Below are 72089 nucleotides of genomic sequence, written 5' to 3'. Positions count from 1 at the left end.
TTATCCTGACTTAGCTATCGCCTGCAGTGAGAGAGAAGCAAACATCCTGTCATATCACAGACATGACTGTGCAATCGAACTCTTCCGAAGCACCTCCCTATCCCGTGGCACTTTGCTCTCACTCACTCCGGCAAAAGCTGGAAATTTGTGTTTCAGAATAAACTCTCTGCTAGGACGCAGCTCTCTTGTCGTACTCTTGTTTTCCCAATCCTCTAGTGACTAAATACAGGCGATTCCTCGTTATCCTGACCGGTGTTTACAACCCGCTAAATGCCGACTTTGATATTGAATGATGTCATCAGCAAACAGGAAACCGTCCAGCCCGACTTCTTCCAAGCAATTTTGGTGACTTCAATCAGTCTTTAAAATCATTGACGCAAACTTCAATCAGGCTCGTTTGAAGAAATCACTGCCCAGTTATCTTCGCAATGTAACTTGCAGCTCCGAGCGTCACAACGCCCTCGGCCATTGCTACACTGCCATTAGGGATGAAGAATTTTCCAAGACGACATTTCGGGAAATCTGATCACTTGGCTGTATATCTCCTCCCAGTGATCAGGAAGAAGCTAAAGAGCAGGGCTTCAGAGATTAGACAACAAGAACAAGGTCGTGGGAGTTAGGGGCGGCTATTGGATTGTTGCCAGTCGGCAAACCTGGCCTTGCTAGGGACTCATCAGAAGGTCTGAATGATTGGTTCTTGGTTCTTGATGGTTTACCCTGTAATGTTTTATCAGGACGCATATTATGGATTCTCCTACCTATAATAACGGATAGTTCGTAAAATAATTCGTCGGACTCTAAAACTGGATCAGTCTTTTATCTGCAGTCGGGGAGTGTGTCTTTTAAGTTTATATTTGAAACCAATGTTTTGATCTCCATCACAATATTTTGACGTTTGTCCCTTGATTATGTCTGTGTAAATAATAAATTGTGTTAAATTGCTGCAGGATCCTGTAATGTGTTAAGTTGTTTCTGGTTTCTTTTGGCATTTTCTGCATTTACCACCCTGCACTTGTTGGTCTTGTATTATTTATATTTGATAATACTATTGCGTTAACCACCTGCATCGGCATTGCAACAAGGAGCCTCTCTGTCTCATGGAAGAGCTCGACAACTCTCAACAATGTGGACGACGCTTCCATGTCGACGCCCAGACTGCTCAGATCGTGGGGTGTCTTCCATGCAGGGTCTTGCTTTTCCATTGGTTAATTTTTACTCATGTGGTAGTAGTTTCTACATTTTCTTGGGTTATGCTCTCATTTAAGTTTAGTAGTGTGTAGAATACACATCCTCCCGCTGAGTGCTGAGACCCGATTTCCTTGATGGAAACATATTATCAGAAGTTTTAGCTGACTGATATGTATATTTTTTATGCCTATTAATCCTCATCCTCCTCTGTGCAAGTTTCCGACACTCACTATTAAGCAATATGTTATTGGGTGCCGATAACAGTTAGGAAAATTTTGTCTCAAAACTCTAATTCATCATCAACATTCTGCGGAGGCTGTGCGTCTGTGATGTTACAATTACCGGAAGGTTGTGCAACCGTTGTTGGTGTGAGTCTATTTTTAGTAGCTCCTCGAGGGTTTGGTTGTCAACTTCAATGATAGATAGATAGATAGATAGATACTTTATTCATCCCCATGGGGAAATTCAACATTTTTTCCAATGTCCCATACACTTGTTGTAGCAAAAACTCCTTACATACAATACTTAACTCAGTAATAATATGATATGCATCTAAATCACTAACTCAAAAAGCATTAATAATAGCTTTAAAAAAAAAAAAAAAAAAGTTCTTAAGTCCTGGCAGTTGAATTGTAAAGCCTAATGGCATTGGGGAGTATTGACCTCTTCATCCTTTCTGAGGAGCATTGCATCGACAGTAACCTGTCGCTGAAACTGCTTCTCTGTCTCTGGATGGTGCTATGTAGAGGATGTTCAGGGTTTTCCATAATTGACCATAGCCTACTCAGCGCCCTTCGCTCAGCTACCGATGTTAAACTCTCCAGTACACCCATTGTTGTGTTCCTTAGTTTGATTTCTCTCCAGCTCTTGTGCAACTTCATATTGTGTTTGGTTTTACATGTCTGTAGGGATTATATTAGATGTTCTTTATTATCGCTATTCGCTGATCTGCTATTCCTTGTGCATTTACTTGTATGGAGTGATTGCGCGCTATATACTGCTGAGGAAGTTTATCCTTGTACGCTGTCATGCCAGTCTCAAGTACCATTACTCCATAATGTACGCACTTTATAGGTGTGTGTACTTCAATTGAAATGACGGAAACGACGGACAACAACCGCACTTAAAATGTCCATTTCATGCGTGTTTGTCTTTTCTGAATGAGTCGTGTGTTCTCAGTTGTCAGTGGGCTTCTGTTACGAGAACCACCTGCAGAAGTTGCATTTTGAGGTCTTCGGGGTCGAATTTGAATGCAGGCTGTATCATTCTTGGGTGTCCCGGTGACAAGCCGCCCATTCAGCAGTACACCACTATCGGCTCGCTGACTGTCACTCCCAGCGCTAGTTCCAGCATGTCCTGGCAATCCCCTCTGCCGCTCTCCTATTGCTCTGTTCGTTACAGTGTCGGGAAGTGCATGGTCATGCACTTCGGTAGAGGAAATGAAAGGGTTATCTATTTTCTAAATGAAGAGAAAATACAGAAAAAATATCTGAGGTACAAATGGATTTTGGAGTCCTTGTGCAGGATTTCTGAAAGAGGAAGGCAAATACGAGGCTGCCATTCTGTTCAAGGGGACACAAATATAAAATTAAGGATGTAATATTGAGATTTTATAAACCACATATGAGGCCTCATTTTCACTGTTGTGTGCTGTTTTCGGCCACTTATCTTAGTAAGCATGTACTGAAACTGGACAGGGTTAAATGGAGGTTCATGAAAATGATTGCAGTGTTGAACACCTTGTCATATAAGAGCGTTTGATGCTCTGGGCCTGTATTCACCGGAATTCGGAGGGATGAGGGGCGAACTCAATGCAACCTATCGAGTGTTGCATGACCTTGACAGAGTGGATGTGGGGAGGATGTTTCCTTTGTTGCGAGGGACCAAGAACAGAGGAAACAACCTCAGAATAGAGGGACATCCTTTTAGAACAGAGAGTTGGAGGAATTTCTTTTTCCAGAGAGTAGAGAATCTGTGGAATTCGTAGACACTGGTAGCTTTGCGTGCCCTTTTTATGTATATTTAAAGTCAAGTGTAACAGATTATTCATTGGTCAGAGCATGGATGGATATGAGAGTGGTGTTGGGTGGAAGGGAAGGCAGGAGATTAAAACTGAGGGTGTAAATTGATAAGCCATAATGAATTGACGGAACTCACTTGCTGGGCCAAGTGCCCTAATTCTGCTCCTATATCTTATAGTCTTATGGTCTATTCCGTAGACATGATCCCACTTATAAGGTGACAGGGTATTGATTTTTATACTTATAGCCATCTTTTTGGCTTTAGACGCCTGTTATATTGAGAATAGATGCTGACCAAAGCCAAAATGATATTTTATTTCCCACCTGACCTTCATATCTGCTGAGCATTTCCAAATCCGGCAAGTGTGTACGCATATTAATATTGCTTTTTCTTCTCTCAGCCCAAGCCGGTGAAACATGAGCCAAGTGCAGTCATTTCTCAATTGCTGGGAACTTTCATACTATTCTCTTGGTGGTGCCTATTGCGGCTTTCCGGATGTTTACATCAATATTGCCGTGTGGTCCGAATCATTGAATGCCATTGTGAAGTGAAGGTGGAACGATACCAATTGTCAATATTGCTATTGGATCAATGTGCACCCTGTTCATGATCCATAGCCTTTCCGTTTCCTCTTCATTCGGCATATTACTGGTGTTTGTCACTTACTGATTTCTGTATGTTATGTCCGTTTTGGAATGACTACATCTGCATGTTCCTGCTTGTTGATCCTGTATTGTTTCAGTATTTCTTAAACTTTTATTGGATTGACCTGCCTGTAATTACAGATCGCTCGTAATATAATTTGTAGGACTCTGACGCTGAAACTGATCAGGGTTTAGTTTATAGTAAGGTATGGTGTCTTATTAAAATGTATTTTAAAGCAGATAAATGATTGTGTCCATGTACATAATCAGATTGAGTTACACAATGTAGCATGATCCTGTAATGTGTTAAATTGTTTCAGATTTCTCTTGGCATTTTCTGCATCTATCACGTTAAATTTGCTGGTCATTGACGCTCTTCTGTGTTAGCCACCTGGTCCAGTATTGCCAAAAGGAACGCATCTGTTTCTGGGAAGAGGTCCCAAACTCTGAGCCAGGCATTGGACACTTCCTTATCTTGTCGGCTCACACCCTGGTGATCTCATCCTTGGAGGGTCACCACCTTCAAACGGCTGCCTTCTATTGAGGTAGTTTCTTTCGTTTTCGGAGTTGTGCTTTCGTTTGAGTTCAGTGGTGTGTATCGCTTATCCGAATTGCATATGCTCGGGTGGAATGCGTGTATTTGACTGGCGTGCATTTTATTTTGTGTCTGCTTTTGTCTTCTCCCTTCAGTCCTAGGTCGTGCTAATCTATAATGCACGACTGTCCATATTGTTTTATAAAATCTGTATTTTCAGTTTTTGTTTATATTTGTAAGGATTCCAGACAGGTTCTGAACCAAGTTATTATGCCAGAGGGGTACCTTAATATCGGTTTAGGGGAAATATTCATTGTCTTTGTTATCTTTTTAGCTATGTTCGGCCGATTTTCTTAAACCTTGAAGTAAATTCTGTCAGAAGTTCTTTTTTTTCCCTTTATTGTACTGTGACCTTCTAACTTTGCTTGCTGATATCCCAAATGTTTATCCGTCGGTTGTATTGTATGTAACTGCTCTGTTTTGTATTCTATTAGCTCTATTGCGCCTTTCCTGATATTTAATGATCTGCATTTATCCAGTCCAGGATTCGTGTTTATCTCTTTTGAAAACAGTTCTACTATTTGAATTATTTGTTGTAGTTTTACTGATGATGGAACATATAACATTAAATCATGCATGTTTAGAAGGTATGTTAAAGTATAGCTCATTTCTTTGTTTCTGTTTTAATACACAATCTTGGTCCGATTCAGTAAACTAGAGTGCAGATTTAAAGCTGAACAGAACCGCACTGGACAGAGCAACATGAAAGAATTATTTTGTTCTCCGAGGTTGATGTAATATTTTGGAATCTATCAGTTTTCTTTACATCCTGTTTTTACCCTTACGGCATCAATTTTGCTCTTCTGTAAATATATTGTGACGTTTCATGTGACTTCTCCCTTCCGTCCTGGAGAGTGTTAATCTATGATCAACGTGTGTCCAAAGTGTTTTATAAAAATTGTCTTTTCAGTTCATTTTTATCTGTTACAATTTTAAACAGCATACGTTTTTAAACAAGTAATTTCTTACCATTTCTATTTGCACATTGTTATTTTATGTATATATTTATTTATTTATTTATTTATTTTTGCGCAGTGGTTGCCCGCCCTGTCTTACATTGATTACTCTCAACCTTGAACGTGAAGTTGATCGGAGAAGACCAGCTGATCGGTCCCTCCATGGCGATAACTCCCTATGAACTTCAGTGATGCTCTCCACACTAAGTCGTGCAATCTCTTCCTCAGTTAGCTTCATCTTTATCAGCGCTTTTATACTCCGGAACCCCGATATGCCGATCGTACCCATCCATCAGCCATGCTTCCATAACCAAGTACCCATAACATTCGCAATCACTTGTACAATTCAGAGGGTGCACTGCTCAAACTGTCCCAGTGATGAAAAAAACAACTTTAGTAATGTTAATAACCCGCTGAAGCTCATTAATATTTAGGAGAGACGATCTTGTATTTGGGTGCCGTAGCAGCCTAATGATCATGTGGATGTAAGGAGAGAACCCAGAGTAGCAGTGAAACCGTGTAGTGTAAGATCTAGAATTAACTCAGACACAGACTTAAAATTAACAGGAAGGCACAAACCCAATCTAAAGGTGAAATCACAAATAGTAGTACTTGTAAGGGAACTCTTACGATTGGGCACTGAGTGATCAGGACAGGCTAATAAGTACAGACTTCCTATGAAAAGCAATAACTGGCAGCCTGAATCATAAATGGACAGCGGCATCGAACCACACTCCGGGCAACCAGAGTGGCGAATCCTCGACACTAGCCACTTTTCAGTCCGGCCAATGATGGTGGAGCTCTACCCTGGTTGTGAACTACCGGAGACTTGATGTTGATCTTCATCCTGTCTTGAATCAGGCTTTTTACGTTATTCCATTGCATGTCGGGACGCCACATTAGGGCTGAGAATTTGTATTTTCATATGAGTTGATTGCCCACTCATTGTGCTCCATTCTCTCGGCCACTTCACGTGAACCTTCAATAACTTTGGCAGGCTATGTCCACCAAATAATAGATAATCTCTGTATTTAAAACTAGGGCACTTAGTGAGAGATTGCACTCTGGCGACTCGCTGGCTAATGGACCCTGACACGCGCCTTTGTAAATACCCTCGAAGTGACAATGAATGATAAACAGACGTCGTTCCCACGGAGTGCCCATCTGTATATCGATCCAGTGAGGTTGAAAAAGAATCACTTCCGTCTCCAAAACGGCTTCTCATTGTCTCTCTCTCTGTGAAATCCGTTCGATCAAAGTCACAATATCTTGCACTGCAGCAGATTAAAGATAATTAATTTCACAGAGAAACAGAGAGAGAAACAGAGATGCAGACTGATAGGTGATGTATAGATATGTTGTCCAGAAAGACATAACTTGCAAAACAGTAAATAGGGAAAACGAGGTCGTTGTTCTTTCCATTTGCTGGCAGGAATTGAGAATTTTTTTCTCGGGATGGCTTCATCAGAGCAAATGCAAGTGGACGTAATGAGTTCAGTTTTGTTTATCTTGTTTTTGCTGATGATTATCTGCGAAACCTAAGACTATTTCCAGATAATAGATCCACAGTTCGACCTGTTTGGGAAATTTATGACCCACGATTGTTTCGAAGCGCGAGTCACGTGACAGATTTTATTCCGAACTGTTACGTACCCGTGACACGTGACAGTGGTACCCTTGTCACGTGACTGGGGTTGAAGTTATACTGGACTTGAGGTAATGGTCTTGTGATGGTGGAGTGATGTCATTTTCCCGCCAGTAGAGGTCATGTGACAGGTTTTTTTTACAGGGTATAAAAGGAAGACCCACCCTGTCGGGTGGGGCAGTTCGTGGCGGGATTTGCCAAGCTGACTTCATGTTACTGCGTGATTTAATGCGATGACGCAGTTTAGTTGAAAAATGAAGTTTTATAAAATGCCTAAAGTTTAAAAGGTCATTGCCAGCGGGTTCTTTGCTGGTGGAGAGTGAAGATAAGAATTTGGAAGATAGAAATCGAGGAGAACCGATTTTCGACGGTGGATTGGTTAGGACCTTATTTGATCCTCATTCGGAAGGATTTCGTTGACTATTCTTGCTGTTAATCCCTGGGTTTGACCAGAAAGGGTTTGAGATTAGTGTGGAAGGAAGGTCAGTGCCTTTAAGCCGTTATATTTTAAAAAATTCGACGTGGGAAAGTTCGACGCCGGGGAATCTAAGGACATCGACGTGGAAGAGAATTTAAATCGCTTTAAAAAGTCTCTCCTTTTAAATGGACTGTGAGCTTTTGAAATTTCGGCATACCGCTTTAAAGAACTGTTTACTTTCGGCATACCGCTTTAAAGAACTGTTTTTTCTTTCAATACCGCTTTAAGAACTGTTTGAATTGCAGCGCTATTAAGAACTGTGAATGTGTCGCACAGCAGCTGTTTTCCGGTTACGTTTGGGTTTGTTTACTTTTGAGGGGGTTTGTTTTCAGTGCTTAATAAGCGTGTTATTTGTTATAAAAACCCTTGCCTAACTCATATATATTTATTGTTGCCTGAATACGTAACAGAACTCTGAAACAGAATCTTAGATTTGGAGAACTCATTCAATGAAACAAACTACGTAGGAGGGGAAGCCTGCTAAAACTCATCCATCTCCAACCATCATCCCTTGACATTCAGTGGCACTACGATCATTGAATCCCCTACTATCAACCTCCTGGCGGTTACCATGGACAGGAAATTGTACTGGTGTATCCACGTAAACACCGTGGCTACCAGAACAGGACAAAGGCTAGGGCTCCTGCGGAGACTAACTGAACTTGTGACTCTCCAAAGCCCGTCTACCATCTACAAGGCTCAGGTCGGGACTGTGTTGGAATACTTGCCACTCGCCTGGAGGTGTACAGTTCCATCAACACTCAAGAAGCTTGACACCATCCAGTACAAGACAGCCCACCTGATTGGTATCCCTTCCACACGCATGCAATCCCTCCACCACCAATGAACAGTTGCAGCAGTGTAACTACCTATAACACCGCCCCGCCATCTCCATGTAGATAACTGACACACCTGAACCCCTGACCCAGTTCACTGCAACAACACGCCATAGTTCCTGAGGCAGCTCCTTCCAGGTCCACAACCACTAACATCTAGAGGGATGAGAACAGCAGATACCTGGGAATACCACCATGAGGGAATACCCCTTCAGGTCACTCACCATCCTTAAATGGAAACACAACGCCATTCCTTCATTGTCACTGGGTAAAAACATGGAAATCTCTCCCTAACAACACAGTGTGGATGTCCCTACACCTCAGGGAATGCTGTTCAAGAAGGCAGCTCACCACCACCTTCACGAGGGCAACTACGGGTGAGTAATAAATGCTGGTTTAGACGGCGAAGCCCACATCCCGTAAATGAATAAACAAAAACTCGCCCTCAGAACTGGGTCAAGGGTGTAGGTGTGTGAATTCTCAACATGGAGGTGGCAGGGCGGTGAATGATAAATGAGACCATGGAGCTTTATTCAGTCTCTGTGACGAACTGCATGTGTACCAATATCAGGTAGGCAGTATCTATGCAAATAAATAAGTGATCGACGTTTCAGACACTGCCCTTCAAGAGAGTTCGAAAGGGAGAAGGAAGATGTGCGAATAAGAAGGTTGGTGGAGGGGAAGAAGGAAAAGCTGGAAGATGGTAGGTGACGGCAGGTGGGTGGTGCTGTGGGGCGAAATAAGTGGAAAATGCAAAGGCCTGGAGAGGAAGGAATCTGATAGGAAAGGAGAGTAAATTATGGGATAAAGGGAAAGAGGAGGTGCTCCAGCGGCAGCGGCAGACGATTTAGAGTCTAGAGTGGGGAATTAATGAAGAGGGAAAGGTGAGTGAAAAAGTACCGGAAGATAGAGATATCTTTGTTCATGCCACAAGATTGGCGGTTACCCTGGCGGAATATAAGAGGTGGCCGTTGATTGACATGTCGGACCGAGAATGGGGATAGATTTTGAAATGGTTTGTCCACCGGGAAATGACGCCTTTAACGGATGGGGCTGCGTGGCTGGACAAAGCGTTAATCCGTTTGATTAACGGTTTGCATTCGTTCCGTATCTCCGTAAGCCTGGTTGCGACATTATTTTAAGGCTCCGTACGATATTACAAGGACCTACAAACAACATGAATTTCCATAACCGAAACAATTTCAAGAATGAAGCAAAGCAGCCGAATGGCAGTATCGCTTTGGTCTATGACGACAAAGTCCATGCAGTCCAGGAAGGGACAAGATCAGCAATAACTATTATTAAACCGAGAGGCGAACCTGAGAGTGTTTCGCAACAATATTCACTGACTTCTCGAATCGTCACTTCTTTGTCTTTAAGATTTTGCAGTTTCGTGTCAGGCTATCCATACGTCATCACAATTGGGATTTTAATTGTAGGACATCATGTTTATTTTTACCGCAGCTTTTGAAAGACACGTCAGCCTTGTGTAGTATTGAATATTCAGCGTGCTGGAGCGAGTATAAATGAATTACCGTGGAGATTCATCAGCTCAGAGTTTCTTCAGCGAGATCGCGGGCAGCTGGAAGACAGGCTGAATCTCACAGAGCATGCTTGAAACATTTTACCGTGTGAGAAAGATATGGTACATGATCATTGCCGTTATCGGTGTTCCTGGTAAGACCCTAGACGAACTACATTCGCAGTTCTGTGTGCGCGGTCTTTGGACTTGTTCAGTCACCGACCGTGTTGTGATGTCGGTGCTTTGGTGCAGCCATTGTGACAATACTGTGTTCGGTCAGAAGTTATCTTGCAGTTTTTTTCTTTTTATTTTTCTGTGGTCTTGTCTCAAACTGAACCGGCAGTTCAAACAGGGGTAGAGTGGAAGATCTGGGGGCTGAATTCAGTTTTGTGGACACATGGCGGCCATTTCTGGTTTATCAATGGAAACTTGTCGTGGAAGTAAACTACGATGATCCAGCGGGCTCGACACCCTGATGGTTTACTTGGCGTTATTCTGTATCTATAACACAAAATGATTTAAATTCAAGTGTAACGGTATTGTGCCGTGTTTTAAGACATTACTGTAAGTCTGAAGGGAACGGAAATTGAGGAGAGAGCGGTAGACATCTTAAACTCTGAATCATCGGGGGTATCAAAAATTCAAATAAGGTGTGTTAGCGTATTAGTTTACCAGAGTTGTTTCTACGCCCGATTATCAGCGAAGTGACGGGGTCGGGTTCAGGAGATCCCCGCTCTGGAACAATAAGCATCGAAATATTTCGAATAATGCTGCAGTAACTTGGAACAATTCCTAAAAGTGGAAGATGTTTTGAAGTGTAAACACGAGGAAATCTGCAGATGCTGGAAATTCAAACAACAACACACACAAAATGTGGCTGGCCTGCTGTGTTCCACCAGCATTTTGTGTGTGTTGATGTTTTGAAGTGCGTATGTTGTCTTTCCTTCGGAAATTGTATGGTTTAGGCACTAACGCTCAAAGGAACTGAAATGCTTAGCGGGTCTGGCAAAATCTTTGAAAAGCAAAAATTAGACCTTTCCCATTGGATACCTTGACAGCGTGTGAAAGAATCCCGGCAATTTAATTTTAATGAAGTGAACAGCGCAGACCCTATGGGCGGCTGACAAATGGGAGTAGAAGATTAAGCCAAGACATGCGAACAGGGGAAATTAATTCGCTGTTTTTAGTGGACAGTGGCCGAGGGGCGGTGCTTCGCTGCATGAGGAGAGTGCCGTAAACAGAGGTAACGGGTTCGCGGCATTAACCATCATTGAGAATCGTGCAAGAGTATCCACGCTTTTACACATCAGCCGAAAACCTTGAGGTTTATATTGATCTTTCGAAAGAGCCCCCCGCCCCGCAATCAGTTGAAAAGCCTCCTTTCCGAACGTGCACTTCTACTGGTGACGAGCACCGTACCCTTTCACCCAGCATGTACCAACATGGGGCAACTGCGACTCCCGCTTTACACTTTTTAAATCTACAGGAATGTGCTAGAAAACACAAAGTCTGACTTATGATAATTCCGAGCTTGTCTCTGCTCTGAAAAAGAACGGAGGGGCGAGACAGTAATTCACTCGCTCCTTTTCCTGTTCCCCCAGTGAATTTGCTGGCGATTGTGATCCTGTCCCGGGGAAAGTGCGGCCTCTCCTCCTGCACCACTCGCTACCTGGTGGCCATGGCAACGGCGGATCTTCTTACTATCACCTTTGACGTCATAATGTGGCGGATCAGTTATTACTACTTCCCCGGTAATTTCCTGGACATCACCCCCGTATGCAGTGCGGTTGCTGTCCTGGGATTTGCAGCCACAGACTCTTCTGTCTGGTTCACCGTCACATTTACGTTTGATCGGTTTGTTGCCATCTGTTGCCAGAAGCTGAAAGCAAAGTATTGCACCGGGAAAACTGCGGCTGCGGTTCTGACAACAACCGGCGTTCTGTTCTTTTTTAAAAATATGCCTGAATTCTTTACATTTCATCCTGCGAAAGTGATTGACAATATACCCTGGGATTGTATTCGAAAGCCGGCCTACTATACGGATCCCGGGTGGATGGGGTATGACTGGCTTTCTACTGTTTTGAGGCCTTTACTCCCCTTCGTGTTGATCCTACTGTTCAATGCTCTGACAGTCAGACACATTTTAGTGGCTAGTCGCGTCCGTAAGGGGCTGAGGGGTCAGAGCAAGGCGGAGAACCGCAGTGACCCGGAGATGGAGAGCAGGAGGAGGTCTGTGATCTTACTTCTCACCATCTCCGGAAGCTTCATCATCTTGTGGTCCGTTAAAGTTGTCGAATTCCTTTATTACACCATTGCGGGTCTGGATCAAAATAATTACAATGATTCCGAAATCATACTTCAACATTCCGGATACATGCTGATGATATTAAGTTGCTGCACAAACACGTTCATTTATGGGGTAACTCAGTCCAAGTTCAGAGAGCAGTTCATCAGCGCAGCGAAATACCCGCTCACGCCAATTATTCAACTAATTAATAAACAAAATATTTAAGTTGTTCTCAGGGGCCGTCGCTGTTTGTCATCATGACTCTACAGATCTGACGGTCATCGAAGAACGTGGCAGCGGGGAGAATAACATGGTTAAGAACATGGTTCAGAGCCCGGGAGAGGCACAGCAGGGGAACAGACCTCTGGGTCCTAGCAATTATTAAACTCACCCTACCTTTTGCTATTTTCGTTTCACCATATTCCCGCTCACATCGCCACCACATCCCTTTTCATAATGATAGAGCGGACCAGGATCTGAGGATAGTTAAGACCAACTCGGCAAAAAGGCAACTCATTCCTTCCATTAACCTTTTGCCTGTGAATGAAAAGTCTACGTGAACTTTGTTAAGTAGAAACGCTTAAGAGTACAGAACACATGTGTTCTGACCATCATTGTGCGAATATCTATGAAAAACACAGATGCCCACCCTGCTCCAGAAAAGTAAGTTTCCCAAACATGACCAGTTTTTGCTAAAAGGATGTTGCGTCTGCCTGATGGATCCATTTCTCTACAGATACCTCGTCATTTCTTATTTAATGGTAGCTTCAAGCATTTTCCCGGCTACAGATGTTAAACTAACTGGCCGATAGTTACCTGCCTTTTGCCTGCATCCTTTTCTGAGCAGTGGCGTGACATTCGCCATTGCCAATCCGCCGGGACCTGCCCAGAGTGCAGGGAATTTTGGTAAATTATCACCAGAGCCTCGTCTATAACTTCTGCCATTTCATTCAGTCCCCTGGGATGCATTCCATCGGGAACAGACCATCATCAGAATCTATCTTGAGGCCCACACGTTTGCTCAGCACTACCTGTTTCGTGATAGCTATTGCATCCAGGTCCTCACCTCCCATCGCATGACATCTCACTTAGACGTGTCTTCCACCGTGAAGACCGACCCCACGAAATAGACATTCAATGACTCGGCTATTTCCCCATTTTATCGTTGCTCGGTCATTTAGTCGAGTCCGACTCTTCGTGACCTCATGGACCATGGGGTCCACAGGGTTTTTCATGGCGAGATACGGGGATAGATTGCCAGGCCTTTCTTCCGCGCAGTTACTGCTGCTGCCCAGGATGGGACTCAGCTGCTAGTTTCATAAACTACCTTCTCTTTCTTTCTCGCACCCTTGGTGGTTCATTTATGTTGTTTTAATGTCTTGCTAATTTTCCAATTTCCCACAGCTCTTGGTGACTTTACACACACGAGCGTTTAGCTTTTAGATGACTTCCTTTATTTCCTTCGTTGCCTAAGACCGGCTCTGCCCACCCTCACTCTCGTTGCTTTTAACTGGAATATGCTTCTGTTGAGCACCGTGAAAAAGCTCTCTGAAAGTTGTCCACTGTTCCTGAACCGTCCCACCATACAGCCTGTGCTCCCAGACTACAATAGACAAATCCTCCCTCATCCCATTGTTTAGGCATGACACGTTGTGTTTCGATCGAACTATTGCAACCTCCGTTTGTATGAGACCGTTGGGATGCCTTTCATAAAAGGTCATGTTCATCCATTGGTTAACTTTTTCTTCTGTAGTCAGCTTTCATTTCAGTTCAGTGGTATGTAGTTCGAAGCAGAATAACACATGCTCGCACCAAGTGCTGAATCCTGTTTCCGTTGACGAAAGTATTTCCTTACTTAGATGTCTCGGCACCATAACCTTCCCGTCTCTCACCACAGTACTCTTATCTTCTAGTTTCCACTTACCTTCTCAACCCTCAATCCACGGCAGACCCTGCTCTCTCAGTCACTCCTCCATCTTTTACTCTCCCTTCCCTACACTTCTTCTTCGATTTCCTCTCAACCAAATACTCACCATTCGTCTTCCTGACTCCACTACCTCACATTCTCTGGCCCGTGCACTCTTCTCCCCTTTCTGTCTATAACCCCCACATTGAATTTCTACCCGTGTTCATAACAGGATATTGGGGAGGAGGTAGTGAGTGAGAGAGAGAGAGAGAGCGAGAGAGAGAGAGAGAGAGAGAGAGAGAGAGAGAGAGAGAGAGAGAGAGAGAGAGAGAGAGAGAGAGAGAGAGAGAGAGAGAGAGAGAGAGAGAGAGAGAGAGAGAATGGTGACGACAGAGTGAAGAACATAGGAAGGATAGTTTTGCCAGTGATACGAGATGAGAGACTGGGGGAAATAGAGAATTGGGGACTGATGCAGATACTGGGGATGAGCGACAGTCGAGGAATACAGAGAGAGTGTGTGGAGAAGGTCAGACTGGGTGGTGGCAGGAATAGAGTGGGGGAGAGGGACGGGAGGGGAAAATGGGGCAGGGGAGAGAAATGTCAGGAAAGGAACAGGGAAGGAAGAGACTGGGGGAAACTCAAACCGAGAAAGACGGGGAAAGAGACAGCGGAGCAAATCAGACGGCGGAAAAGACGGTGGGGTTGGGGGACGTGATGAGAAGACAGAGCGGAATCGGAGATAAGAGGGAGTCTAGGTAGAAGGATGTACGGCACGGAGATCGAATACGGGGATGAGAGAATAACAGGAGGAGAAAGGTTGTGGGAGAGGGAGAGAGAGTCAGGCATACAGACGGAGGAGTGAGAGTGGAGAAAGAGAGAGAGACTGCGGAGGAAAGACTAGTGAGGGAGAAGCTGGAAGAGGTGATTGGGAATCTGAAGAAAGTGAGACCTTGCGGTTTGTGAGAGAGACCGAGGAGGGGAGAGAGATACAAGGCGGAGTGGGATGTGTCGATGGATGGAGAGAGGGACCGGGGTAAGGATAGATATCTACGGTAGCCAGAGAGTAGGGGTGTGAATAGATTTTGCATGGACAGGGATCGATATGGGGCGGGAGATTAGACTGTGGAAAGACAGGGAGGGGGAGACAGAGAGATCGGGGCGCAGCGAAAGTGGGACAGAGGGACACACGAGGAGATAGCGGGAAGTGTGGGAAAGATAGACTCTGCAGAGAGACTCGAGGTCAAACGAGTAACGAAGTAGAGAAAGGGAATGGCGGGGAGTCTGCAGGAAAGCGACACCGAACTGGTATGAGTAGCGAGAGAGAAACGGCGGGAGACAGGGGCCGGCGTTGGGAAGAGGCGCGATGTTGGAGAGAGACTGGGGGGGAGGCAGAGACTGTGAGAGACGGATGGGAGAGCAAAGAGACTGCGGGCGGAGAGAGACCAGAGGATGTGGAGAGAAGGACGGGAGAGATAAACATGGGATAGACGGCGGGGAGAGAGAGATGGAGACGAGAGTCTAGGCCGTGGGAGGAAGAAAATGAGGGAGAGAGTGGGAGGAGGGAAGGGGAATCTATAACAAAATTAATGTTTTGGTATGATTGTTCCAGCCGCCTCCCTTCGTAAACGGGAAATACACAATAATCAGCCTCAGTCCACTACCCAAAATAATCCCACTGCCTCGTCATGTTCTCCTCACCCAGGGGTGTCAAACTCATTTTAGGTCACGGGCCGGATTGAGCAAAATGCAGCTTCATGCGGGCCGGATCAGTCGGACGTGTGCGAACGCAGCTTTCGTTGCCTCCGTTTTTTCAGCCTGCTCTCATGTGTCTCAGTCTCTGCTATAACTACAAAGTGTTTCACTTTACAAATTCCGTTTCTTATGAAGAAGACTGCCGGGCAAGACTGCCGAATAAACACTAAAAACCCTGAAAACCTGGTACCTGAATAAACTCAGCATTAGCCATATCATACGCCATAGGCGCTTCGATTACTGGGGCCAGCTTTAATAGTAATTAGATATTATCTCGCGGGCCAAAGATAATTCCACCGCGGGGCCGGATTTGGCCCGCGGGTCTTGAGTTTGACATATATGTCCTAACCCGTCAGCCCCTAAACTATTCCCACTCCACGTTCATTGCCTGCAGCTCTACATCAGTCCGCAAACTAATCCTGTTTTATCATTCTTTCCCGAAAGCTCGAAATCAGTCCCGAAAATAAATCACCAACCCGTGTCAGTCCCCAAACTAATCCTGCTTTCACACTCTCTCTGAACAGCCCCATGTCGGTCCCGAAACTAGTTCCACAGCCCCGTGCTCTCCTCACAGCCCGCGTCCATCTCCAGGCTAATCCCAGAACTCATTCTTTCCCCACAGCCCCTTGATAATTCTAAACCGATCGCATTGCCCCTTTCCCCGCACAGCCCTGTGCCAGTCTCTAAAGTGATTAATTGTGAGGTGGATTTCTTAGCCTAGTCGGCTGCAACCTCGGAGTACAAATCTTGAAAAATGTGGAGGTTGCATGGGGGTTCTCGATGGATTTTTGCCAATGAGGCAGGGAAATAATGGTAGGGTGAAGGAAACACGGTTGACAGGAGATGTGGAACATCTGGTCAAGACGATGAAAGGAGCATTCTTAGAGTTTCGGAAGCAAGCTTCAGACAGAACTGCAGAGAGTTATAAGGTAGTCAGGGACGAACTGAAGAATGGAATGAAGAGAACTAGAAAAAAGGGCTCAAGGACGTAGCAAGCAGGATTAAGGAAAATCCCAAGACATTCTAGATTTAAGTGAAGAAGTAGCGGATAACTCGAGGAAGAGTAGTACTGGTTAAGGAGAGAAGATGGGAAAAAAAAACGCCTGGAAGTACGGGAGGGAGTGTAGGTTCTTAATGAAGATTTTACTTCATATTCACCAGTGACAGGGAACTTGACGTTTATCAGTACTACGTTAAACAGGCTGATCTGTGACAACATTTCGAGGTCAAGCGAGACAATGTGCTAGAAACTTTGAAAAAACATTATGATAGATAAGTTCTATCTTGTGTGGCCGGGATGCAGCCTCGGCTACTGTGGAAAGTTGGGGAAGAGATTTTCTCGCCACTGGAGATGATCTTCGCCTTATCATTGGCTTCAGAAGTAGTGTCAGAGGATTGGACATGGAAAATATTGTTCATTTGTTCAAGAGAAGGAGTAGGGATAACCCGAAAATTATACTCCAGTCTTACTTCGGAGGTCGAAAACTACTGGAGAAGGTTCTTAAGAGCCATGATTTACGAGAATGCGGATAAGCTTAACATGATTAGGGAGGGTCAGCAAGGCTTTGTGAGGGGAAGGTCATCTCTCGCGAGTCTGTTTAAAGTCTGTGAGGATGTGACAAAGCACATTGATAAAGGTAGAGAAATTGATCTGGTGTAAATGGATTTTAAAGAGACGTTCGATACACTTCACCATGATAGGTTCTTTCAGGAGGCATGGTTACCATGAAAAGCTGGCAGCAGGATTCAGAACTGGCTTTTGTCCATAGAAGGCAGAGGATAATTATGCAGGGAACGTTGTCTCGCTGGTGCCCTGCAGTGATCGGTTCTGAGAATCGCGGCTTTTTGTGTTTCATAAATTATTTGCATAAGGAAGGGCAAGGGTAGGATATTGTATTTGCAATGATGTGGAGGTTGGTAGAGTTGTGGATAGTGCAGACGGTTACTGCATGCTACAACGAGATATTGACAGGATGCAGAACAGTGCTGAGATGTGTCAGATGGAGTTCAACCCCGAAAGGTACGAAGTGATTAACTCTGGAAGGACGAATCTGAAGACAGAATACAGGGTGATCGCAGGACTGTTAATTGGGAACAGCTGTTTTAGGGAAAATCCACATCTGAAATTTGGAGTGTGTTGAAAGACCATTTGCACAGAGTACAGGGCCGGTATGTTCTAGTCAGAAGGAAGGACAAGGAAGTAAGAGAACCATGGGTGTTGAGGGAGATCATGAATACCGCCAAGAAAGAAAAGCAAAAGTATATAAAGCTGAGAAAGCTCGAATCAAAGGGAACGCTGGGCGGTTTAAAGAAACCAGAAAAGATCTTAAAAGGGGAATGAGGAACGTTCCTGGCAAGTGGGAATAAAGGTGCTCTCGACATGCAGCAAGAGAATAACTAGGAAGTGCACTCGAAGATAAAGGAGTGGGGAGAATTTGATTGGATGCGAAGGATGTCGTTGAAGTCCTTAATGAGTATTTTAAATCAGTATTTACCAAGATAGATGTGGAGATTAAGACGATCAGTGTTGAGAGCATTAACATGTTAGGGCATTTGGAAGTAAACGTAGTGTTGCGTCTCTTACAGAGCATTAAGTTGGGTAAGTCCCAGCACCTGATTCCGCGGGTTATTGACCATTGCTGGGGACCTCGCCAATATCGCTGTGTCCGCCCTAGACAGAACGTCTACTCCAGATTTGCCAATCCAAAGGATTCCCACATCACACCCTGGGATTGAGAGCTTTTCTCCATCACCAGGCTGAGGAAGATGGGGTTCCCTTCTCTATGAGTTATGTGGTTTCCTGTAAACAATAAACTTGTTGAGTGACAGACTGAGTGAAAGAGAATGGAGAAGACAATACTTGATCAGTAATGGGACATCCCAGTGACTTTGAGCACAGGAAGACACTCAACAGCCTGTGCACCCATTCTGCAAATTTCTGGGTTCAGTCATTAGCAGCAAAGTACTGACTGTGGAAATTACACATCAGAATGTTATTCGGGACACAGAGTCCAGCAGCACTTCGGCCCTTCTAGTCAATGCCGACTTCTTTGTGTTTTTACTGCCTAGTTCCATTCACCTTACTATACCCTTCATACACTCTCAGCCACGTCCTCATCCAAATTTCTCTTTAGTGTCTAAATCAAACCCACATCCTCTACTTCCACTGGCAGCTCATTCTACACTCTCACCAACCTCTGAGTGAAGAATTCCCCTTCAGATTCCCCAAGAATATTTCACCTTTCGCTCCGTGGGGGTGAGAGGGAAGACGGAGCGGAGAGAGATGGAGTTAAGGGGAGGGGGAGGCCAATTACAGAGAAGGAAACACAGGACAGTCATCGAACACAGAAGCAAAGATACAAACCCTGCGGCTCAACTTGTCCGTGCCAAACGGATATTTCTTCCTAGACCCACCTACCTGCATATTATCCTCTCCCCGTACATCTCCCGTTCTGTACTTCTCCAACTTTCTCTCAAATGTCAAAAGCGAACCCACATCCACCACTTCCACAGGCAGCTCGTTCCACACCCCCAACAACCTCTGAGTGAAGAAATTCACCCTCAGGTTCCCCTAAAACATTTCACTTTTCAACCTTGAACTATGACTCCTGGGGGATTTGGGTGAATAGCGGTTAGGTGCGGGAGGAAGGCGAAGATGGTGGACTGGGAGAAGCTGAGCGGGGAGAGTGAATTAGACGAGGTGTCTATACTTACTGTTGCTCAGAAGAAAAGGTAATTGTTTGAACTTACTTGCTGTAAACTTACCACCCATACCCTGCACATTCTCAACCAAATAATTGATACAGGTGACAGGTAACACGAAGCTCACACCTGTGAGCTGCCTTAATGACTACCGTCCAGTGACACTCACATCTCTGGTGATGAAATACTTCGAGAATTTGGTCATGGCTAGAATCAATTTCTGCCTCAGCAAGGAACTGGACCCACTGCAATTTGCCTATCACCAAAATAGCTCTACAGCAGATGCGATCTCAATGGACTTCACACGGCTTTAGATCACCTGGACAGTATAATCATGAAAACAGTTCTGCTAAACAACGGAAAATTGCATCTCCACAAAGTCCTCACTTGAGGCGACTACCTATACCCGTGACACAGGAAATCACATCATCACTCTCCTATTACCGTGTATGATAATCTAAAACAACAGCGAAAATGGACTATTCGATAGCTCCTGTTCCCACACACCCGAGACCATGCTTCCCTAGGTAAAACCTTCTCTCCCCTCACCCCTTCCCCGCCCCTTTGTCACTCCCGATTGGCCACTACATACGAATGCACTGTCCAATTATATCTCCCACGAGGCTGTACAAACCCGTTTCCATCTCTGATGCAGAGGTCACATCGACAACCCCCACCCCCCCCCCCCCCAACCTTCCCAATGTGCACTCGCAGCCTATGACGGTGACAGCCTTCCCAGATTCTGGGGCTTTGTAGCAAACACAATGTTAGCAGCAAGATTAGACAGTAACTAATATGAACAGAGAATTATTGCTTTCTGAAAGAATACACGAGCTGAATTGTATTATGCATTGGACAGGATCCTCCTTTGTTATGCAAATTAATTTGTCCCGTATCCATCCTTCCCGGGTCACGGAATGTCCAATCATCCTCCAACAGCTTCTGCACCGCTGCCCTCCTCGACTGCGGCTCCAAACCTTTGCCACCACTCATCCCACATATATACGCCCACCAATCACCTCTTACCACAAACACAAACCGATCCCCTTTCACCCACACCCTATTCCAGCTTTGGGAACCACAACTAACTCATCACACAGACTGGGCTCGGGCGCACAGCTAAACGTGCGCCGCGGGACCGGAGAGCCCGGGCACTCCAAGCGTCCGGCAGAACTCGTTCCCAGGCCTTTCCCACTGCAAACGCCCCCGGATTTACAGAAACCAGGGATTAGCCCCTTCCTCACCGTCGCCCAAACAGGAGAACCGCCGGCAATCCCTGAGCTCGGCACTGCGCTTGCAGTGGCCGGAGGACCCCGCAGCACCCCTACGCGTTGGAGGATGTTACCGCAAAACCATCAGTGCCTCGAGGTTCTCGCAGCGCCCCTGCGCGTCGCCGGAGTTGACAGCGCCACCAGCGTCTGAGATTCCAGCAGCGTCCCAGCCCGTCGCCGAAGGTAACTACAGCGCCAACAGTGGCTGGAGGCGGACAACACGGAGTGTACAGCTATCGGTCGGTCCTGTCACTGGGAGACGACCAACCTCCACATCAAATCCATCCAAACGAATCAGGGCGAAATTTGATGACAAACAAATATAATTCCTCACAGCAATTAGCAGTCTGAATAATTCCTTGAATTTTAATGGAAGGGGTACCTATGGTTTACATTGTCAGACTGACCAGTTTACCAGTGACAAAGATTGCAGCGACGAGAGATCTGTTGACTAATACACCGCGTGTAGAGCCCACTGAGAATTCCGGTTTGTACGAGTAAAACAGTTGTTTATCAAAATACGAGATAGTTCACTGACGGAAGCCTCCCCAAACCACATCATCCCGAGAAGGTCCTCCCCACTAGATTTGGGGTTTTATAACCTATGTCGAGAGGAACACCACGCTGCCCACTCCACCAACAACACGGCACAGCCGGACACATAACAGGGGACTTTACATCCCACAATACTGGATTCAGTGATGAAACCCGTTATTAATGTTGTTGTCCCACTGAAATCACAAGAAACGTCCATTAAGGTGTTTTAAATACAAGCGCTTCCCCACAGTGGACGTCACACTAGCGGCCCCACGCGCCTGACGTCATTCATGGGTTCTGCTCACCGGGATCTGTCGTCACGCGCACGGTGCCTTACGTCACACACGCGCTGCTGTGCTCGCGCTTGCTTGGTGTAACAGCTGAGTAAAAATCACGCCTCCTCAGTCGCAAACAAACAGTCAACAGAGGATTCAGAGGGTCCACTATTCTCGTTGGTGCGGAGCGATGTCATTCACTGGTTACGTCCAAAAGCAGAGGTGAACCAGCCGAGAAGGCGTTACCTCCGCTGATTCCGCCTTCCGCTCCGTCGCTGAATTCCCCATCAAAGCGGAACAAATCCCAAAGTAATTATCCTGCTTTTTCCTAAGAGGGAAGTTGGGGGTGTTTGTGAGGCTTTTCCTGCGGCTGGAGTCTGATGTATCACTGAGAGGTAGAAGGAGAGCGCTCAGCGTATCGGCCTGATGCCCTCTCTCCGGGGAGGAACAAATCCCGGCAGAAGAAAGGAGGAATTTTTATTGAAAGAATAAAGATGATGTGAGAGGGGGGCGGACAGGTTGTTCTGGGTAGCCACGTCAGAGGAATCATCCTATCTACCTAAATACACTCTCGTCCTTTCAACATTCGATATCTTCCAATGCGACCCCCACACATTTCTCTGAATTCCAGTGAGTACAAGCCCAGACTCACCAAACGCTCATCATATGTTAAGTCCTGCATTCCCGGAATCATCCTCGTGAACCTCCTCTGGATTTTCTCCAATGACAGCACATCCTTTCTGCGATATGGGGTCCAAAACTGTAGACAATACTCCAAATGCAGCCTGACTAGCGTCTTAGAAAGGCGCAACAATATCTCTTTGCATTTATATTCGATTCCCTATGAAGTAAACACTAACATTGCACTTGCCTTCTTAACCGTAGAAACAACCTGTAAATTAACCTTCTGGAAGACTTGCACGAGCACTCCTGTGTCATCTGCACCTCTGTTGTTTGGACCTTCTCGCCATTTCGATAATAGTCCGCTACTGTTCCTTCTACCAAAATGCATTTTCATACATTTCCCAACAGTGTATTCCATCTGCCACTTTTTTGCCCAATCTTCCAATTGGTCCTAGTCCTGCAGCAATTTCATTGCTTCCCCAGCACTGCCGACCCCTTCACCTATTCGTAGCGTCCGCAGACTTTGCCACAAAGCCATCAACTCCACTATCTGAATCATCGACAAACAATGTGAAAAGAAGCGGTCCCAATACTGACCGCTGAGGATCACTAATAGTCACGCCAGACCACCAGAAAAGACCCGTCTATTCCCACTCGCTGCCTACTACCTACAAGACGTTCCGCTATCTATGCCAGTATCGTTCCTGTAAGGCCATAGGATTTTATCTTGTTGAGCAGTGTCACGTGTGGCACCTTATCAAATGTCTTCTGACAAGTAAATGAACTCACTGCATCTCCTTTGTCCACCCTGCTTGTTACTTTAAAAACTCGAACAGATCTGTCAGGGAAAAATTTGACTTTGCTGACTTTGACTTATTTTATCAGTCGTGCACATACACCCCGAAACCTCATCCTTAATAATAGATTCCAAGACTTTTCCAGCCACTGGGGTTAGACTAACTGGCCTATAATTTCCTTTCTTTTGCCTTTCTCCCTTCCTAAAGAGTGGAGACACATTTTTTCAATCTTTCAGTCCTCCTGGACCATGCCAGAATGAAGTGATTCTTGGAAGATCATGAACCAGTTAACTTTTCAGCAACAGCTCTCAGGATGTAGTCCATCTGACCCAGGCGACATGGCCCCAGGATTATGTGATGTGCCGGAGTGACGGGAGCAGTACGCTGCGTCTGAGCCCATGTCTGTATAACGGGAAAGTGAGGAGGGGGATTCACTCTGCCTGACCCTGGTAGTGTTTGAAGAGACGGTGAGGAACGAGCTTAACTCTGTGTCTGACCCACAGAACGTGTGATGTGCCGGATTGACGGGAGCAGTACCCTGTGTCTGAGCCGAGCAGTACAATTTGTTTTCGGACGGTACGGAGGGACCTTCACTCTTGGTGTGACCTCGGGGGTCTGTGATGGGAGGGTGTTGGGGAGCTTCACACTGTGTCTCATCCAGGGAGTGTGATGGGACGGTGTGGTTAGAGCTTCGCCGCGTGCCTGACACCCGCAGTGTGTGAAGGAATGTTGTCGAGGGACCTTCACAGCATGTCTGACACCCGGAGTGTGTGAAGGAATGTTGTCGAGGGACCTTCACAGCATGTCTGACACCCGGAGTGTGTGAAGGAATGGTGTCGAGGGACCTTCACAGCATGTCTGACACCCGGATTGTGTGAAGGAATGGCGTCGAGGGACCTTCACAGCATGTCTGACTGCTGAACCGTGAATGTCGCAAGGAGCTTCACCCAGTTTCCGACACTTCTTTTCATACAAAATATCTTTATTACAAATTCACGACAAATAGACAAAATACGTTAAACCAAAATGTTCCCACCTCTATCAATAATGGCAATTGCACCCCGCGGAGCCCAACGGCTCCGGAACGCCTCCATGGTCGCCGCGGAATGCACGTGTTCCTTCTCAATATTTACCATGGCAAGAACATACCCCCTAAATATTGCCAGGCCGTCTACCCGGGCAGATCCTCCCGCAAGACTTTTCCAAGACCCACGGATGGCTGTTGTCGCCAGCCCAAGCAGCAAATTGACAAGGATGTCCTCATCCCTCCATGCCCCCCTCCTTACTGGATGACCATATATAAACCGGCTGTGGCTAAAATGCAACCAGAAGGCGAGAAGCAGCCCACGCAAATACGCAAAAAGAGGCTGCAGCCTCGCACACTCCGGGTACATGTGGTACACCGTCTCCTCCAGCCCGCAGAAATGACACACGGGTGGGAGATCCGTGTACTAACTATAGAACGTATTGCAGGGATGCCGCTCTATGCAGCATCCTCCAGCCGAGATCCCCCGGGTGCATGGGAAGAACCCCTTCGTAAAGGGGCTTCCAGTGGGGACCCTCCTCACCTCCAGTTGGAAAGACCGACCGCCTTGGCGTGTCGGGACGGTGGACAAGGGCAAGGAAGTGGAGGGTGTGGAGCAGCAGCCCATACAAATACCTCCTACTTGCATCCCTGAATGGGACTGTGGGTGTCGATGAGAGACGGCTCAAGTTGTGTGGACACGGCTCCCGGAGAAGATTGCAAGGCCTGGGCCCGACAAGCAGCTCGACCTGAGTCGGTCCACACACCTGCGCCGCACCGACATCCACTGAGGTAGGACAAGGGTCGGCCAGGACTCCGCCCTCCACCAGAGGGGATTCCCGGCCTGAGGCGAACATGTTCCAGACTTTCAGTAGGTCCTGATGGAAGCCGGGCAGACTCCGTAAAGCAGTACGGCTGACGCCCGCCGGTGGTAGCCGCATGTCTTCGTGAAGACAGCAGCCCCTCCGGAGGAAGAAAGTCGCCAACACGTGCCACCTGGGAGGGTGCTCGGCGTCCAGGAATCTCTGCAGAGTCCTGAGGCGGAGAGCCGCCAGTCGCGTTCGAACGAGCACCAGCGACTGTCCGTCCTCTCCCACTGGGAGACTCAAGACCGCTGCAGAGACCCAGTGTTTCCTGTGCCCCAGAAGAAGTCCACTAACTTCCTCTGCATTCTCGCAACAAACGGGGCAGGAGGGGCCAAGGTGACTAATCCGGTACCACAACATGGTCACCAGCTGGTTTATGGCCACCACCCTGCCTCGATAGGAAAGCACCCTGAGAAGGCCAAACCAGCGCCCCAGCCGGCCATAACTTTCGTCTCCAGGTCCTGCCAGTTCGCCAGCCAGGTCTCCCCAGAAGGACTGAGGTAGACTCCCAGATAGAGGAGACGTCTAGTGCTCCACTCAAAAGCCCTCATCTCCTCCGACAGGGAGTCCGCCTGCCACTGACCCACTAAGAGTGCGGAACATTTCGTCCAGTTGTTCTTAGCGGAGGATGCTGCCGAGAAAACTTCTTGGCACTCGCGCATCCTCCACAGGTCATTGGGATCTGTCATCATGAGGAGTACATCATCGGCGTAGGCCGACAGGACGACCTCCATGTCCGGTTCACGCAGAACCAGACCTGTCAGCCTTCGCCGTAGGAGGCTCAGGAATAGCTCGACACAGATCGCGTACAATTGACCGGACATGGGACATCCCTGACCTGCTCCTCTCCTGAAGGGAATGGGTGATGCCAGTGATCCATTGACCTTAACAAGGCACTCCACGGCAGAGTACAGGAGCCGAATTCGGGCCACAAAGTGTGGTCCGAGCCCAAAGGCCTGCAGAGTGCCCACCAGGAAACTGTGGTCTACCCGGTCGAACGCCTTCTCACGGTCAAGAGAAAGAAACGCTGCCCAGGACCCAGTCTCCCGCTGCAGGTGGATCAGGTCCCGTACTAGGTGGGCATTGTCCTGGATGGACCGGCCCGGGACCGTGTAAGATTGGTCAGGGTGAATCACCTGTCTCAGTACTGAACCAAGACGGTTGGCCATTGCCCGGGCGATGATCTTGTAGTCCGCACACAAGAGGGAGACCGGGCGCCAGTTCTTTAGCAGGCGAAGGTCTCCCTTCTTGGGCAGCAGGACCACAACAGCTCTCCGCCATGAGAGGGGCATTTCCCCGCTGGCTAGGCTCTCCCCGTGAACAAGCCTGTAATCGACCCCCAGGACATCCCACAAAGCCTGATAAAACTCTACACTCAGACCATCTAAGCCAGGGGACTTACCCCTCCGGAGTTGCCGAAGGGCAGTAGACAGCTCCTCCCGAGTCAGGGGAGCGTCCAGACGCGCTGCGTCCTCTGGGCTGACCTTTGGTAAATCTTCCCAGACCTCATTGAACGCCCCCGCTTTTGACGGATCTGGTGAGAATAAGGACCGATAGGAAATGCGTACTTCTTTGATAACTTCGTCGTGGTCCGTGATGGAGGAGCCATCAGCAGCCAGTAGCTCCACCAACTGCTTTTGTACTCTCCGCCACTTCTCCAACGAGTAGAAGAAGGGTGAGCCGCAGTCCAAATCTTGCAGCATTTGGATCCGCGACCTCACATATGCACCTCGGGACTGCTGAAGCTGCAGATTCCTTAGTACGTCCTTCTTCACCTGGTATTCCTGACATAGCTGTTGTTCTTCAGCGGTCGGACCAAGACGGGACTCTAGGTCAAGCAACGCTCTCTCAAGCCGCTCAATCTCAGTTCCCCGCCTCTTTGTCGACCCCCTAGTGTACTCCCGACATAAAAACCGGTTGTGGGCTTTGCCCACATCCCACCACAGCCGTAAGGAGCAGAACTCTCTCCGTCTCTCTCTCCAGGTGGCCCAGAACGCTCGGAATGAATCCCGGAATCGGCTGTCCTCCAGCAGCCGGTTGTTAAAGTGCCAGTACCCGGATCCCACCCGAGGGTGCAGAGGAGTAAATTCCATCCACGCAAGGTGATGATCCGAGAACGACACCGGCCGCATGGAGGACGCCGACACGCGGGAGATATAAGCCCGAGAGATATACAGGCGGTCTATCCGGAAACCCGCCTCTCTAGATCTTCTGGAGAAGGAGCTAGAGTCGGGGTGAACATTCCGCCAGCTGTCCACCAAGCCAAAGGAGCCGACTAGCTCCTTTAACTTTTTCGCCGATGCTGGGTCGCGTTGGAGGCCCGAGCGGTCCTCCACCTCGAGGGTACAGTTGAAGTCTCCCCCGAGGATGACGCAGTCCCCAGGATCGATGGAACTCAGCAAGGTGGACAGCTGACAGAATAGGCGCGTCTGCGTCACCCCACGCCTCGGAGCATATACGTTGACAAAATGCAGCGGTACTCCATCCAGGCGCACAGCCAGGTGGAGCAGACAGCCGGGCACAACCTCTTGGACTCTTACGATTTCTGGCTGGAAGGCTGGGGCCAACAGGACCGCCACCCCGCTAGAGTTGGAGCTAAGGTGACTCATATAGACCCCGCCCTGCCACTCCAGGAGCCAAGCGGACTCGTCCCCCGGGGTCGTAAGAGTTTCCTGCTGGAAACGCACCGCGTATCTCCCATCCCTGAGGACTGAGAGATTGTTATATCTGCGGAGAGAGCCCCTGCTACCATTTACATTAAGACTAGCTATGGTAACTTTTATGTCGGGAGCACACTAGGCCTCAGCACCAATACCCTTCCCACTGAGAGCGGTGGCGCCCTCAGCCGCACTATCCCGAAGAAAACCAAGAATATTCTTCGCTTTCCGGGCCCGACTGCTACCATCGCTACCCTGTGCCCCACCATCTCCCGAAGGATCGAGGCTACTTTCTACCCTGATGTCTCTCACCAGGTCATCCAGGAAGGATTTCAGCTGCCGTCTGTCATTCCCCGACACAGCATTCTTCTTCCCCTTCCCCTTCCCCTTCAGTCCGAGGATGACTCGCAGGGACTTCACCAGCCTCGGCATGCTAGACCAGCGAAGCGAGGCTAGTTTAGACCGATGCTTTGCACCCACAGAGGAGTGAATGAACTCTCTGATCTCCTCCACAGGTATCAATGGGGATTTCTCAGGAGGGGCGAGGATGTCCATTGTCTCACTGTCAAAGGAGTCTCCCTCCAACCTCTCACTGCAGACAGATCCCTCATCTTCCTCCTCGTGTGTTCTAGAAGGTGGCTGCAATTGTAACCCACAATGCACAGCAGGTACCTCATTCATTCCTTCCCGTTCCACCGTCGCATCCGTCTTATCCACAGTTACGACGATGGTGGGATAATCCCAAGGGACTCCCTGCCGGCCATTATTTAATGGGGTCGGCTTGCAGGTTATATCACCCTCCCCAGGAGATAGGTATGAGGGGGACCCCAGCAGCTCTAGTCCAAGGGGTTCACCGGCGGCCTGATGCTGACAGTGAGAGAGCTTGGTCTCCGCTTCGCTCATACTGTTTAATACACTTGCCTCCAGGGAGGCGCTTACTACTGAGTCCTGGGCAGAGGGCTCCAGGTCTGCCTTCGTTGTGCAGACAAGGCTGACGCTAGCTTCCTGCACAACCACACCACCTACCGCAGGACTGGTGGCTACATCTGGGGATTCAGGGTTAGACACAACCTCCACGCGGATTCCCACCCTTCCTGGGACTCCCCCGCATCTACATTCCCTGCCATCTTGGGGGAACATTCCCTTCTCCTCTTGAAGCCGGAGGAGCACACAGGTGCGGGATTCACCGATGGAGCGTTACTCTCCGCTTCCATCACCCCGTCCGACTGTGCGCTTCCCTGAGCCTCCCGATCCACTTCGGGGCAAATGGGTGTGAGCTCTGTTTTCTCGGGGGCTGACTTCTTAGTGTTTGGACTTCTTCTTCGCTTTCTTGCTCCGCACAGGCTCCACCCCGTCCCTCGCCTGAACCTCCCTGCACGTAGCCTCAGGAACACTCGCCTGAACTACAGGGGTAGGAGCAGAGACTGGAACAGACGTTGGAATAGAGGCAAGGGCAGGAGCAGGGACAGGCGCAGGTGTAGGCACAGGAATGGGATCAGGGGCAAAGGTAGCTGGGGCACTAGATCCCGAAGTGGACTCCCTGGGTTTTCGGGTGCTAGGACAGTCCCTGTGAAAGTGCCCCACCTCCCCGCACGCATGACACCGTGGGCGCTCAGAGCTCCAATACACCTGATAATCTACCCCCTTGTGCTGGACAGTAAACTGGCCCTCAACGTCGTCCTCCCTTTCCAGCTGCATGAATACCTGTCGCCGGAAAGAGATTACGGTACGGAGGGTGCTTCTCCAGAATTTGTTCCTTACGGCATTTATTTCTGACTTTACTTGCCCCAAGCGTGTTAGTGCGGGAAGCAGGTCCTCGTTGGGGATGAAAGGCTTTACGTGACCGAGGACGATACGTTGTGTGGGAGCTGTCACCAGCTCCATCTGTAAAAAGATGTTTTCCGGGGACTTCCGGAAAGATGGCGATTGTTTAGCTGCTCCGAACTTTTGTTCCGTTACTGTCGCTATCTTTGCACTAAATGTCTCCATTTTTTAAACCTTAGTTAGGAATTTTTTCGGTACCTCTTACTTGCCTGTGAAATTATCTAACTTACAATGTCTAGCAAGAGTTCTAAATCCGGGAGAAAGGAAGCTACGGCTCTCTCAGACGAGACCCTGGCTGCGCTCGGAAAGCTCCGAGACGAAATTTTAAAGGAATTTAAAACCGCTTTCAAACAGTTGGAAGACAAACTGGATCGGATCAACGATAAAGTGGACAAGCATGCCGAACACCTATCTCGCATCGATTCGACTTCTGAAGATTTAGAAAGTCGTGTTCGATACTTGGAGACTCTCTGTTCCAGCTTAGAGGAAAAATGTAACAAACTCCTTTCCAAAATGGTGGATCTCGAAAATCGCAGCAGACGCTGCAATCTCAGAATTCTTGGATTGCCAGAGGCGACCGAACAGGGATCAACCGTAAAGTTTTTCGCCAAGTTTCTCTGTGAGATATTCGGGAAAGATTTGCTTCCGAACCCGCCCGAGCTCGAATGGGCACACAGAGTTTACGTTCCCCCCGGAATTCTGGGCTCCCGTCCGCGACCAGTAATCTTGTGTTTCCATCAATACCAGGTAAAGCACAGTCTGATCGTAGAGGCAAGTCGCAGGGGGTCTTTTCCTTTCCAGGATGCAACCATTCGCTTTGTGGAAAATTTTGCACCCCAGACCTTAAAGATGCGCGCTGAGTTTAAAGGCGCAATGAAAGTGCTTTTTGATCGTGGTTTAAACCCTCTCTTCGCAATCCTGCCGATCTACGAATCAAGCTTAATACCGGAAAATACAAGTGGTTCAAATCAGTGAAGGAAGCTGAAGCATTTGTGGCAAGTCTTCCGGCTATCCAGTCATCTTCGGAATCTGATCGGACCTCCTAAAATGGTGGATAAGTACTCCTCGTAGTAAAATTACTTTTTCTGGACTCAGACTTTACTTGAATCACTCAGACATTATTCAGTGAAACTCTAAGGGCTGTTGACAATCTATCCCGGAATTTGGTGTGTGTGTAATCTATTTTTATTCTTGTATAACTTTATCTACAGAGTTCTACAACTGACTCTAACTTGTTTTGGAGGTTCGAAGTCTTTAGTGAAGGCCTCCCTGTTTGTTGGTTCACAGTTTAATTGCTGATTTATCTTTCCTTTTTTTTATATATTTTTTTCTTTTCTTCACCCCTTTTTTCTAATCTCTGATTTTTTTTCTCTCCTCTCTGTAAATGGTTGATAAATACTCGTCTTGAATTTATAATTTTCCCCTTCCTCTCTTTTTTTTTCACCTTTGTTTTCCCTTTCTCTTACTTTATTCTTCTATAATTTTTCGCGGGTAGGTTAGTTTTGGTTTTCTTCCGATTTTCTCTGTATTAAGTTTTATATTTCTGCAGAAAGTGTTCTAATCTGTAGTTATGTTTTCTAGTGCATAAACTAGTTACTCTTTGCTATAGTATTTATACGGAACTGTTGTTAATGACACAGATCTGGAAGTTGTATTTGGGTTAATTTTTTTGGTAGAGCTAGCTACTTGTTTTGGTAGCCGTCTAGTTTTGGGTTGTGTGAGTGGGGTGGATTTTCCAGTTCCAACATCACTCACTGTATTTATTGTTTCTCTTTATTGCTCAGGACATGCATATGTTTTGATTTTACGAATCTATGTTTACATCTCTGCTCCCAGACTGCTATTGTACTGCTTGACTTTTTATATGCCTGCTGCCTTTTATGCATTAGTAATTGATAATGGCTAGTGCACTTAAATTCGTGAGCTGGAATGTAAAGGGATTGAATCACCCTGTTAAAAGGAGGAAGGTATTCTCACATATCAAACAACTCAAAGCTGACATTGCTTTCCTTCAAGAAACTCATATTCGTTGTTTTGATAACTCCCGGCTTCCGTCAAAGTGGGCCGGTCAGCATTTTCATTCATCCTTTGCCGCTAAAGCTAGGGGAGTCTCCATTCTTATTAACTCAAATATTCCTTTTGAACTCCATAATAAAATATCTGATACAAATGGCCGTTTTATTATTGTTTCTGGTAAACTATATAACACTAAAGTTGCACTAGCAAACCTGTATGCCCCCAACTTTGATGATGTTAACTTTTTTGAACGGTTTTTTTCCTCTCTACCAGACTTAAACTCATACTCTCTTATACTGGGTGGTGACTTCAACTGTTGGTTGGATCCTAAACTGGATCGATCGTCCTCTGTTACCAGATCACCTACTAAACCTGCCTTAGCTATCCAATCGTTTCTCTCTAATTTTGGTATCTCTGATATATGGCGTTTCCTCCATCCTACGGAGAGAGATTATTCTTTTTTCTCACTTGTTCACCATACCTTCACTAGAATTGACTATTTCTTACTCGATAACCAACTTATCCCATTTGCCCACTCTTGTGACTATCAGAGTATACTGATTTCTGACCATGCCCCAATTACCCTCTCTCTGAAATTTCCGGGTCTCCCTCAGAGGAATAAACACTGGCGGTTTGATTCAACTTTATTATCGGATGATGATTTTGTAAAATGTATTAAGGATCAGATAACCTTTTATTTTAACACAAATTCATCACCTGAAGTGCCATCCCAGATTGTCTGGGATGCCATGAAAGCATATCTGAGGGGTCAAATAATCTCTTACACAGCAAATCTCAACAGAAGATCCCGTGCAGATCGATCAGACCTCATTAACCAGATTAAAGATTTGGATCAAATATATGCCCAAACTAAGAACCCTGAATTATACAAGAAGCGCGTTGAACTCCAAACTAAATTTAACCTTCTGTCCACTCAACCTGTCGAACGCCAACTTCTCGAAAGTAAGAGTCGCTTTTACATTCATGAGGATAAGTCTGGTAAATTCCTAGCCAATCAGCTGAGGCGTTCCAAAGCCAAACAACATATTACAAAGATCCGGAAGGAAAACGGAAACTTTACATCGGATCATTTAGAAATTAATGACGCATTTAAAAATTTTTATTCTCGGCTTTATTCCTCTGAATCTCTGAATGACAATATCTCTGTTGATCAATTTTTACAGAATCTGAATATCCCCTCACTTTCATCTGATTTCAAAGCCAAACTCAATGCGCCTATATCATCAGAAGAAATATCTTTTGCAATTTCTGCACTGTCCTCAGGGAAATCTCCTGGACCTGATGGGTTCCCTGTAGAATTTTATAAATCATTCTCTTCACTTCTTTCTCCTCAGTTACTTTCAGTATTATCTGACTCGTTTAATTACGGCAAATTGCCACCCTCTTTCAATGAGGCATCTATTATTCTTCTTTTAAAAAAGGGCAAAGACCCAACAGAGTGTTCCTCGTACAGGCCGATCTCTCTGCGCAATGTTGATGTAAAGATCTTAGCTAAAGCGTTGGCTCATAGATTAGAAACCGTTATTCCCTCCATTATCTCTGATGACCAAACAGGCTTTATTAAAAACCGTCTCCCTTTTTTTAACATTCGGCGTCTATTTAATATTTTATACTCAGCTCCAACTGGGACTCCTGAATGCGTTATTTCCCTCGATGCGGAGAAAGCATTTGATCATATAGAGTGGAACTACCTTTTTGCAGTCTTAGAAAAATTTGACCTCGGCCAAAGTTTCATCTCTTGGATCCAATTGCTGTACCTGTGTCCTACTGCTTCTGTTTTAACTAATTTTCAGAAATCCCAAGTATTTAATCTCAAACGTGGCACCCGTCAGGGATGCCCCTTAAGTCCCTTTCTCTTTGATTTGGCTATAGAACCTCTGGCGATAGCATTTCAAAACTGTCCTGAATTGACCGGGATTTGGAGAGGGGGTGTTGAGCATAAAGTTTCTCTCTATGCTGATGACTTATTACTCTTTCTCTCAATTCCGTCTACATCCTTACCTCTAATGTTTTCACTTCTTGACCAGTTTAGCCAGATCTCTGGCTATAAACTTAATTTACATAAGAGTGAACTTTTCCCAATTAATAAAGAAGCACAAGAACTAATATTTCGTGATCTCCCTTTTAAAGTAGTCCATAATCAATTTACTTATCTTGGAATTACAGTCACAAGGAAGTTTAAAGATCTCTTTCGTGAAAACTTTGTCAATCTTTCATATGCTATAAAACAGAGTCTGATACAATGGTCACCTCTATCTATGTCTTTGGTAGATCGTATTAATGTTAAAATGTATGTTCTCCCCAAATTTTTATACTTATTTCAATCTATCCCAATTTTTATTCCTAAATCTTTTTTTGATTCCTTAGACTCTATTATTTTGTCATATCTGTGGCAGAATAAGCGCTCTAGAATTAATAAAATCCACCTCCAAAAATCTAAAAAAGAGAGTGGCATGGCTTTACCTAACTTTTGCTTATATTATTGGGCAGCTAATATACGTTGTGCTACCTTCTGGTCTTTCTTCCACGGCCAACCCGAGTGCCCTAACTGGGTGGAAATGGAGTTGAGCTCCACTAAAGAATTATCTATATCTGCACTTCTTGGCTCTGCACTCACTAGTAGTCTGCCCAGATCAATAGCTAATCCTCTTGTTAGACACACTTTGCGTATATGGGCTCAGTTCAGGAAATGCTATGGTTTCCAGGGGTTTTCCGTTTCTAGCCCTGTCGCACATAATCACCTTTTTTTTACCTACTACGTACGATTCAGCATTCCATGTTTGGTATAGGAAGGGCATTAGTCATTTTGAAGATCTCTTCATTGATAATCGCTTCGCTTCTTTTCAGCAGCTCTCTGTTAAGTTCAACCTGCCTAACGCTCACTTTTTCAGATATCTCCAAATCCGACACTTTATTGCTCCTTTAATTCCTAACTTTCCTGACATGCCTGCGAAAAATGCTATGGACCTATTTCTTTCCATTAATCCACTAGGTAAAGGTTTAATATCAATTATCCGAGATAAACTAGCAGCCTTACGACGGGCCCCTGTGGATAAAATTAAAATGGCCTGGGAGCAGGATTTAAATATCTCCTTATCCGAGGAGAGCTGGGACTCAGTTCTCAAATCGGTTAACTCAACCTCTCTTTGTGCTCGCCATTGCCTTTTACAGTTTAAGAATGTTCATAGAGCCCATATGTCTAAATCTAAACTATCTCGATTCTACCCTGGTATTAGTCCGCTCTGTGATAAATGCAAGAGGGGCGTGGCCTCTCTCATCCATATGTACTGGCTCTGTCCTAGCTTGGAGAAATTCTGGAAAGATGTCTTCACTACACTATCGGGTATTCTGAATCAGCACCTAGAACCAAACCCCTTAATTGCTCTGTTCGATTTTTGGGGCGAGACAGATTTATGTCTGGGTCTGACCAAATGCCGAATACTATCCTTTGCCTCTCTCCTGGCGAGACGCTTGATCCTCCTTAGATGGAGAGATGTTGCCCCGCCCACTCATGCGCAATGGCTTAACGACATTATGGCCTGCTTGGACCTCGAAAAAATTCATTATTCAGTTCTTAATTCGGATCTAAAGTTCCATAAGGTCTGGGGACCTTTTATCGAGTACTTTCATAACCTTCCTCTTGACTAGGGTTTTTTTTTCTTATTTTCTTCTTCTTTTCGGTCCCTTGCTTTCAGCTCCCTCTTTTTTTTCTGGTAGTAGGCATTATTATCCTCTGTTGCTAAGTGTATTCACAGTCTGGGAGTTTGACTGTCCTGACCTATACTCTTTATATTGTGTTGTGGTCGGTCTGGAGTTGTTTTTTTTCTTGTGTTGTGGGGCTTGGGGAGGACACTAAGCTTACTTGTCTTTAATTTAGGTGCTTTTTTGTTAAATTCTCTTCCTTTGTAGCATATTGTTATTGTATGTTTAATTTTGCACTGTATTAATGCTCCTCATTGGGATTTGGGGTTTTTCATTTGTAAAATGTTTTGAAAAACTAATAAAGAAATTTTTAAAAAAGATGTTTTCCACCGTGATCCCCCTACTGAGGGCCCGATGCACCAACTCATCATTCCTCAGATAAAACACTGCCTTCCGGAAGTCTTTCTCGGTGGCCAAAACACCATCTCTCCCCAACAAGTCTTCCATAGCCTCCGCGCACTTTTCCAGGGTAGTTCCAGTTCGCAAAATACATTGCACCCCGCGTTCCACTTTCACCGACCGAAACAGGGCGTTGTCCGAGGCTGGAGAGGCAGCCGCCTTTGCATAACTCCCCGAAGGCCTGTGACTCCCTGGAGACCGGTCCGGCATGTTGCTTCTATGTCCGAGTCGAGAATGATATGCCGGTGCTGGTTATAAAGTCCTGGAGCGAGTTGAGTAACCGGCCGTAAAAGTTTGTACTCGACAGTCCCTTGCTGGCTCAGTGCCAGAAATTCCAACGCCAGGAAAGGCTCCGTTAGTCCTGCAGAACTTCCAGGCCGTGAGAGATCGAGACGTCTCAAACGATGCTTCGGCTATGACACCGAACGAGGGTCACGACGGTAAAGATGGAAGGAGGTTGTCCCGATGTCAGTGTGGGAACAACGGCGTTTGTCTCCGGTTTTTGGAGCGACCCGGCTTCCTGGCAAGCTGACAGCGGCCACAGCAGGGTGCTACGCAATTCGCAGCCGTCAACGAACACGGTCCAACCTGGCAGAAAAACTCCAAGCGAAGCTTCCACACTAAACCAGCCGGTCACATAGATGTCCAAGAGACGTTTCGAACCACCTCCAAAGTATCCACTGAACTTAAAACAGCAGTTTTTCCTCGATTTCTCCCAGCTCATTCAGAACAGCTCAACGCTGTGTCTGACTCCAGGAGTGTGTGATGGGACAGTGTGGAGGGAGCTTCACTCTGTCTGATCCCGGGAGTGTGTGTTGGGATGGTGTAGAGGGAGATTCACTCTATGTCTAACCCCAGGAGACACCCCGTGCTGATGCCAGTTTTCCATCCCCCATCCCTTTCGTACTCAGGCCCTCTGCACTGTGGCAGGAGGGGGTCAACGACAATTTAGCTGATATATCTCATTCTACACCCGTCTGCGGCGGCCAGTTAGCCACGATGCGGGTTGGGTAGAGATGAGATCCTGGTCACCCAGACTCTGCCAGTCCGACCTCCCTCAGCCTGGAGCTGAGACGCTACTGTGTCAGTGTGAGGAGCTCCGACCCACTGTTGCAGTGCACAGGGTGCGGGGGGCAGCAGAAACCTCAAATAAAACTCGAGTCCGGCACCAGGATAGGAAGTTACAGCCGTTTATTGATTTCATCATGACAAATGTAAATTAAACAATGTGTGAGCTGCTGACGTGCGGGAATAAATAAGCGGCTCCCGACTCACTCACAGTCACACACAATTAACTGACCGGCGACAACGAGTGACCGGGTGAATAATCAGTCCCGTTTCTCACTGTCACTCTGCATCGGGGAACCGATGATTATAAAATCACACTTCAGGTCCGTGTCCGGGATCGCTGCAGATCCAGGGTCACTGCCGAGGGATTTGTCCATTTAACATCATTATATCGGCCAGGCTGCCGAATGCACCGTCCTCAGCAAAGGGAGCAAAAGGATTCTCTCCCGGGATCACCCACCCCGGGACACCGGTGTCCCAGACTGAGCCCCGGACCCCGGGCTCCTCCTGTCTGTGTAATTCCCCAGGGTTTCACGTGGGAGTCTCGAACCCGCACTCTGATTGATAGATAGATAGATAGATAGATAGATAGATAGATAGATAGATAGATAGATACTTTATTCATCCCCATGGGGAAATTCAACCTTTTTTCCAATGTCCCATACACTTGTTGTAGCAAAAACTAATTACATACTCAGTAAAAATATGATATGCATCTAAATCACTAACTCAAAAAGCATTAATAGTAGCTTTAAAAAAAAGTTCTTAAGTCCTGGCGGTTGAATTGTAAAGCCTAATGGCATTGGGGAGTATTGACCTCTTCATCCTGTCTGAGGAGCATTGCATCGATAGTAACCTGTCGCTGAAACTGCTTCTCTGTCTCTGGATGGTGCTATGTAGAGGATGTTCAGGGTTAATACATCACTGCTGACCACTTCCGATGTTACAGGGCAAGAAGCTGAAGCCGTTAGAACCATTGGGAATGAAACCTGGTCGGAGACCGTTAAAGGTAAGGGCGGGAGTTAAAGGGGACGGCGGCGAATTGGACGAAATGTCCCCATCCTGCGAACGGGTATGTTCACACATTCAGATGTTCACCGGATCAGATGTTCAAACGACACGGCCACTCTCAGTCCCGTTCTGGTTTTCTGCAGAGGTCTCAGTTCCTTCTCCCGAGCCTCACTGAACCGATTATACCGCAGCCTGAAACAAAGGGAAGAATATAGATGAAATAAACCAGATTACACAACAGTGTCAGTAACAGGGGACCGGGGTTAATGTTTCAACAACACTCACAGACAAATATCACCAGAAAACCCGCGGATCCGCTGATATTTTATCACAATGAACATTAACAGACACACTCACTCGATCCGCTCTAGACTTGGAAGGGTCAGTATGAGGCGGCGGAGAGCGAGGGCAGATCGGTCTGTGAGCGAGTTTACTCCCAGGCCCAACTCCGTCAGTGATGGCTTTGAAATGAGAGTGGAGACAAGATCCCTGGCACCAGAATCTGTGAGACCGACCTTCCCCAGCCTGGAGATGAGAGAGAGGGTGAAGGACGCAGAGACAGGAAACGGTACAAATCCCCAGTGTTTATCAGTAACACAATTACTGATCACATTAATGTTCAGTGTCAGACACCCAGTGACTGTAAACACAATCTCCTACAGTATGGTACTTACCACAGTTTCTGTATTTTACACAAAGGGTTCCTCAGAGCCGCAGACACCCGTTTCACTCCTGAATCTCCCAGTTTATTATAACTCAGGTTCAGCTCCATCAGTGATGGGTTTGTACTAAGAGCGGAGGCGAGATCCTCGGCACCAGAATCTGTGAGACCGACATCCCACAGCCTGGAGATGAGAGAGAGTGAGGGTGAAGGACACAGAGAGACAGGAGACGGTACAAATCCCCAGTGTTTATCAGTAACACAATTACTGATCACATTAATGTTCAGTGTCAGACACCCAGTGACTGTAAACACAATCTCCCACAGTCTGGTACTTACTCCAGTTTCTGTATTTTACACTCCGGGTTCCTCAGAGCCTCAGACAGCAGTTTCACTCCTGAATCTCCCAGGTCATTCCTCCCAAGGCTAAACACAAACAGACAAATTGATGAAAAAAGTGATTCAAACTACGGGTCTGAGAGAATTTCTCTCACTGGGATATTTCAGGAAACTTTAATCCCTACAGTAAATCATTGATTGGAGTTCCCATCACTGTCAATGTCCCTCACCGACCAGCTCCAGGGTAACACCGAATGTCAGTAATTTAGTCTGTCAGTGTGACCCTGTAAACTCCACATATTCTGTCTCATTCCCCGATGGTTAGAAAAGTGTTCCTGATGTGAGGGGGTCGGAAAGGTGGGAGAATGTCCCACAGTAGATGGGAAATGGCTCTACTCGAAGAAAAGGATTGAAAGAGAGATCAGACAGGAGAAGGGTAATGGGTAAGAGAAATCCAACAGGAAGAAGGAGGATGGGGAAGAGTGATCTCACACGATGAAGGGGAATGGTATTTATCACAATTCTTTACAATCTGATTTACTACAGTTTTAGCCAAATCCCTTTACATTGAAATAACACAATGGAACAGTGTCACTGTTCAGAGTGACAGATAAATCAAGTTACTTCAACTCCTGGCACTTGTGCAGCCCGGGTCCCAGCCGCTGGATTCCTTCACACTGAATGTGGCAGTTCCACAGGTCGAGGTGTTTTATTGTATCACAGAGTCTGATGACATGAGACAGGACCGCGCAGTCAATCAGGGTCAGTGTCATTGCACTGAATGAAAGTGTTTCCACAGATCCCAGTGCGGCCTGGGCCAGTCCACGATTCTGAGACTCAAACAGGTAGTGTAATGTGTTCAGGAGGCTCCTTTTACCAGCTTCACTCTCCGTGTTTCCACTCTGGCGTTTAACCTCCTCCTTCACCCAGTCAATCACCCGGCAGATTGTTTCATGAGGAAATGGACCCAGAAACTCCTCCAGGCCCCGAGCTGTCATTGGGGAGGAGAGACCAGCAACAAAACGGAGAAATACCTCAAATCGCCCATCTTCCGTGTTGTGGGCTCCAGTGAGGAATTTCAGGATATCCCCGGGATGTGGAGTCAGGAATTGTGCGACTGCAGCTACAAACTCTTGGATGGTGAGGTGTGGGAATGTGTACACCACGCTCCGGGCAGAATCCTCTCTCTCTAAAAGCTCCATCAGAAACCCGGACAGGAACTGGGAAGGCTGCAGATTGTACTTGATCAAATCTCCATCTGTAAACACAATCCTCCTCTCAGACACTCCTCTGAAGGCCATCTGACCAACCTTGAGTAACACATCATGGGGGTTCTCAATCTCACGGCCGTGGTTTTTCAGGATGTTGTACATATAGTAGGAGTACAGTTGGGTGATGGTCTTGGGAACTCGCTGCGGGTCCCTGACTCTTTGTGTGAAGAAGGGGCCCAGTGCCAAAGCGAGGATCCAGCAGTAGGAGGGGTTGAAGCTCATAGTGTACAGGATCTCGTTCTCCTCCACGTGTTTGAAAACAGCTGCTGCCACTGTCTGATCTTCAAAATGCCTGAAGAAATATTCTTTCCGTTCCTCACCATCAAATCCCATGTTTTCTGCCCAGATACCAATCTCTGCCTTTTCCAATAAATGTAACGCAGTTGGACGGGTGGTCACCAGCACTGAACACCCTGGGAGCAGCTTGCCCTGGATTAAACTGTACACAATGTCAGACACTTCACACCACCACTCGGGATCTGGGCACTGGTGCTTGGGTTCTGTATCTCTCCGACTGTCAGCAAAATCGATTCTGTGTTTGAATTCATCCAAACCATCTAATATAAACAGCAATCCCTCTGGGTTCTTCCAGACCTCTCTCAGGATATTCCCAAAGTAAGGATATTGATCCAGAATCAGTTCCCTCAGGTTTATTCTGTTGTTAATGGAGTTTAAATCCCGAAATTTGAAACTAAAGACAAACTGGAATTGTTGGTATATTTTCCCCGTGGCCCAGTCATAAACAATCTTTTGAACCATTGTTGTTTTCCCGATCCCGGGGACTCCGGCCATTGCTGCCGAACTCCCAGATATGGAGTAACTTTGGGAAAATCTGCTCTGGAACAACTGATCAGTCCGGATTTTCTCCAGCTCTCCGCGGAGATGCTTCTCTCTCCACTCCTCGTGGTCTCTGCCTCTTGCCAGCAGCTCGTCTTCCAGCAGTCTCCGATCTCGAACAGTAGAAATGACCGTGAGCTCAGCGTATCGATCAACCAGCTGGAAAACCTTCACCTTCTCCCTCATCAGGATCGTGTTCACTCTCAGTGTTTCAGTTTGTGTCCGCAGAGTCTCCTTGTGTTTCTGTTGAACATCTTCCATGGGAACAGACAGTGAACAAACTGTTAGATGCCTCAAATCAGAAATCAGTATCTAAGCACACAAGAGTTAGCTCAAAGCTATTGCATTAATTGGATTCATCAATGGATGTTCGTGCAGTGAAGTAAATTTCATTAACAGACCCCGAACTAGACAGAAAGGCCTGGTTTAGATAAATACCTGATCATCATATATCCACTTTAATTCTGCTGTGAAAGTGAGTATTTCCCTGGTATTTTACCGAACCCCAACTGTCCGGTATTGGACACCCTCTCACTATTGTCACAGCTGTCATTGTTTTTGTGGGAGAACTTTGAAAGATAGAGGAAAGTGTATTGGGCGTTCTGTCAAAGGAACAAGTTGGGGAATCACAGCTCCTTCTACACAGTCACTGATTCAAAATACAAAAAAAAAAAATAGCTTTGTGTATCAGCATTTGCGCTGTGAGGGTGCGACTGCAGGAGAAAATGTCAATCTCCCTGTTCAAGAGATTGAGACAGTCAGCTTTTTGATACAAAACGCAGACAATTCACCCACTCCCCAGGCGTCCTTCATCACAGACGCTGCTCACCTCACTGAGTTCCTGCAGCAAATGGCTTAAGACGGCAGATCCGCAGTCTCGTGTCTCTTAAAGAGTATGCGTTGCAAATACTCAACAGATTCAAGATTCAAGATACACGTTACACAAGTGTAATAGTGAAGCAAATAATTGTTATTCCGGATCTGATGTAGCACAAAAAAACTCAGATAAAGAAAACAATGACAAACACAATAAATATAAATACATAAGATACAGGAGTCACTCTGACCTCAGGTGGTTCTGACTGTAAATTTTCAAACCGTGCTGGTGGTGAGGTGGGGGTTGTTAGTTGTGGAGGGGTGGCTTAGTCATTGGAGGTGTTGATCAGTCTTACTGCATGAGGAAAGTAACTAATTTTGAGTCTGGTGGTCCTGCTGTGGATGCTATGTAGCCTCCTCCCTCATGGGAGAGGGGCAAACAGCCCATAGGCAGGATAGGTGGGTTCCTTCCTGATGCTGCTGGCCGTTTTCCGGTGCCTTTCTGTATATACGTCCCTGATGGAAGGTGGGCTGGGGGTGCCGATGATGCATTGGGCAGTTTTGACAACCCGTTGTAGAGCCTTCCAATCCGCCACAGTTATGTAGCTTGTTGGCCTGCCCTCTGCAGCACAGCTGTAGAAGGACGGGAGTGTAGATGTGAGTACAGGTCAGACAACGTCTGTGGAAAGGAGAGAAAGGCGAGATGCTACTGGTCTGTGACTTTAAATGCAAGTTTGAAAACCATGCTGATTACCGGTCGGGTGGTGAAAAAGGGAGGAGAAACAGAGGGAATTCGGTAGAAGGTGGCACAGGACCTGCACAGTACACAGAACAGCACAGGAATAGGCCCTTCGGCCCACAACGTTGGTGCCAAAATGATGCCACATTAAACACATCCCGCCTACCTCCGGTAGTAATCATTTCCCCCATTCCCTGAATGTCAACATGCATCTCCACCCCGGCAGCATATTGCAGGCACACATCATTCTGTGTAAAAGCAAATGCATGGTTCATCTTTCCCCCATCTCGCTCCAAATGAATAACCTCTATTATCTGATATCTCTACTCCAGAAAGCCTCTGACTATCTTCACCTCTCAATTTTATAATACAACACATTGCCTCCCTACAACCCTTTACACTTTATATAAAAGAATCCAAGTTTGCCTCCTTGAAGTTTATGCTCTCTAATCTAGGATGTGAGTGGCGTTTCTCTTCAGCAGCTACTGAGGTCCTCACATCTTTTCTGTAATGGGGGACAGATTTGCATGAATACTCCAAGTGCAGTCAAACCTAAGTTTTATACAGCTGTGGCAAATATGATTTACATTCAGGGAGCTATGGACATGGACAACAAGACGCCTCTGGACTTTATACTTCCTCCATGCATTTGATCTGCATTGCAACAACTCACACTTCTCTGGATTAAACTCCATCTGATATTTCTCTCACTCTAACCCTTTGCCATTCCATCTGTCTTCTCCCAATTTAACTTTCCCACACTCTATAATCGCATGATTTGTGGATCTCTCCTTATTCATACACATCTGAGAACAAGAGTTGTGTTCACTTTTCCCAAAGGCTCTCCCACTGAAACCCGAGCATCTTGCAGGCATACATCCCAATACCACCTGCAGTATGTCCTCTCCTCTAATTCGGAGATTACACACATTATTCCCAGAACACATCCCACCATCAGCGGTTCCTAAAATATTCTTGCAGTAAGGGAACACGGGACAAAGAATGAAAGGTCATCAGCAACACAGGGGAAGTTATAATTACCCACTACAACAAACTTACTGCTTTTGTACCTTTCCAGAATTTGCTGACATATCAGTTCCTGTATCTCCAGATAACTACTGGGGAATGTTCAGCAAAAACCCATCAGTGATTGTATCTCTCCCCATATTGCCTCAGAGCTTAAACTCCCCAGTATGTCCTCTGAGTGCAGCTGCGAAATTCCGCAGATCAGCAAATAAACCTCTCCAACTGTACTATCTCCTCTCTCAAATCTGAAATTTCGGAACTCTGGAGTATCGATCTGCCAATTTTGTTGCTCAATCAAGTCTTCACAAAGACCACAACATCACACGTCCATGTGCTGATCCCCTCTTAACGTACAATAACCTGACTCGCAACACTCTCTGCACTGACCCAACCACTTCAGACCGGACCATCCCATCATGTTCATTTACCCGGCCCCGCCGGCCTTACAATGAGGTTTACTAGCCTAACCTGCATCTTCCTTCGACTCAGCTGGGCAGAAGATAATGTAGCTGGGCATGTGTTTGGATTTTCAGTGGGGGAGCAATCTGTACATAAAGAACATCTGTCTCAGTTATGGAAAGGGATGACGATGCCCCGAGTATCGAGGTCCTGAATTAGGGGAAGGCAGATATTAATGTAAAACAGGGTTTGGATGGAGTGTGGGAAACATTTACTTGCAGCTACACTACACCAGAAGACAGATTTTTTAATGGATGTGGGACCTCACAGTATATTAGAACCCTGCCAAGTGTGCACAAGATTTCACAGAGTTTGAAGAGCCTGTCAGGGCGTGTGGGGTCTCATAGTTTGTCAGGACACTGTCAGAGTGTGTCGGGTCTCACAGTGTGTCAGGACCCTACCAGGGGTGTGTGGGGTCCGCCAGCGTATCAGGGCCTTGTCTGGGGATGCATCGCATGTGAAAGTTTACAGGATTCTGCCAGCAGTGGGTGGGGTCACACAGTGTGTCAGGACCCGGAAAAAGAGTACAGGGAATTAGTAAGGAAGGAAGCTGAGAGGCAGGACCACAAGGGTAGTTATCTTGAGATTGTTGCCTGTGCCACTTGAGAGTCAGGACAGAAAGACAATGAGGTGGCAGATATATGTGTGGCTGAAGAACTGGAGCTGGGAGCAAGGATTCAGATTTTGGATAATTGGGACCTCTTCTGTGGCAGTGGGACCTGTATAAAAGGACAGGTTGTACTCGAATCCAGGAGTTGACAATATTCTTGCGGGCAGATTTACTCGAGCTGTCGAGAGCGGTTTAAACTAACATGGCAGGAGGATGGGAACCAGTATGATAGAGCTGAGGATGAATCAGCAAGTTTACAAGTAGATGATGGCTGTAACATGAAGGTAAGGTAGGACTAGCCTATGACTGGGTGCAAAAGAGGACAGAGCAAAGAGTTAAATTGACCCATAGATCAAAATTCAAAAGGAGAGAAAATGCAGGACTGAATGGCTTTATTTAAATGTGGGTAACATTTGGGAAAAGGTGGATAAATTTTGGTGGAATTAGAGATTGGTCCATATGAGATTGTGGGCATCACTTAGTCGTGTCTGAAAGACCATATTTGGGATCTTAACATCAAAACATAGACTTCTAATAAAAAGGACAGGCAGGAAGGCACATGTGGTGATGTGGCTCTGTTGGTAAGAGATGGAATTAGATCTTTAGAAAGAGATGACATAGGGTCACAGAATTTTGAATTTTTGTGGGTGGAGTTAAGAAATTGCAATGGTTAAAAAAACCATTATGGGATTTATATATAAGCCTCCAAATATAGATGGTATTTGAGCTATGCCTAGCTACACAGTCATGTATATACAGAGAGTAGAGCAGTGAGCTAAGCACACACTTCTGGGTTGATTGTCAGAGAGAAGGACATGTTATCACCAATCTACACAGATTGTGGTCTTCCAGTTAGGAAGTCGAGGATCCAATGTACAGTGGGAGGGGGTGGCGTTAAAGAGGCCCAGGTTCTGTAACTTCTCTGTTAGGATTGTGGGTAGGATGGTATTAAAAGCGGAGCTGTAGTTGATGAACAGCATCGTGACGCAGGTGTATGTGTTGTCTAGGTGGTCTAAAGCTGTGTGAAGAGCCATTAAGATTGCCTCTAACCATTGACCTATTGTGGCGATAGGCAAATTGCAGTGGGTCCAGGTCCTTGCTGAGGCAGAAGATCAATCTAGCCATGACCAACCTCTCAAAAAATTTCATCACTGTCTATCCCACATTATTCTTTGGGCTCCTTACCTTAGAAAGGTCTTGCTGAAACTGAAGATGTTTCAAAGGAGGTTCACAAAATTGATTCTAAGATTGAATGGTTTGTCATATGAAAAGCATTTGATGGCTCTGTGCCTGTATTCACTGGAATTCAGAAGAATGAGGGGTGACCTCATTGAAAGCTATCGACTGGGGAAAGGCCAAGATAGAGTGGATATGGAGAGGATGTTTCCTACGGTGGGGGAGTCAAAGACCAGATGTCAGAGCCTCAGAATAGAGGCGCATTCTTTTAGGACAGAGATGAGGAGGAGATTCTTTAGCCAGAAGGGGGTGAAACTGTGGAAGTCTTTGCCACAGGCGGCTGTAGAGGACAAGCCTTTATGTATATTTAAGGCAAAAGTTGATAGATTCCTGATTAGTCAGGGCATGAAGGGATACGTGGGGGGGCGGGGTGGGGGAGAAGGCAGGAGATTGGGGCAGAGAGGTAAATTGCATCAGCCATGATTGAAAGGTGGAGCAGACTTGATAGGCCAAATGGCCTAATTCTGCTCCGGTGTCTTCTGGTCTAAGGTGGTAAGAGAAGGCCATTTCCCCAGGGTAGCAATGGCCAGTGCAACCGAGGGCTGAGGTGATTGATGGAAAATATGGGTGGGGAGGGGTTAGTTTTATTTTTACACAGAGTGGCGGATGCGTGGAACGGTCTGCCACAGTTGGTTGTAGAGCCGGGGTGTGTGGGCCAATTGGCATTGGTGCCTGGCACAAAAATTTTTGGGAACCCCTGTGCCAGGTTCGAGGCCCATAACATTCAGGTCATTGAAGAGACTCTCAGATAGGCACCTGGACGTTTGGAAAATGAAGGACTGTCTGGGAGGGAAGGGTTAGACTGGAGTATGTTCAAGCAGCCTGTGCGGTTCTCTGCTCTAAGTCTCTTCCCCCGAATCCTTAAGGCTGTGACCCTTAGTTCTGCTCTCACTTGCCAGTGGACCTTTGCACTCGCGACTTCTTTCATAACTTTGCATGGCAGGAGGACGGGAGGCGGAATGATAAAGCTGACGATGAGCTAGCAGGCTTATAAGTAGATGATGGATGCAAAGGAGGGCAAGCCAATGATTGGGTACAAATGCAGACAGAGCCAAGAATTGTACCTCAAGAGGCAAAATTCAAAAGGGCGAAGAATGCAGGACTGAAGTTCTGTATTTAAATTGCCGTGGCATTCGGAATAAGTTGGGCAGACTGGTGACACTATTACAGATTGGTTGATGTGGCCTTGTGGGCATCACTGAGTCATGGCTGAAAGTTTCATGGGAGCTTAATATCAAAGCACATGCCTTGTATCGAAAAGACAGGCACTAAGACATTGACGGTGGTGTGGTTCTGCTGCTACGAAATAGAATTACATCTTTAGAAAGAGGTGACAGAGAGTCAGAGAATGTCGTATATTTATGGGTGGAGTTTAGAAACAGCAAAGGTAAAAAACACACACACACACACACACACACACACACACACACACACACACACACACACACACACACACACACACACACACACACACACACACACACACACACACACACACACACACACATTCTGGAAATCGTATATAGATTTCCAAATAGTAGCCAAGATGTGGGGTTGAGATTGCAAAGGGAGCTGGAAAAGGCAAGTTATAAGGGTGACACAATTGTAATACGGACTTCAATATGCAAGGGGTTTAGGAAAATCAGATTAGTGTCGGTGTACAAGAGAGGAAAGTTGTTGAATGCTTATGAGATAGCGTTTTTGAGCCGCTTGTGCTTGAGCCTAGTTAGGGAAAGGTTATCTCAGATCGGGTGTTGCGTAATAACCCAGATAGTTATTATTGGAGCTGAACGTAAAGGAACCTTTAAGAGGCAGTGATCATAATATGACTGAATTCATACTATATTTGAGAGGGAGAAGCATAAGTCATATGTATCTGTATCACAGTGGAATAAAGTGAATTCCAGAGGCATAAGCGAGGAGCTTGCACCAGAGGATTGGAGGGAGATACCGGCACAGATGCTAGCAGAACATAGGTAACTGGAGTTTTTGGGAATAGTTCACAAGGCGCAGGATAAATATGTCCCCCGGAGGAATAAGTTCCCGAATAACAGTGTTAGGCAACCGTGGCTGACAAAGGACGTTGAGAACTGCATAAAAGCTAAGGAAAGGGCATATAATGTCATTTACTTGCATTTTCAGAAGGCGTCCGATAAGGTGCCACAGATGGGGCTGCTTAACAAGATAAAACTGGAAGAATGAGCAAAACAGTGGCAGATGGAATACAGTGTTTGAAAATTTATCGTAATACATTTTTCGTAAAAAAAAGAAAAATGGTGCGAAATTATTATCAAAATTGGGAGAATGTTCAAACATCAAAGATGCAGAGGGACTTTGGAGTCCCCATGCAAACTTCCCAGAAGGTTAAATTACAGGTTGACTAGGATAAAGAAAGTAAATGTAACCACGATGTGTCAGGACCCTGTCAGGGGTGTGAGGGGTCTCACAGTGTGTCAGGACCCTGTCAGGGGTGTGTTGGGTCTCTCTGAGTGTCAGGACCCTGTCAGGGGTGTGTGGGATCTCACAGCGTGTCAGGACTCTGTCAGTGGTGCGTGGGGTCTCACAGCGTGTCAGGAACCTTTCAGGGGTCTGTGGGGTCTCTGTGTGTCCGGAACCTGCTGGGCGTATGTGGACTCTCTATTCAATGTATTCGGGTGAGATAGGGAGTGTAGAAAAACATTGATTGTTGAAATAGCTACTTTAGACAATATGACAGTGGTAGAAATATGTTCCTGAACAATCAGGGACTGAATACTTATTTTGTTTACAGAAATAGGTATGGGAATTTCACTGTCGTGTCTGTTCCCTCGGCAAACAGCATATTGAAAAGTGAAGAACAAGTTTGCAGGCAAATTATAGATATATACTGTAGAAATTGTAGAGGCATTCGCAGCGGAACAGTCGATTCAAAGAGAGAGAGAGCTTTGCACAGGTCATAGAGAAAAGCTTTAAACAAGGAGGTTCTCACGGGGCTCGGTGCATTAGAATACTGGGTATAACTGCGAGTCCAGGTTTGTTCTGGGTGTCAGATGTGTGATGTCCGGGAAACTTCCGGTCTCCCTGATGGCCATATTTGTGCCAGGTGCATCAAAATGCAGCTCCTTAGAGACCGACTTAGGGAACTGGAGTGGCAACTCGACCTTCGGCTTGTTAGGGAGAGTGAGGAGATGATAAACAAGAGCTACATGAGAGGTAGTCAGCCAGGCGCCACAGGAGACAGATAAGTGGGTGACCCTCAGGAGAGGGAATGGAAGGCATCAGGTTGTGGAGAGCACTGCTGTGGCTGCCACTCTTAACAATAACTACTCCATTTTGTGTGCTGTTAGGGTGGGGTGGGGGAGAACAACCTACCTCGGGGAAGCAACAGTGGCCGTGCCTCCGGCACTGCGTCTCACCCTGTGGTTCAGAAAGATAGGGAACGGAAGAGAAGGACAGTGGTAATAGGAGAATCTATAGTTAGGGGGACAGATGGGCGAATCTGTGGGTGCGAAAATTAACCAAGGATGGTAGTTTGCCCTCCAGGTGCCAGTTTTCGTGATGTTTTTGAGCACGTTTGCATATCCTGAAATGGGAGTGTGAGCAACCAGAGGTCCTGGTACATATTGGTACCAATAATATAGGTAGAAAAAGGGAGGAGGTCATGATAGCATAATACAGGGAGTTAGGAAGGAAGTTGAGAAGCAGGACCTCAAATTGTCATAATCTCAGGATTGCTGCCTGTGCCATGTGACAGTGAGTATAGGAATAGAATGAGCTGGGGGATAAAAGAGTGGCTGAAGGATTGGAGCAGGGGGCAGGGATTCGGAATTTTGGATCATTGGGACCTCTCCTAGGGCAGGTGTGACCTGCACAAAAAGGACCAGTTGAACATGAATCCGAGGGGGACGAACACCGTGTGGATAGTCAGGATTTTCCCCAGGACTGACATGGCTAGCACGAGAGGGCATAGTTTTAAGGCGCTTGGAAGTAGATATAATAGAGGGCCATGGGTAACGCCTAGGTAGTTCTAGGTAGGGACATGTTCAGCACAGCTTTGTGGGTCGAACGGCCTGCATTGTGCTGTATGTTTTCTATGTTTCTCATATCTAGGCGGGGAGCTTTGCTAATGCTATTGCAGAGTGTTTAAACTATACTTGCAGGGAATGGGAACCGAAGTGAAGAGGCAGAAGATGGGTAGATTGGAGCTTTTAGGGAGTTTGTGAGGAAGGATAGGCAGATGTAAGAGTAAAGGTGCATTCAGCCTGGTGGTTTGAGATGTGTCTATTTTAATGCAATGGGTATCATAAACAAGGCAGATAAACGTAGAGCGTGGATCAATACGTGGAACTATGACATTCTGGCCATTACAGAGACATGAATGTTTCAGGAACAGGAATAGCTGCTGAGTTTGCCCGGCTTTAGATCTTTCAAAATGAACCGAGAGGGATCAAAAGAGGTGGGGTGTGGTATTGCTAATTAGGGATAGTGACAAGGCTGCAGAAAAGGGGGACTTCATAGAGGAATGGTCTACTGATTCAGTATGAATGGAAGTCAGATACAGGAAAGGGGTAATAACTCTACTCGGTGTTGTTTTATAGACGCTTCACTGGTAACAGAGACATCAAGGCGCAGACAGAGAGGCTGATACTGCCACTGTAAAAACAAAACAGGGTTGCTGTAATGGGAGATTTTAACTTTCCTAATATTGATTAGTATCTCCTTAGCGCAAGGGTGGAGTTTGTTAGGTGCCTTCAGAAAGGTTTCCGGACACAATATGCCAATTACAGAAAAGGCTGCAATTGATCTGGTATTGGGAAATGGACCTGGTCAGGTGTCAAATCTCTCAGTGGGAGAGCATTTTGAAGGTAGTGACCACACTGTATTTCCTTCACCATACCGCTGGAGAGGGACAGGGGCAGACAATTAGGGAAAACATTTACTTGGGGTCGGGGAGATATGATGCTACTAGGCAGGAACTTAGAGGCATAAATTGGAAGCAAAAGTTCTCAGGGGAGTGCATGGCAGAAATGTGACTAATTTTCAGGGAGTATTTGCATAGAGTTCTTCATATATATGTTCCATTGAGGCAGGGAAAGGTTGGTAGAATTAAAGAACCATGGTGTACAAATATGTAGAAAATCTAGTTGAGAAGAAAAGAAAAGCGTATGAAAGCTTCAGGAAACTAGGTACTGTTAGAGCTCTAGAAAATTACAAGCTTGCAAGGAAGCGGCTTAAGAAGGAAATTAGGGGAGCGAGAAGTCGCTATGAGAAAGCCTTAGCAAGATTAAGAAAAACAAAAAGGTATTCTACAAGTATGTGAAGAGTAAGAGGACGAGCCGCGTGAGAATAGGACCAATCAGGTGTGATAGTAGAAATGTATGCATGGAGTCGGAGCAGGTAGGGAGGTACTTTAAGAATACTTTGCTTGAGTATTCACCAGGGAAAAAGACCTCGACAACTGTCAGGATGACCTACAGGGGACGGGATGAGATATACTCCAGGCTACTGAGGGAGGAGATTGTTGAGCCTCTTGCGATGATCTTTGGATCATCAATAGGGACAGGAGAAGTGCCAGAGGATTAGAGGGTTGCAAATGTGTTTCTATTTTTCAAGAAGGGGAGTAGAGATAACTCAGGAAATTATAGACCAGTGAGTCTGACTTCAGTGGTGGGCAAATTGTTGAAGAAAATCCTGATAGGCAGGATTTATGAGCATTTGGAGAGACATAATCTGATTAGGGATAGTCAGCATGGCAGATAGGCAGCTCGTGCATTACGGACCTGATTAAATTATTTGAGGATGTAACAAAACATATTGATGAAGGTAGAACAGTGGATGTAGTGTACATGGATTTCATGAAGGCATTTGATAAGGTTCCCCCATGCAAGGCTCCTTCAGAAGGTATGGAGGCATGGGATCCAAGGAGACCTTGCTTTGTGGATCCAGAATTGGCTTGCTTACAGAAGACAAAGAATGGTTGTAGATATTTTGTATTCTGCATGGAGGTCAGAGACCAGTGGTGTTCCGCAGAAAACTATTCTGGGACTCCCCTCCTCTTTGTAAATTTTACAAATGACCTGGATGAAGAAATAGAAGGTTGGGTTAGTAAATCTGCTGATGACACAAAGTTGGGGGAAGTTGTGGATAGTCTTGAGGATTGTCAGAGGTTATAGCGGGATATTGACAGGATGCAGAACTGAGGTGAGAAGTGGCAGCTGGACTTCCACCCAGATAAGTGTGAAGTGGTTCATTTTGCTAATTCCAATTTGAAGACAGAATATAATATTAATGATAAGACTCTTGGCAGCGTGGAGGATCTGAGAGATCGTGGGGTCCGTGTCGATAGGACACTCAAAGCTGCTGTGCGGGTTGACAGTTTATGATGTAAGAAGGCGTATGGTGTGTTGGCATTCATCAACAGTGGGATGGAATTCAAGAGCCGTGAGGTGATGTTGCAGCTATACAATACTTTGATTCGACCCCACTTGGAGCAGTGTGTTTGTTCTGGTCACCTCACTACAGGAAAAATGTGGGTACTATAGAGGGAGTTCAGAGGTGATTTACAAGGATGTTGCCAGGATTGAGAATAGCTTCAGTGTACTTGGCCTTTTCTCCTTGGAGCGAAGAAGGATGAGGGGTTACCTGATAGAGGTGTATAAGGTGATAAGGGACATTGATTGCGTGGAAGGTAAGAGGCTAAAACGAGGAAGCATAGCTTTAAGGTGCTTGCAAATATGTGTCGAGGGGATGTCAGGGGTATGTTTTTCACACAAATGGTGGTGGGTTCGTGGAATGCATTGCCGGTGGCAGTGTTCGAAGCAGATAGAATGGGGTCTTTAAAGAGTCACTTAGATAGGTACATGGAGCTTAGAAAAACAGAGGGCTGTGTGCTAGGGAAATTCTAGGCAGTTACTAGAGTAGGTTACATGGTTGGCACAACAATTTAGGCTGAATGGCCTGGAATATGCTGTAGATTTCTATCTTCTATTTTGAACAGTGAAATATCTTTACTTCTTTAGTCTGTACAGGGTCCATGATTTAAATGCCGCTTTTCTACACTCCCATAGACCCTTTGTCCATCTCCTGAGTAAATAGAGATGGAACAATAGTTAAGAATTAAGATATCCTCCATCTGCTTTGGTTCCACACGTGGATTGCCATTCCGATCTTCCAGAGGACTAACTTTGTGCACTGAGGATATTTTAGGCAATTTCCAGAGTAGGTTACATGGTCAGCATAACATAATTGGCCGAAAACCATGGTGTAGGTAAACTGAGGAACTTTATTGTCTGAATGTGGACTGGAAAAACATTAGCAGATGTCACGGGGATGTGAGCAGTTCGAAAATTTCCTGATTCACCCATACGCAAATTAATATCTTTGGAATTTGAACTTGAAATGAGAGCGGGTGGTACAGGGTTATAGTGACACGGTGGTCAGCAGCACAGGAGCGCCACAGGGAACCGTACTCTCTCCGGTCCTGTTCACCCTGTACACATCAGACTTCCAATATAACTCGGAGTCCTGCCATGTGCAGAAGTTCGCTGATGACACGGCCATAGTGGGGTGTGTCAGGAATGGACAGGAGGAGGAGTATAGGAAACTGATACAGGACTTTGTGATATGGTGCAACTCAAACTACATGCGTCTCAATATCACCAAGACCAAGGAGATGGTGGTGGACTTTAGGAGATCTAGGCCTCATATGGAGCCAGTGATCATTAATGGAGAATGTGTGGAGCAGGTTAAGACCTACAAGTATCTGGGAGTACAGTTAGACGAGAAGCTAGACTGGACTGCCAACACAGATGCCTTGTGCAGGAAGGCACAGAGTCGACTGTACTTCCTTAGAAGGTTGGTGTCATTCAATGTCTGCAGTGAGATGCTGATGATGTTCTATAGGTCAGTTGTTGAGAGCGCCCTCTTCTTTGTGGTGGCGTGTTGGGGAGGAAGCATTAAGAAGAAGGACGCCTCACGTCTTAATAAGCTGGTAAGGAAGGCGGGCTCTGTCGTGGGCAAAGTACTGGAGAGTTTAACATCGGTAGCTGAGCGAAGGGCGCTGAGTAGGCTACGGTCAATTATGGAAAACCCTGAACATCCTCTACATAGCATCATCCAGAGACAGAGAAGCAGTTTCAGCGACAGGTTACTATCGATGCAATGCTCCTCAGACAGGTTGAAGAGGTCAATACTCCCCAATGCCATTAGGCTTTACAATTCAACTGCCAGGACTTAAGAACTTTTTTTTAAAAGCTATTATTAATGCTTTTTGAGTTAGTGATTTAGATGCATATCATATTATTACTGAGTTAAGTAATGTATGTAATGAGATTTTGCTACAACAAGTGTATGGGACATTGGAAAAAATGTTGAATTTCCCCATGGGGATGAATAAAGTATCTATCTATCTATCTATCTATCTAGTCAAGATTCCTTATGCTTCTTTTCAAGAGCTTCAAATATTCAGATAAAACATGGGCTACTGTAAGATTAATAACTTTTCTTTTCCTTTCGCCCTCTCCTCTTAAATGTGGAGTTGAGTGATGAAACTCGCTCTGCAATTGTTCAGCCTAACAATCTCGTGAGCCCATGCACTACCCCGGGCTCCATTTTCACAGACATGATGTGCTTATGGATGCACTGAACTCCGCATCCAGTTGGTCACAGTTTAACTAATTGCAATATTATTTATAGATATTTTCAGTCCTTTGTACCTTCCCTGCCGCAAACTCACAACCCTTGGTTTCTTTGTCCTAATTCCCATCTCTTACCCTTCCACAATGTCCATCACACAACACTGGCACACATGAATTTCAGCTTCTGCGAATGGAACTGAAGATTCTGTCCCCAATTTTACCTTCACTAACACTGTCTCCTAATGTACTTCCCAGGATTATTGAGTTGGGAATTAAAAAGATATTTCACCTTCACTAACACTGTCTCCTAATGTACTTCCCAGGATTATTGAGTTGGGAATTAAAAAGATATATGTAACAGTTTTGGCACAATGGGAGTGCAGATGTGAACAGAGTGGGGTTCATTTGCTGATTTGGGGTTCAACAGACCAGTTGGGATATTAACTACTTTTCTCATTAAATGGATATTGTCATTATTACTCTGTAACAAGAAGTTTAATAGACTCCCATTTCTACAAATGATGACCTGTAGGATCTGAGGGAATTTAGAAAAGTGATTTAGGATGAGGGTTGTTCCAGCAGTTGTGTTGCTTTAGGGGAAGGATTTCACCTTTTGGAGTGAAGAAATTTCTGAGAATTTCACAACTCCCGATTGCCCTCTTCTCCAGTCTGACCTCAGTGAAGGGGTTTGTAGCTGCAAGACCCAGAGAGGTGTGATCTCTTTCAGCAACCACTCCCCCGCCCCCAAACTTTCTGCGTTGTTCCTCACACTGTCCTGTGAAAATTCCCTCCAGCAAACATTTCCGATGCGTATTAATGTGCGCTGTGTCATGGTGCCAATATTTACCTGGTCAAATCTCTATGGCTCTACGACGATATGGCCCTCCACAACATCAAACTTTGATGGAAACAGCGGTTTCTTCACTTACCTTTCAGTTCCCTGGGAATCTCCGGTACGGGTAGATGAACTGGAATACAACCTATTCGGATTAAAACAATTTCAGGAATTAAGATGTGTAAAATTATAAAGTGTGTAATGTTAGAATCCAAAATTAAATTCATATGTGAAATTATCTCACCATGTTCTTGTATTTCTTTCAATATTTTGTCAAACTTTGGGACACCAATCCGCATTTTCACAAAGGTTTCCCACATCACCCTCCGGGCGCGGGAGCCTTTCTCCATCACCAGGCTCAGGAGGAGTTTAGAACTGTCCGCCCGCTCTCCCTTATCAGCGAGATCAGAGATTTTCTGTGAAGAGTAACAGTGAACATATTGGGGAGTGACAGAGTCACAGAGAATGAGAAGTAAATGATGTGCTCTGTAACGGGATCACACTGAGCAGTCACCCGGACGGGTACTGATCCTGTCTGGACATGGACTGTACATTCTGAGTGCAGAGCACACGGAGGGACATTCGCCGTGAACCTGGTCCACCAGTCAATCAGATCCTGGCTGGTCTGTGACCGCATCATTGACGTGGCTCCAAATCCATAAATAATTCCTCACCGAATTTGACGGTGTAAAATCAGAAAATAACAATCACAGGTGAAGAAATATGACAGGGTGGTTTTTAAAACAGAATGAGCAATTGTAGAGAAGTTGCAGGAAAGATGTGATTCAGCCCCTTAATCCGTCAGTGTCCACCATGACAGCCGATTACCAGCAGAACCTGATGCCCTTCCTTTGCCTTTTCCGGTTGTTGCTTATTCTGTGATTACACATTACAAAAGATAGATAGATAGATAGATAGATAGATAGATAGATAGATAGATAGATAGATACTTTATTCATCCCCATGGGGAAATTCAACATTTTTTTCCAATGTCCCATACACTTGTTGTAGCAAAAACTCATTACATAATGGCAATATTCCCCGATATTTCACACTGTTTGCAGTTACAGATTGTAACGGAATCATCTCCACCCAGAACAGAACACACTGGAGCTCCTGTGGCACCCAAAGATGATGTCCCGGTTCTCTCTGACATCCTGCCGTCACTCTGCATGGTTTTCTGAAACTGAAACTTCCTATCATATTTCCATTTAACGTTGTAAGCCGACGCAACTGTTAGTGGCTCAAATCGCTCTAAACATTGAACAGCTACACGCCAGGTCATGGTATCTTTTCAACTCTTTCTATCAGTGGTTCAGAATCACATTTTTTTGAGATTGCATGTACAGTGTATATCTCCCAGTTGTTCATTTATCTAATTTAACATCTGATGAGTCAGAGTTCTGTGATGTGCGAAAATTCAAACCCATTCTCAGTCTCACTCACCCGATGTTCCTCTCCACTGAACTGATTCTCGGCCGTTAACGCCAGGCTCACTCCGTGCACCCCTCCTTCTATTGCATGCTCCAGCCTGTCCCGGTAGAAATCCGTCAACTGCAGCAGCTGGAAATCATTCCAGCTTGCCAGGAGCTCGGTGATCACTGAGCTCGGAACTGTGAAGGAAAATGGCGAAAATTAAAGAAATTACCGACCACCTATTGGGCAGCAACTTTCTCTTTGGAACCTAAAGATGGTGCGGCAGGTCACCAAACACATTCCGATATATATACCTCTCTGTTTATTGAAGACTTGAAAGGACTCTATTTATTTCTGAGAATATTGTAGCCCATCACCATCACACTTCTTGTACTGCCCATCACCACTGCTTTGCTCTGGGTTGCTGTCTGCATGCCTGGAAAACCCATTCCTCAGCAAATCTCTGGAATATCTCACAAAATGCTGGAGGTACTCAGCAGGTCAGGCAGCATCAATGGAGAATAAGCAATCAACGTTTCAAGCCAAGACCCTTCATCAGACTGGAAATGAAGGAGTCAAAAAAATCTAGATATTGCCACATTGCTTTCAATTGCTGCGATCCTGACCCAAAACGTCAAATGTTCATTCTTCTCCATGGATGCTGCCTGACCTGTTGAGTTCTGAGAATATTTTGTGTGTCTTTGTGTTGCTTAAAACTTTCAGAATCTGCAGAATGTCTTGCGTTCTGGAATACCTCACCGTTTTAATGTGCATCTCAATCTGCTTGAAAAGCAAATATCTGATGGTAATTGTACCCCTTCCACGTGTGTCTGTGCTTCTACCAGAGATATGAACTCTCTCTCTCTCATCTCACTGCTTAGATAGATAGATAGATAGATAGATAGATAGATAGATAGATAGATAGATAGATACTTTATTCATCCCCATGGGGAAATTCAACTTTTTTTCCAATGTTCCATACACTTATTGTAGCAAAACTAATTACAAACAATACTTAACTCAGTAAAAAATATGATATGCATCTAAATCACTATCTCAAAAAGCATTAATAATAGCTCTTAACAATTTTTTTTGAATTGCCGGTATTGAACTAAACCCAGAGACAGAGTCAATGCAATATTTATAAATTAAAATAATTCACCACTATACCCGTGACCTTCCCTGATATTGACGTCACTGGAACTCCTCCACTACCCGCCTGTTCAGCCATTTTGAGTAAATCCGTGTTCAGGCTTTGATGCTCTGTAACAAATAAAATTAACAGGATAGTCAGACATTAATCGAGCTGTAAAGGAGAACTCTATTTTGTTTTGAAACCGAAGCAAATACTTTCAAATATCTTGGGCCTGTCCACTGAAGACTTGATACTGCTGGATCCACCTGTGTGCATCCACCCACAGTCACACAATGCCCATTTCGGCTCTCAAATGGAAGGTGTAGAGGTCATATGGGTTGAGTTAAGAACTAGCAATGTTAAAAGGACCCTAATGGCAGTTGTGTACTGGCCTCCAAACAGCAGGAGGTAGAAAAGGTGTGTCAGAAGGGCAACGTCATAATAATCGTTGGGGATTTTAACATAAAAGTGGATTGGAAAAGCCAGGACAGAACTGGACCTCAAGAGAGAGAGAATTTTAGGACGTCTAAGAAATTACTTTTTAGAACAGCTTGTTGCTGAGCCCACCAGGGGGTCGGCTGTACTAGACTTGGTGTTGTGCAATGATCTGGATTTGATAAGAGAGTTTAAGGTTAAGGAACCCTTAGGGAAAAGTGATCAAAATATGATCAAGCTCATTTTGAAATTTGAGAAGGAGAAACTCCAAAGTGGCATTATTGCAGTGGAGTAAAGGAAATTACAATGGCATGAGAGGAGTACTGGCCAAAGTTGACCAGAAAGGGACACTAGAAGGAAGCACAGCAGAACAACAATGGCTGGAGTTTCAGTGGAAAATGAGGGAAATGCAAGACAGATATATTCCAAATAAGAAGAAATCTTTGAATGGAAGGACACAACCCTGACTGACAAATGAAGTCAGAGCCAAAGTGAAAGCAAAAGAGAGGGCATGCAAGGAAGCCAGAGCTAGTGGGAAGATAGAGGATTGGGAAGCTTTTAAAAACTTGCAGAAGTTGGGAATTGAGGATTAAAATGCATTTTGAATCTAAGTAACCTCTGTCGAAAAGAATAATTGGGACTGAACAGGAAACATTGAAATGAAGTAAACTGTCTTCAGCAGTTAGTTAAAAAAACCCGGCGTTTGCTAGTTCGCTCTTAATTAGCAGAGAGAATTGATAAATGATACATTGTATCCTCGTTTATCTAGGGGAAGGGAGGACAGCAATGAACATCTGTCTGTAATTAAGTCAGGGCCTTGCAAAGGGAATAACTGATAAGGATTGGACAGTACATCCGTATTCAAACATTGATTTAACGAACTCTTTTACCTAATTATGTTTTGCACCAACAGACTTGCTGGGCGTACCAGTTCTAATAACAGCTTGCAAAAATAATGTATGGGGGTTACTATGTATAAATATATGGCTGTAACCTGACTAAAGTAATCCACTTGTCAGATGGAGGCAGCACTGACCTGCCTTCCTTTTGATACTTGTTTTGATAACAGGAGAATGCACAATAATCTGTGGTGATGATAAGAAGCTGGTCTCCCGAGTTTTATTCAGATTCGACTTTAACAGAAGGAATCTAAAAAGGTCATTCGGAAGGAAAAGATGAATTATGAAAGGAAGCTGGTGACCAATATCAAAAAGCTTTTTCAGTATACAAAGGGTAGAAAAGAATCGAGGGTACATATAGGACCAATACAAAATGAAGCTGGAGAAATTGTAATGAGAGATGCAGAGACAGCAGAGGAACAGAATGCAGAGTTTACATCAGTCTTCACAGTGGCAGACGTCTGCAGTATAACGGACATTCTAGAGAGACAGGGAAGTGATGTCTGTGCTGTGAAAATTACGACTGAGAAGGATCTCGGGAAACTTAATGGTCTGAGGGTGGATAAATCTCCTGGACCTGATGGAATGCTGACTCGGGTTCTGAAGGAAGTAGCTGGAGAGATTGCGGAGGTATTAACGGTGATCTTTCAAGAATCCATAGATTGTTCCTACCAAAGTGTAGCACCTCACACTTATCAGCATTAAACTCCATCTGCCATCGTTCAGCCCACTCTTCTAACTGGCCTAAATCTCTCTGCAAGCTTTGAAAACCTACTTCATTATCCACAACGCCACCTACCTTAGCATCATCTGCATACTTACTAATCCAATTTACCACCCCATCATCCAGATCATTAATGTACATGACAAACAACATTGGACCCAGTATATATCCCAGAGTTATGGTCCGGTCCGGAGCACGCATTCCAGGTCTTGATCCGGTCCGCGGACTCCGGACTCCGAATCTTTTAGCCGTCCCTCCTTTCACCCTTTAGCCCAAATAGGATCGTCTTGGTTTAAGGAGGCGCACCTGATGCCTGTCGGCGGGCAAGTGTATATAAGGGGCTCTGGGACTGAGTCCTGGGAGATCGTCCTATTTTGTCCTGTTCGTCTTGTATGCGCTGGTCCCACTGTTCCATCCGATTCGCCTTGTTCGCGCTGTCACGCTTTTTGCCTGTCAATCCAGTTTAGCCTGGTCGTCCTGTTTGCAGTGGTCCATTTTACTACTTTAATATTAATACCTAACGATTGAACATTCCTAACTAAACTTCCATGCGGAACCTTGTGAAAGGCCTTACTGAAGTCCATATAGACAACATCCACGGCTTTACCCTCCTCAACTATCCTCGTAACATCTTCAAAAAATTCAATAAGATTTGTCAAACATGACCTTCCACACACAAATCCATGCCGACTGTTCCTAATCAGACCCCGTCTATCCAAATAATTATATATACCATCTCTAAGAATACATTGCATTAAATTACCCACCACTGACGTCAAACTGACAGGCCTATAATTGCTAGGTTTACTCATAGAACCCTTTGTAAACAATGGAATCACATGAGCAGTACGCCAATCCTCCGGCACCATCCCCGTTTCTAATGAATTTGAAATATTTCTGTCAGAGCGCCTGCTATTTCTACACTAACCTCCCTCAAGGTCCTAGGGAATATCCTGTCAGGACCCGGAGACTTATCCACGTTTATATTCCTTAAAAGCGCCAGTACTTCTTCCACTTTAATCGTCATAGTTTCCATAACTTCCCTACTTGTTTCCCTTACCGTACACAATTCAATATCCTTCTCCTTAGTGAATACCGAAGAGAAGAAATAGTTCAAAATCTCCCCCATCTCTTTGGGCTCCACACACAGCTGTCCACTCTGATTCTCTAAGGGACCGATTTTATCCCTCACTATCGTTTTGCTATTAATATAACTGTAGAAACCCTTTGGATTTATTTTCACCTTACTTGCTAAAGCAACCACGTATCTTCTTTTAGCTTTTCTAATTTCTTTCTTAAGATTCTTTTTACATTCTTTATATTCCTCTAGCACCATATTTACTCCATGCTGCCTATATTTATTGTAGATATCTCTCTTTTTCCGAACCAAGTTTCCAATATCCCTTGAAAACCTTGGCTCTCTCAAACTTTTAACCTTTCCTTTCAAACTAACAGGAACATAACGATTCTGTACCCTCAAAATTTCACCTGTAAGTGACCTCCATTTCTCTATTACATACTTCCCATAAAACAAATTGTCCCAATCCACTCCTTCTAAATCCTTTCGCACCTCCACAAAGTTAGCCTTTCTCCAATGAAAAATCTCAACCCTCGGTCCAGTCCTATCCTTCTCCATAATTATATTGAAACTAATGGCATTGTGATCACTGGACCCGAAATGCTCCCCAACACATACCTCCGTCACCTGACCTATTTCAGTCCCTAACAGAAGATCCAAGATTGCCCCTACTCTATTCGGTACCTCTATGTATAGCTGCAAAAAACTATCCTGCACAGATTTTACAAACCCCAAATCATCCATCCATTTTACCGTATGGGCTTCCCAGTCTATGTGTGGAAAATTAAAATCTCTCACAATCACAACTCTGTGCTTATTACAAATATCTGCTATCTCCTTGCAAATTTACTCCTCCAATTCTCGCTCCCCACTAGATGATCTATAATACACCCCTATAAGTGTTACTATATCTTTCCCATTCCTCAATTCCACCCAAATAGTCTCCCGAGACAAGCCCTCTAATCTATCCTGCCAGAGCACCGCTGGAATATTTTCCCTGTCAAGCAACGCAACACCTCCCCCTCTTGTCCCTCCGATTCTATCACACCTGAAGCAAAGAAATCCCGGAATATTTAATTGCCAATCACACCCCTCCTGCAACCATGTTTCTCTAATAGCTACATCATATTTCCAGGTATCAATCCATGCCCTAAGCTCATCCACCTTTCTTACGATGTTCCTAGCATTAACATAAATGCATTTAAGAAATTATCCACCTCTTCTTCTCTGTTTATCTCTAACAGTACAAAGAACTTTACTGTCTTCTTTTTCTTCCTTCTCCCATACATCTGTTCCTACACTCTGGTTCCCCTCACCACTCGTATCTAGTTTAAATCCACTGGAGCCTCTCTAGCAAACCTACCTCCATATTTTTCCCCCTCCAGTTCAGATGTAAACCGTCTCGCCGGAACAGGTCACACCTTCCCTGGAAAACCGCCCAATTATGTATAAATCTGAAGCCCTCCCTCCTGCACCATGTCCTCAGCCACGTGCTGATCTGTGCTACCTTACTATTGCTAAACCCACCTGCACGTGGCACTCTAGCAATCCTGAGATTGCTATGCTGGAGGTCCTGTCCTTTAACTTGACACCTAGATCCCTAAACTCACCTTTCAGGACCTCCTCTCCCTTCCTACCCACGTCATTGGTCCCTTCATAGACCACGACATCCAGCTGCTCACTCTCCCTCTTGAGAATACCGAGAACTCGATCTGAGATATCGCGGACCCTGGCACAAGAGAGGCAACAGACCATCCGGGATTCCCGATCTCTTCCACAGAACCTCTTGTCTGTCCCCCTAACTATCGAATCCCCTATCACTACTGCTCTCCTCTTTTCCGTCCTTCCCTTCTGAGCTGAGGGTCCAGTCTCGGTTCCAGAGATGCAACCACTGCAACTTGTCCCTGGTAGGTCGTCCCCACCAACAGTATCCAAAACGGTATAATGATTGTTGATGGGAACGGCCACAGGTGCTCTGCTCTTCCTGTCTATTCCCCTTCCCTCTCCTGACAGTCACCCAACTACCTGTCTCCTGACCAGGGTGACTTTCTCCCTGAAACTCCTGTCTACCTCTGCCTCTGCCTCCCGAATGATCCGAAGTTCATCCAGTTCCCTCACACGGTTTGTCAGGAGCTGCAGCTGGATGCACCTTTTACAGGTGTAGTCATCAGGGACAGCTGTGCTCGCCCTGACTTCCCACATCTGGCAAACGGAGCACTCAACTACCCTAACTGCTTCCTCTATTACCTACTCCTAATCTAATTTGATTAATTTAAGGGAGCTTACCCGGCCTTACCTCACCTGGAATGAAGCTCGTACTCAGCCTCGGCCCGTTTTTTAAAATTCCCCCGCTGATCTCAGAGGCCGACTTTCACGCACTTGCGCTGTTGTGCCCCGTTCAAGCCTCGCCTCTGCCTGTTCTCGCCGAAGCCTGATTGAGCCAAAGCCGTCCTACTCCGCGTCAGTCCACTCCGACAATGGCCGCTGTATATGGCGGACTTTCTTTTAAAACTTTGGCGCGCTACGTCACGCGCCTGCGCCTCTTTGCCCCGATCAGTCAAAGAAACAGCTTCTCTCCGAGCTTCTTTTACCTCTTCCCTCTCTGCCTCTTGCTTCGATTTGTTCCACTTTGGTGGAAGAAATAACTGAGCAGACTATTAGTCAGATGGGGAGACAATTCAAGATGCATAGATGCAATGGAACTTGGGAGTCCTTGTGCAAGGTTAACCTCCAGGTTCAGTCGGTTGTGAGGAAGGCGAATGCAATGGTGGCATTCATGTCCACAGGTATAAAATATAACAGCATGGATGTGATGTTGAGGCTCCATAAGGCACTCGTAAGACTGCAGTTGGAGTGTTGTGTGCAGTTTTGGGCTCATTATTTTAGAAAGGATATACTGTCATTGGAGAGGGCTCAGAGGAGATTCACAAGAATGATTCCAGGAATAAAATTGTTACCGTATGGGGACCATCTAGCAGCTCTTGGGCTGTATTCCCTGGAGTTCAGGAAAATGAGTGGGGAGGGGGGGTTCTCATAAAACATTCCGAATGTAAAAAGGCCTTAACAGATTCCCCATGGTGTGGAATTTTACGACAAGAAGGCAAAACTTCAGGATTGAACGACGTCCATTTAGAACTGAGATGCAGAGAAATTACTTTAGTTGGAGGGTGGTAAATGTGTGGAATTTGTTGCCCCGAGCAGGCGTGGAGCATAATCATTCAGTGTGTTTAATGCAGAGATAAATAGGTTCTCAATTAACCAGGGCGTCAAAGAGTATGGGGTGAAAGCAGGGGAGTGGCAACGTCTGGAAGGATTGGATCAGCCCATGATTGAAGTGCGGAGCGGACTCGATGGTCTACATCTTCTGGTCATATGATCTATTATCAGATAGTTACATGGCACCTTGCTAAGCACAATGCCATACATCCAAAACAGCACGCTGGCAAAAAATCTTTAACACAAGTAAAACATAACATAAGTGAGCCTGTGAGTAGGAGCCATGTATCTGTTCTCTATCTGCATTGAATTCTGTGCTGCGTATTTATGATGTTTTTTTATGGTAACTAGTCGCATCAGTGGGGGTGTGGTAAACGCGAAAGAAATCATTTACATATGTGCGCTTTGTTCCATGCAGTACACAGCTGGGGACTGCCTGATGTCATATATTTTATTATTATACACCAACTACACTGAACATACACTTGGGTACACTTCAGTTTCATCGTTTCAAGATTGTATGTTTGCTGCTTGCTACTAAATGACCACTGACTTTTTGTAACAATTATTATTGGAGCTGAGGCAACGCCATGCATATATAACAAATCCGTGAGGGTCGGCAGTAACGGCATCTTGGTTTGGTTAGAATTCACCGCTACATTCTCAACAGATGTTTCTCAATCTGTGGATCATTGCAAATATTCTGAGCGCATAGACATTAATAAAGACAATATGCTGGAGTCTTTTAAAGGTATCAAGTTAGATAAGTCACCGGGACTGGACGAGGTATACCCCACACTACTGTGGGAAGTGAGGGAAGAGTTTGTTGAGCCTCTGACGATGATCCGTGCATCACCAATAGGATGGGGAGAAGTAGCAAAGAAAAGGAATGTTGCAAGCGTTGTTCCCTTGTTCAAGAAAGAAAGCAAAGATAACCCAGGAAATGGTATGGTGTATGGTATTCATCAACCGTGGTATTGGGTTCAAGAGCGTGAGGTAATGTTACACTATATATGACCTTGATTAAACCCCACTTGGAATACTGTGTTTAGTTCTAATTACCTCATGACAGGAAAGGATATGGATGTGATATGGAGTGCAGAGGAGATTCACAACGATGTTGCTTGGATTGGGAAGCATGCCTTATGAGAATAGGTCCTTGGAGTGACGGAGGATGAGAGGTGACCTGATATAGGTGTATAAGATGAGAGGCATTGGTTTTGTGGATAGCCAGAGGCTTTTCCTCCAGGGTTGAAATGGGTAACAAGAGGCAGCATAGTTTTAAGGTGCTTGGAAGTAGGTACAATGGGGATGTCAGGGGTAAGTTTCTCACACAGAGAGTGGTGGATGTGTGGAATGCACTGCCCATGAGTGTGGTGGAGGCAGATGCAATAGGGTATTTTAAGAGACTCTTAGATAGGTACATCCACAAGTCAAGATCAAACAAGTCAACAAATTCAGATATCTTGGCAGCCAAATGACAAGTGATGGCAGGTACGACACAGATATCAAATACAGAATAGCAATGGTGAAAGAAGCTTTCCATAAAATGAAGACCATATTAACAGACAGAAAGATGAGCATGTACACTAAAAAACAGAATACTGCAGTGCTACATTTATTCTATCCTGACTTATGGAAGTGAATGCTGGACCATTTGCCCAGCAATGGAAAAGAGACGAGAAGCAGCTGAATTATGGTTCTACAGGAGAATGTTAAAAATATCATGGATTACACACACATCAAATGAAAGAGTTCTCAGACGAGCCCAAGCAATTAGATCACTCATATCAACAATAAGAGAAAGACAACTCAGAAAATTCAAGGCAGTTTCTAGAGTAGGTTACATAGTCAATACAACATTGTGGGCTGAAGGGCATGTGATGTGCTGTAGATTCCCATGTTTTATGTTTTTCACATTTTATCTACCGAGCTGCCAAGATCATCGTCACTAATCAAATCTCACTGAGATTCCTCAGGTCCTGTTGAGTTTATTGTCAAGTGAGCAAGTACAGGAAGGTACAGGTACAGAGAAACACTGACTTGTGGCAGCATCACAGGCAAGTACATTCAGATAACACACAGAACAGCAATTATACGGTTTGGCTCAGCAGTGGAAACGCCCTTTTGTCTGGCCTGCCTCCGCTATTGGGTGTAACCAGTGACTGACATCGCTTCTTATCAATGGGAAGAGTGAAACTCCTCTGTTGACTGTGGGGTGGGGTGGGTGGGTTAGGTAATTGTTACCTTAGCTGGTAAAGTTCAACCATCTCAGCGCCAGTGTGATGTAAGGAGCTGCACATGTGATGTCAGATCCCGGTGTGGGGAACCCACACGTGACATCAGGCATGTGAGGGCACCAGAGTAACATCAGGTGTGGGTGAAAACTTGTTTTCAAAAACTGCTCAAAGGACTATATTTTTAATGAATTCAGGGGAACAAGGAAGGACACTTAAGATTCAGTGATGAGACCCACGTTGTGAGATGTAAAGTCCCCTGTTATGTGTCCGGCTGTGCAGTGTTGTTGGTGGAGTGGGCAGCATGGTGTTTGTCTTGAGCTGGGTCACAAAACCCCAAATGTTTCTTCGGAGGACTTTCTGTGGTGATTTGGTTTCGGGTGGCTTCAGTCAGTGTAGTGTCCCATTGTTTAGTATTTTCATAAACAACAGTTTTACTGATAAAATTCAGAATTGCCACCAGGGTAAACACAAAGTCATATCAGTAAACAGAAGACCTCTTGTCTCTGCAATCTTTATCTCCTGGTAAAGCAAACACTATGACAATGGGGATTATAGGTATCACTCCCTGCAAAATTCAGTGAAGCATTCAGATAGCTGATCGCTGAGAGTAATTATGTTTGTTAGTCATTACGGTTCACAGAGAGTCGGTTGGATGGAGTTGATGTGGAGTTCGGTGATGTCACAGAGAAGGGACCGACAGGCGAAACATTTGATCTTCAACCTCTTTTGCTGATTATGCCAGAGGGACCTCCTGCAAATTGCAGCACAATGCCAACCCCAGCTGATGTCAGCAGGTTTTCTGTACTGGTGGTGATGAGGAAGGCGCTGATCTTGGGTTTGTGTAAAGTGAGGGCCGGTTGCAGTGGGAAAGGATCGGGACCGAGCTCTGTTGGACAGTGAAGGGTCCAGGTTCTTCTGTCTTACAGCCTTGGATTTAGTTTTGCACCTGAGTCAGGATTGTGGGATCAGTTTGTTGTGGTTCCCCAGCTGGGAAGGTGAATCAGGTTTATTAACACTGGCGTGTGACATGAAATTTGTTATCTTAGCAGCAGCATTTCAATGCCATACATAATCTAACAGAGAAAATAAATAAATAAATAAATGAATAACAAACTCATAAATTAATTGAAGAATACATATATTGAATATATTTTTTAAAATGTGCAAAAACAGAAATACTGTATATGAAAGAAAGTGAGGTAGTGTCCGAAGATTCAATGTCGATTTAGGAATCGGATAGCGAAGGGGAAGAAGTTGTTCCTGAATTGCTGAGTGTGTGCATTCAGGCTTCTGTACCTCCTAGCTGATGGTAACAGTGAGAAAAGGGTATGCCCTGGGTGCTGGAGGTCCTTAATAATGGACACTGCCTTTCTGAGTCACTGCTCCCTGAAGATGTCCTGGGTACTTCATAGGGTAGTACCCAAGATGGTGCTGACTAGATTTACAACGTTCTGCAGCTTCTTCTGGTCCTGTGCAGTAGCCCCTCCAATCCAGACCGTGATGCAGCCTGACAGAATGCTTTTCATGGTACAACTACTGAAGCTTTTGAGTGCATTTGTTGACAAGCCACATGTGGGTGATGCAGACTGCAGACCTGTCTATGTGTCTGTGTGGGGTGAATGCTAAGAAGAGTATGAGGCCACTGCCGGGATGAAGGATGGTTGGGGTAGTGTGGGTTATCGAACACAACATGATGAGGTGGATGGGCATGTGGTATATTAAGATATCAATGAGTGAGGATCTGGTCCATTGCATCAGACAGTTCACATGTACTTTCAGGGAGCCACAAATATCTCTTCATCATAACGACTGACTAATCTTCCTGTTAACCTTCAGTTTGTTACAGAGCCCCAGAGTCTGCAAACAGGTGGTTGGTAGGAAGTAGAGGGTTATGGTGAGAGGCTGTTTCTTGGACTCAAGGCCCGTACTTCTTTTCTTGGAAGATAGCAGGTAGAAACACTTTCTTTTGTTTCCATCTCCTCACTCTGAACTGACCAACAAGTACTTCGGAAGATGTAAGATCTTCAAATAAGCAAACACTGAGGGAATGTGAGTGACTCTGAAGAGCTGGGCTGCTGAATGCACTTTACCAGACCTGCAGTGATTGCAACTGGGTCTGACAGAGGCAAATGGTACTTCTGGGCACATTCAGTCTCATTCCAACTATTTCCTCCCTTCCTTTGTACAGGTATGTAATGTCTAAAGGACCAGTTTTTGAGTAAATGAGACTCACCAAACTTTCTCCTGACTGAATCAATGGATTTTCCGAGTCAGAATAATTCTTTGCAGTTGATGTTCTTCGGGCTGGTTCACTTGTTGCTGTCCCATCATCTTCAGTCATGGTTCGCTTCCAGTTGTTGGCTTTTCCTCCAATAAATTGATGAATATCATTGAAGTGGTTCGATACAGGCTGGACAGAGTTTGAACAAGATGGTTGATATATATCATTGAGGTGGTGGGGTACAGGCTGGACAGAGATTGAACAAGATGGTTGATATATGTATCATTGAAGTGGTGGGATACAGGCTGGACAGAGATTGAACAAGATGTTTGATATATATGGTGGGAGAAAGACTGGATGGACGTTGAACAGGATAGTTAAATATCATCGAGGTGGTGAGATAGAGCATGTACAGAGTTTGAAGGTGGGCAGGGAATGAGCAGACAGAACCAGGTGGGAGAAGGGATCAAGGATAATCACTGATGGTCCTCCAGCAACACACAGATACTGAATTAATAATACATATTGTGACACTCCCGTGTGTGTGTGCACGCACGCGCGCACGTGTTGGCTGACAGACAACCCCTGCATTTCTAGTGACCAGCACTGTTTATTGTTCTTCTGTTAAAATGTTTATTTTTGGGTTTTAGAATGGGAAATTCCATTTCACATTGCTATGTATTAGCTGGGGTTATACATTTATTTGCTTGTGTATTTGTGGCTCACCTCCCCCATCTGTTGGAGACTGGTTGGGTTCACTCTCCGGGTCATGGTGCCCTGTCTGTTTTGTGTTTATCACAATAAAATCATTATTGAGATTAAACAGTTCCCTCATTTGTCATTATGGACCAAATGCTCAGCACAATACTACTGTATAAAACATCCCAAAATAACAAGGCTAGAGCAAACTATAAGAACTTTGGTACATACGCTTTGCTCATCACCAAATATTATCAATGCACCACAAAAAGTTTCCCATCTGGATATATCATGCCTTGGATGGCGACTGCTTTACCCGTGACTGCAAGGAACTGCAGAGTTATGGACACAGATCAGCACATCACAGAAATCAGTCTCCCCTCCATGAACTCTTTCTAGTCTTCCCACTCCCTCAGTAAAATCAAAGATCTCCACAACCCAGGACATTCTCCTTTCTCACCCACCCCAATTAGGGAGAAGACACAACAGTCATTAAGCACGTATCACCAGGCTCAGGAACAGCTTATCAGAATCAGAATCAGGTTTATTATCACCGGCATGTGACGTAAAACTTGTTAATTTAGCAGCAGTAGTACAATGCACAAACATTTGAGGAGCTCCAGGAAGCGAGGCAAAGCCGCCAGTTCGGGAAGTTAACAGGACTCACCGGCCCACATCATATTTCCCCAACAAGAGAAAATATGCAGGTGCTGAAAATCCGTATCAGCACAAGATGGTGACTGTACTCAGCCGGTCAAAAAGCACTGCCATATCGTGGACTGTGAGCATGCGCAATGTGATTACCACGCCAATGGAGATCAAGGGCACGGGGCAGATGGAGCCCCAGAAAAAATAAACGCAGATGCTGCAGCTCTGCGGTAAAATAAGTGTGCAGAATGGGATTATGTCACCAGTGGGTGGTTCTCCCCTGACAACAAACCGATTCTTAAAGACAGAGGTGCATAATTAGTCTGTTGGGCCATCGAGTCTGCTCCAGCATTCAATTATGGCTGACACTCTTTTTCCTCCTCAGCCACACTCCCCAGCCTTCTCACCGTAACCAATCAACAACCCATCAATCTCCGCCTTAAATACCCCCAACCTGGCCTCCAAAGCTGCCTCTGCTAATTCCACAAATTTACCACACTCCAGCTAAAGAAATGTCTCTGAGTTCAGTGAAGCGTATCCGTCTGATCATCAACACTGTTCAGGGTTTTGCATTTAACAGTGTACTGTCTCATACATTCGACCTACCGAGCTGCCAAGATGATCATCACTAATCAAATCTCACTGAGATTTCTCAGGTCCTGTTGAATTTATTGCCAAGTGCACAAGTACGGGAAGGTACAGGTACAGAGAAACACTGACTTGTGGCAGCATTACAGGCAAGTACATTCAGTTAACACACGGAACACACACTATACGATTCTCTGTCAGTAACAAGATAGAAACATGTTTTACTTCATCCTGCTAACAGGACCAGAACAACAGGGGCTGAGCGGCGGCTCATCTCAGACGGTTCGGTGTGAAGGTCTCACAACCCGGACCGACCCCGGCAGATTCTGTGAAGGAAGCGAGGCGAGGCCGCCAGTTCGGGAAAGTTCATCCCCTCCCCCTTCAGGTTTCACCGATCACCTTGTGTTTCTCTCTCCCTTCCCCACCCCCACCTTTTATTCTCCAGTCCTGCCGAAGGGTTTCGGCCGGTAATGCCGACTGTACTCTTTTCCTAGATTCTGCCCGGCCTGCTGAGTTCCTCCAGCATTTTGTGCGCGTTGCTCGCATTTCCAGCACCTGCAGATTTTCTCTTGTTTGAGTTCGGGAAAGTTCACTCACTACCCATATCAGACATCCCCGCTCGGGACCGGCTTCAATACTCACCTAAGGGAATTTGATGGTGTCGCCCCGCAGAAAATATTTCATCCCCGGCTCCCCGCCCCGGGGGGCGTGGACCCCTCCCGATCCCACCGCCGACCCGCTTTCACAAAGAACGAGAAATAATACCGCCCTTCCCGGATTGAGCATGCGCGATGTGAATTACAAGTCATCAGGCGGTGGGCGGGGCCTTGGAAGCGAACCGGCAAATGCTGCAGCTCTGCGGCAAAACGTGATCACGTGACGGCGGAGGGTCTCCCACGTGATCCGGTGACGCCGCTCCTCGCCACTCTCCCGCTGCCCGACCCACCGCTGCATTTACCACTTTATTCCATATTTACACCGGATACATGTTTTATTTTTCCCTTCTTATCTTTCCCGTTTCCATCCCTCCACCTCCCTGGGTCACAGAGTCATGGGCTCTATTCCCATCACGGTCCGGCACACAATTCAGACCCAAACAGGAAAAGTGCAGGTTTCATTTAAATCACTTATACTTAAACACTAATTTCTATTCACATTCCTCCGGCCTCAGTGGACAGGAACACTGAAACATCAAATGAGAAACAACAGGAGGTGGCCATTCAGCCCCTCTAAACATCAACAAGATGGCGGCTGCTCTCCCATCTCAGCCACATGTTTCTGTCCGATCTTCATTTCCTCCACCCCTTCGGTCTCCACACATCTGCCGCCCTCTGTGGTGGGGATTTACAGATATTCACCACCCTCGGAATGGAGACATTTCCCCTCATCTCAGTCCCAGACAGTCCATCCCTGTTTCAGAGACTGGGATCCCTGGTTCAACCGGTAATGATGTTGTGCATTTCAATGTTCACCTCTCAGTCCTCGATTCTCTAAATGAAAGGGTTATCACATTTGATCTTTCTTCATATGATGACTCCACCACTCCAGGGATCAGTCTAGTGAATCTTCATTGTAGTCTCTGTAACAAATACTCTCTAACCTCTTTGTTGATCCTCTATGGAATTAATTTCCATCTTCTGCAGCCCCGTGTTGCCCCAACCACTCACCTCCCACCCCTGTCACTGTTTCCACCTTCCCACCTCCCCCTCACCTGGATCCAC

The 72089-nt window shown here is 45.7% G+C and overlaps 1 protein-coding gene and 1 long non-coding RNA gene across 3 annotated transcripts; both read right to left on the bottom strand.

Annotated features, from left to right (window-relative positions):
• Window positions 1–36722: 36722 nt before the first annotated feature.
• Window positions 36723–56584, bottom strand: LOC140723219 (NACHT, LRR and PYD domains-containing protein 3-like). The gene is made up of 8 exons (XM_073037822.1): window positions 56516–56584; window positions 55314–55485; window positions 55164–55214; window positions 39250–40987; window positions 38626–38712; window positions 38300–38470; window positions 37983–38150; window positions 36723–37817 (listed from the first exon to the last, which is right to left on the bottom strand). Exons 2-8 carry the CDS (start codon window positions 55417–55419, stop codon window positions 37709–37711), a joined length of 2430 nt encoding a protein of 809 aa, XP_072893923.1. The 5' UTR covers window positions 55420–55485; window positions 56516–56584; the 3' UTR covers window positions 36723–37708.
• Window positions 56585–56592: 8 nt separating this feature from the next.
• On the bottom strand, window positions 56593–71122 carry LOC140723218 (uncharacterized). Of its 2 annotated transcripts, none has more exons than XR_012097835.1 (4): window positions 71011–71122; window positions 68446–68622; window positions 57656–57748; window positions 56593–56682 (listed from the first exon to the last, which is right to left on the bottom strand). It is a non-coding gene; the product is annotated as an uncharacterized lncRNA (long non-coding RNA). The 2 variants fall into 2 exon arrangements; XR_012097836.1 differs by having other exon boundaries at window positions 56594–56682; window positions 57648–57748.
• Window positions 71123–72089: the final 967 nt, after the last annotated feature.

Source organism: Hemitrygon akajei, unplaced genomic scaffold (assembly GCF_048418815.1).
Source record: "Hemitrygon akajei unplaced genomic scaffold, sHemAka1.3 Scf000105, whole genome shotgun sequence".
In the NCBI taxonomy this organism is placed as follows: Eukaryota; Metazoa; Chordata; class Chondrichthyes; order Myliobatiformes; family Dasyatidae; genus Hemitrygon; species Hemitrygon akajei.
Note: the sequence above shows the minus strand (reverse complement) of the source record. Positions and strands in the feature narration are given on the sequence as shown.

Coding starts and splice junctions, on each gene's coding strand:
- LOC140723219 (XM_073037822.1), bottom strand. CDS start 55,419: ATGGAGAAAGGCTCCCGCGCCCGGAGGGTGATGTGGGAAACCTTTGTG. Junction 55,215..55,313: donor GAAAGAAATACAAGAACATG/GTGAGATAATTT, acceptor TAATCCGAATAG/GTTGTATTCCAGTTCATCTA. Junction 38,471..38,625: donor TGTAAAATACAGAAACTGGA/GTAAGTACCAGA, acceptor TCTCATCTCCAG/GCTGTGGGATGTCGGTCTCA.